Consider the following 72,089-nt stretch of genomic DNA (forward strand, 5'->3'; position numbering starts at 1 on the left):
AAAAAATCTAGAATTGCCCATCTAACAGTCCTGTTCTTAGGATATGAATTATCAAGTGAAGGCAAAAGCCTGGCTGACAATTTCCTAGAGAAATGTGCCGTACTCCAAGCACCTAGAACACTAAAAAACCTACAGTCAATTCTAGGCTTCCTAAATTTCGGAAGAACATACATTGCAAATTACGCAGAAAGGGTCAAACCCCTTTATGATCTAATAAAACAAGATTTTAAAAAAACCAATTGGACTCAAACACACACAGAAATTTTGAGATCCTTACAAACAGACATGTTAATTAAAACAAAATTAGAAACACGTGATAACACACGCAATCTTGTGATTCGAGTCATCCCAGGAAGATGCGGATTCACATACCTGACCTCTAATGAGGGAGAAAAGGTACCAATTGCATTCAAATCACACTTGTACACTAAAGCTGAAATGAAATTTAGCCCAACGGAAAAAATTCTAACTGCAACACAGACAGCTATAGCAAAAGAACGTGCCCTGGCACAAGGTAAACGAATAATAATCGTGACACCGATACCAGCCTTGGAGGCGGTAACAAAGGCAAGCATTCCGAATGCTAAAGCACTACATCCAAGGTGGATACAGTGGGCTAATTCTCTTGCTGCAACAGACGTGGTATACGAATTTGATCCCAATTTAAAAACACAAGAATTTCTCCAATACGAATTCGAATGTCCTCCGCCGACCGAAATTCTGCCTCTAGAACATTACGGCTGTATAATATACACAGACGGATCAGCACAACCCGCAGTGGGGGGTAAACAAGCTTACAGTGCTGCGTGCGCGATTGTTAAAGGTCGCTGGCACGAAGGGAAATTTAAACCAGCTATCACCAAAACACAATCTCTGGGAGACTGTACAGCTCAGCGAGCTGAACTGCTAGCATTCAAGATGGCGCTTGAAAATACCGATCGAGAATTCCCCACACTCATAGTGTGCGATTCGTATTATTGCATCCAGTCTTACAATGAATACTTACAGATCTGGCTTCAGAATGGTTTTAAGGATGCAAAAGGAGGCACAATCAAGCATAAAATGCTCTGGGAACAAGTAGTTCTTTTACAGAAAGAACTACCAAAGACTCACGTGATACATACACTGAGTCATCAACGTGATGGCGTTCACGTTGCAGGGAATTCATTGGCTGATGAGGCCGCGAAGGCTGCTGTGCAAACGGCTTCCGTAGCTGCCATCACACGGTCAAAAACAAAAATAGACAGCGAAATATTACAGGCTGTCAGCGCTACAGAAAAGGATTCGATAGAAACACTCCCGAAAGGCTTTCCAGTAAAATACTCATACATAACTGATGCAAACAATGTTCCTTTTGCTCGAATCCCTGGAGTGGGGGATAGGGCAATTCCAAACATGGAACATAGGTTAGGACTAATAATAGCGGCACACGAAGGACTTGCTTCTATACATGCCGGCGTCTCAGCCACAGTATCATTATTAAAACAGAGATACTGGTGGCCACAAATGAGAAGACAAACGCGGAACTATGTTCTAGAATGTGAAATATGTCAAAGAATGAAAGTATCAACGGTGAGACGACCAGCACAGACGCCCCTTCTAATCTCAGATAAACCATTAGCTTGTGTTTACCTGGACCACTGTGGTCCCTTACAACGGGATGGTAACTATAAATATATCTTGGTGGCAGTGGATTCATGCACGAGATTCATATGGATGTGGCCCCAGCGAACGGCTGACGCCAGAACTGTTATAAAAGATTTGCGAGTCTTTATCGGCACATACGCAATTGGCATGCTGCATTCGGACCATGGTCCTGCTTTTAGCTCTAGAGCTTATAAGGAGGCCATGGTCAGCATGGGCGTTACATTGCGGTACTCTTGTCCATTTCACCCTGAGGGGAACGGAATTGTAGAAAGAAAAAACCGTGACATAAAGCAATCTATAACAGCAAAGGTATTAGGTTCGGGAGCTGGGTGGGTCAAACATCTAATAAGTGTCCAACGTAGTCTAAATAACCTGCCAAGAAATTCTCTGAGGGGATTCAGTCCGTACGAATTATTATTTGGAACTAGGATGTTAGTCTTAGACCTCGACAGTCAGACTTCAGTGGTGAAGGAAAAAAGCTTTGATATCAAAGATCGTTTGGCTATTTTGCAGGACTTAAACGAAACAAGAAAAGACCTGAGCAACATAAAGTTGAAACAGCAGCCAACAACCACTGAAGAACCACCACCTGTCCCAGCAAGACCTGTCTGGATTCCAAAAGTAGGGGATCTAGTCAGAGAAAAGATCTCGGTAAAGAAGGAATTTGGGCCTTCTTACAGAAAAGCAGTTCCTGTCTTGTCCATCAACGGGACAAGATCAGTTGTACTACCGCCGCTTGCTGGTAAAAAGGAGAACCGAGTTGTATCCATCGACCTGGTAAAACCACAATCATGTGGCCGATAACAAACAGTAGGCCAAGTGGACTCCCGATAAGTAGTAGAACACCAAGATTTGCTACCAATACAGAGGTCCTAACTAAGAGGCTAATCACATTCGAAACGCCTACAGAAGAACAACAAGGACTGTGCAACAATGCAATGGAACTTAAACCTCTGAAAACCCAAATAAAAACATTTAGTAGAGACACACCAACCTACAATGAAGTAACAAACGAATATGCAAGAAACAGTAATCCTGAAGCAATTGGAACAATTGACAGAACTGCATCCGGCTACTTCATAAACTTCGATGATTCCTCTGAAGACCTAAGTGAATCAAAAACACAGCCATCAACAAAAACCTTTAAAGATAAAGCTAAAGAACTTTTGAAACAGCTGAAAGAAACATATCTGATTTCTCCATGGATTGATTTTTGGGTGGGTTTCGGTGCATTTATCCTCATACTTTGGCTCATCATGGTACTAACTTTGGGACGCTTCATTGAGGGAAAATATGCTAAAATGGACACAGCAAGTCAGAAAATCAACTTGATTCTCAAGCCACACACATCTTCACACGTCGAGAAAAGAGAACTTTCTTCAGTCAACTTCACAGCCAATCCTATACCGGGTGGGGTAGCATGGGACAATACTGACTACGAAATTTATGGTCCGGTTGAAATCCTGAAATATCCACACCAAATCAAGATCTCGTTGAGTGACTTTGTAAAAACAAGCTCATTTGCTGATGATTGGGACTTTGAAAGTATAAATAATATGATGTCTGACTTAGTGATGTCTGCTAAATTTACCAAACATGATTATTTGCAGGGTTCGACTAATTATGATAGTATGTACTGTTACAACCACTATGGTAACCATTTTCTACATAAATCTGCACAACCTAGAAATGTTTTAAATTATAATCAATGGGAACATTGTGCAACCCCTCCAAAAGGAAGTTCAAGAACATTTTACGACAAATATTCATACTTTTCAGGGTTCAACACAAGTAATGCTGAAACATTTTATTTCAAATTGTCAAATAAGACAGGGACAAAGACCATGCTAACAAACACGAAATTGATATATTCAGACTCGTTTTTTTAACAAATGAATACTTTTGGGTTTGATTATTGGGACAAAAATGTTGAAGTAAAAAGTGTTTGGGGTAGAAAGGAATGGCAAGTACAAGGTATAGAATCATTGTTTAGAGCCTGCATGATCCCAGAACAAATTATATTTTTGAATGACACTGTTCAACAAACCACCTGTCTTGGCTTAGCCAAAATCAAAGACTTAAATAAACCGTCTATTCCAAAGCCAACAATGGAAAGCAATAGCTCTACAGATGAAGAGATAGACGTAAACTATGTATTAAACCAAAACAGAACACATCCTGATTGGAAACAGTGGTTGATCTGGCCCACAGATACTAATAACTGTCAAGACAGATTCCTGAACAAAACACAGGGGTTCAAATTGACCAGGCCAGACCCTAGATATTCCCAAAGACAACACCCAGGGATAATAACCACCTACAGTGTGGGCAAATTATGCCTTCAATGGCTACAAACTTCCACACTGACAGAAATTAAGCAACACCTAACTTTACTTACTGATGGTGCTGACTTGCGTGATTTCATTATGGGACCACGCAAACAGCGTCAAAAACGCTTCATAGCAGCCTCTATATATGCAGCTTACAACGAGGCCTGGAAGGTAACTCAAATTGAAACAGCAGAAAGTATACGGGAAATTGACCGTATTAATTTGGAAAAATCACTTTCTGTAGTGGACAATGGGTTAATGACTCTGTCCTCCAGAATTTTTTCTTTGGACAGCATTGTGTCTTCAGCAATCGACATAATATCGCAAGACTTACTGTTGTTACAACACGGTCAGTCTCAATTGCGTTCTATTGTACAGCTTGGCTGGACGTTACAAAATCTGCGTTCAGGCTATGTGCCTTGGCGTTTAATCAACACAACGTCACTATTCAATATCTTTAACCTTACTGATAAACAAATCAGTATGGCACAAAAGGGTGCTGATTATACAATCCTGAGCATTGAGAAACTCGAGAGATTACCAGTGACAATGTCAGAACGACCTGTCAGTGAATGGATAATACATGGGATAATTAATATTCCAATATCAACCTTCAGGTTTCAATACTGCCAAAAATATATACAGGCTGGCATGTACGAAAAATTGGGAAAAGGGTACATTAAAACAACATGGAATTTGCCCTATTCACATGCATGTGTCAGTAATAAAGGACAGAAAGTGTTTCTTAGTGGCAATAATTGTGCGATGTCACTAAGCGGTACACTTCTGTGTAATGGAATTAGTTTGCATGGAGCCTGTGAAGGGAACTCAAATAACCTTTCATGTCACCAGCTAGGCACACCTGCTACAGAGATAGAACCATTCTTTCAAAGACTCTATAATGGGAGTTACATTCTAATTGTGGACCGCAGATGCTGTAGTCTTATGCCCGGGACTCCTTATCTCGTAACTACGACTGCGAAGGTCAAGTGCTGTGGACGCTTATTGTTCCCCAGCTCCTTTCCAGACAGGGAGGCAAGGGCATGGCCCAACTTGAAAATTACTTCCATTCGAATAGACACTTTAAGCAGAATGAAAACAGTGCTTCTTCAGACGCCGACCAGACTCACGTCATCAAAAGAAACATATGATCTCCTAGTCGCAAGGACGACTGCAGAGATTCACTCATTGTTATCAACTAATTCCCCCATACATTTCGCAGAAATCCTGAATGAAATCTTAAATATTTCTGATACCAGTGGAGTCTCAAAAGTATTTAAGACAGTATTTTCGATGGCATTAACACCATTCAAAGCCATACTGGGTATTTTTCCAGATTTCGTCCATTCGATTTTTGGCGGACTTCCCCTCATTTTAGGACTAATTGCAGGAATCCTATTCTTGGTCCTAATATTTCGTTATGGCAAACCATGTCACAGACAAAACACCTGCGACAAGGGAAGAAACAATCCGAGCCATTGGATACCGGGACCGGATATCAAAAATCCTGGGACTATCCCGGCTTAGAGACCTGAACATGACTTGGTTTCTTTCATTTCGACCAATGTGGCATCGATGTGTTTTACCTGTATTAAGGTGCCTGCTGTGCGGAGAAGAATGCGTGTTGGACACCTGTCTGACGCTACAATCGGATGCGCCTATGGATGCAGAAACATTGTTGAGTCCAATAAAGGCTCATGCTTTGTGCTGCCCTCAACGGCTGCCAATCCTGATGACGGCATTCGTGGAGACTTCACCACTACGATTAAGGGGTAGTGAAGTTCAAGATGAAAGCAGCATTGATCAGGTACGACCTTCTGTCAGCAATACTAATCAAAACGTCAATGGAGACAATCATGCACATGAATGCATGGTTACATCCTTTTCCGAGTTAGTAGAACTCTCCCAGGAAGCTGTTGACAGCTTTTCCGACAGTCTAAATGATATGATGTTCTCACCAGAGCAGAAATAGAGACTTTTGAGCAAGCTAGCACACGGCGTTCCCTGAATTTGGCCTTCAACTTTAATAACAGAATACCATGAACAATTTTCCCTCCAGTTCACGGACAGCAATTTTTCAGCAGCCCCAAAATATTTTTCGATTTTTCGGGACACTTATCTTCTGCTTAAAGTAAGAACTATTCTTAAAGAACTAAAATTTCTATTTTTAGAAACTTTATAGACATTAGCTGCCCGCTGGTATGTTCATAATTATTTTTATTATGTGATGAAATGGTCTCGAACCTTTTTTCTTCTGTATTAAGAGCCATTTCATGTGTAAATTCTCATATACCAATTAGCAATAATGTATACATATGCGTGATTACTTTAGCATTATTCTGCAGCTTGAGTGCATATAATACATGTGACTGTTATTTCCGTATATTAGATAAATTCAAAATGCATTTTATGTATTTTGGGGTGGTAAGGTATACACAATACTCTACAGTATGTTTTACTATGCCTAGATTAGTAAACATGGCCATAGTTAGCGTGGAGTGGGTGTGATGTATTCCTATAGGTTCTGTATCGATCCCCCTATTCCTGACCCTGTTCTGGTTAACAAGTTAACTAGCAGCCATCCCATGATGCAGAAACCGTTATCTGATTAAGCCACACTACGGCACAGGAACGTGTTATCTGATTAGGTCATAACGCTTGCCATCTAATTAGACAAGCGATATTCCTCCAGCCCCTGATAAGGCATACGGAGTTCTCAAAACAAATCAAACCTATGACAACCTGGGAAAAACCCTGCGGCCATTGTTTTGATTTCATCGAGAACTTCAGCAAAAGAATGTGCTAACGACCAAGTCGTATGTCATCCTTATTGACGTATCTATGTCCATCCTTACGTCAATCTCGGCACCTTACAGGTATAAATATTACCGGTATTGCCTTAAGCAAACACACGCGGTGGTGACGAGATCGGAGCAGCCAGACTTGCCGAAGCCCAGAGCAGAGCAGACCCCGCTGGCGCAGCCCCGCCTTCCTGACGCGCTGAGAACGAGACGCTGCTTTCTCCTGCCGAGAAATCCAGCTCCAGCGCTTCCGGGTAGCCCTCGCAGGCAGCCTGGAATATCGAGACCAGAGACGAGAGATACCATCCCTCATTCATCCTAGATTCCAGGTACAGAACTGAATAACCCCTTGCAGAGAATTCTTGAGTCAGTCACTTGGCAAAACAAACTTAACTTAAACTTCTACTTTCTATTCCCGCCCACGTATTAGGCTTAGGTCAGGTACACCGGGGTAGGCGTAGTTAGAAACACCAGTTGAGTACGATTAGTCAAATGTATATATGTATGTATCTATTTTATCCATTTTAAACCACCTTATGGCTTAGAAACCATATAAATGTTTTTACAGTATTATTTTATACTTCTGCTTTTATTGTATGCACTTTACTTAACCATAAGTATTGCAATAATATCGATCCATTTCTCTTGTACGAGAAAAGAGACTGATCAATAAATACCATCTTTTATTGAACACGCCCGTCTCTTCCTTTTCTCTACAATCTGGTGAGACTAAGAATGCACGTACTGACTGAGTAAAATAAGTTGTCTTTTGTTTTCACACGACTCTAGAGATACACTCTTGATTAGGGGAGAGCAAAGTTGTCATGTTCTATGGTTGTCAGAAACTAAATCCCTTCTTGTCTATCCAGGGAGGTTCAACTCCTCCTTGCCTATTCGAGAAAGTTTCTAGTGAACTCTGAGCTAGCTGGCAAACCCAAAATTTTAAGTCTAATATCGACAATAGAAGACCTAGTTAACGTCTGGTCTAGGCCTATACTATTGAAGGTATTATTCCAATGCGCAGAGCCTATTGGGATAATAGGAACTACACTACAAGATGGCATTGGTGAATGGTTTGGAATGGAAGTCAGTGATGAGGGATATGAGGGTAGCAGCTTGTCAATTTCTGTTTGGGGAGCCTGCTATGAGAAGGAGGACTTAATTTCCTACCACCGCTGCTCCCGGCCACACTCAAAAGTGCATTGCGTCTACGGCGGGAGTGTAGCCACTTGTCAATTTCCGTGTGGGGAGCCTGCAAGGAGAAGGAGGACTTCATCTACCGACCACCCCTGCTCCTGGCCATGCTCAGAAGCACATTGAGTCTCCCGCGGCAGTGTAGCCGCTTGTCAATTTCTGTTTGGGGAGCCTGCAAGGAGAAGGAGAACTTCCTATCCTGCACACCCCTGCTCCCGGCCGTGCTCCAAAGGACATCACATCTCCCATGGTGCGGGACGTGCGCAGGGACATGCCCGGGAAAGGCCAAGGGCAGGCAGGTGCATGCCCGGAGGAGGCTGGGCCCTCCCTATTGGATTTTGTTTTCCTGCTCCTTGACCTTCAGGCTTTACATACGCCAGAATTTTGGGATCCAGCAGTGGAGTGTGCTTCATAGAAAACCGCAGGGGATGATGGGACTCTTACCCGGTTTTGGACACACATTCAGGGCAATGCGCAGGTAAGATCTCTCTCTTTTTCATAGTCGTTGTATAGAACATGCCTTGTTATTGTTGGCTCGTTGGTAATCCATCCCATACCAGCCTAGTTTGTACTGGAGAGGTACCTGGGGGGCTTTGAAGGGCACTTGCTGGGATTGGCTTTTCATTTACCCATACAGACCTAACATCCCCAGCCATGGGAAAACGCAGGTCGGTGAAAGGGGCACCTCAAAGGACCCTTCGAGTATTGTGAGCACGATGGACGCCTTCTTACAGTGAGCAGTAGGGGCTGTGGACAAGGAGATTGAACTGACCACTCCTGGAGTGGGGATGGAAGTAGGAGGAGCAAAAAGGAAATGCCCCTCGATGGGGGGACCCGGCAAGCGCAGGAATAGTACCAGCCCACTGTCTAATCAAACTGCACCACAAGTAGGGCCTAACTTGGACACCATACTGTTCAACACACTTAAATCAGCCTTGCTTTCGGCTTTGCATATCAAATTAGACCCAATCCTGTTTCGCTTATCTGCACTTGAAGAACAACTTACTGACCTAACTGTTGCATTGCAAAAGAATAGTGCACTTCCTCATATAGGATCACCTCCTTTAAGTGTCATGGATAGCAGGCTAAGTGGCAAGAATATAGGACCACGAAGAGGGCGACTATGCATCAGATAAGCTACTCAGCGATCAAAGTACGTGATGCATGTGATGCCCTGACAGACTCATCCATGAACAGAAATGTTTGCGAGACCCAACCAGAGAGCTGAAAAAGGAGGGAGGGATTGGTCTCGAGCGTACAGTTCCAAGAGACTTCCAGATGTTGGGCCGGGAGGATTGACCACAGGGGAATTTAGCACTCCTAAGCAGAGCTTGTGTTCTGTTCACTTGCCACCAGAGTCAACCCCGCTTGTTGTGGTTTTAGCTAATGTGCCCCGTTGTGACCCAGAAATTAAGGAAAACTTCGACAACTTGAAAAATAAGGTGGTGTACTGGCTAAACTTGAATATTGCACCAGGTTTGGGGGTGGAAAACCAAATAAATATATTGCGAGGACATCTTGGGTGGGCAGCGCTAAGAAGGTTTAGGCTAGGGACTGTGTCATTATCAATTTTAACAACTCATTCATTGCTAATTGTATTCTAAATATAGCAGAGCAATCTAATTATAGGAGGTGTAATTCAGCTATTGTGGCACAGCCACTGGGATATTTTTATAGGCCAAGGAGTCATCACTTTCCCTTATCCAGCCATCCAAAGGGGCGGCCCCAAGACGTGGCCCACAGGAATCTTCTTCAGGCAACTACAGGAGTAACCCTGTCAAATAGGTTTACACCACTGAATTCACTATATGGATGATGTGTTGGCCCTCAGGCTATACATACTTTACCACACCAGGGGGAGGCATGGCCTTTGGATCAAGGATCCAATGAGCATAAAGGGTGAAGCTTTATTTCGTGGAACATTGCTGGGATTGCGAGTAAGATTGGGGATCCTGACTGTCTACTTTTTTTTAAACATTATGACGTGATCTGCCTTCAGGAAAGCTGGGCTGTAGGGAATAATTTTTACTTAGAAGGTTACAAAACTTTTTCTTCACCAGCTACTCCATCAAGGTCAGGACGAGCAAAGGGGGGTCTTGTTACCTTTGTCTCAATAGCAATCAAGGGTAGCTCTATCCATAACTCCTCCAATCTACAGGCGATGCTGCTCCGGAGCAATAAAAGCGAGCTTTTGCTCTTAAACTTCTACAATGCTGGAGGTGCCCATGCAGAAGAATTCATTATCACCCTGTTGGGGGCTGTATTACGGAACATAATTTTAAGAGGGCAGAGGTACCATTACATATTTTTAGCTTGGGATTTTAATATCCATATGTGCAGAGATATCAGGCAAGGGGGGTGCAAGCTATGGTATGAGCGGTGGATGTAGGTATGCATATGGAACATTCTACCCAGGGCATTTTACTTAACAGCTTTGAATGAATTTGACCTAATTTCGGCAATGAACAAACTGCCCCCACATAAAACTGATATTGGCCTTACTTTCATTGGGGGAGGGTGCAAGTCTTTTATTGATTTTCTTCTTATCTCTGTGCCGTCTTTCCCTGATTAAGGCATTTTCAGTTATGATGAGTGTTTTTAGTGATCATAACCCTGTTTGTGTCTTAACAGGATGGCCCAAAATTAATAAACCTATCAAGCAGGGTTTAGTGGTGCCTCTTAAAGCTGTCAATGGTGGGAGGAGATTAAAGTGGGATCAAATTGTCCTAGAACAGTTTCTCAAATCCCTCTTACCTCAGTGTCATAGGGAGTTTGCCATTTGTCTTGATAGCGAGATCTCTCCAACAGACATCTTGGATGCCTTTGGATGTATTTCTAGTGTTATAGAGAAGTCAATACAGGCCCCAGGTGGGTTTTCCACCATTTCCGGACCGAGATGGTTTGATTTGGAATGCTCTAGAGCCTCTAGGAAATTGAAGCAGGCCCTAGGAGTGATGCCTTGCAACCAGGTGGCTGTCAAGCACCTCCGGAGAGTATACATGACAGCCCTAGCAAAGAATGAATCCGTCCTGAAGGAGGAGGCCTGTTCGAAATTAGTGGACTCAAGTACCTTGAGCACTACCCAAAATTTTGGAGCATCATTGATAACCCATTTTAAACTGGATAAACTGATAATTTAATGGAAGCCCATATCCTAGAGAAAGATTGAGTAAAAAATTGTTTTTTCAGCCCAGGAGGTAAGAGCTGGATTTATGGAACTGTCTAAAAGTAAGGCCCCGGGACCCGATGGTATGCCCCCAGATCTTTATATTGCGAAAGTGTAAACCCAAAGGATTGTCTGTCCCTTGACAATGTTAATCGCATTCGCTGGCTAAAGTATTTAAGAGATGGCCTTCAAAGCCCGGATAGAGTGGATTTATTTGATAACACATTAGGGCATATGTAAGAAGGATATTACCTGGGCAAAATAATGTTTTTTAGTAGGAGTTGTTGTGATAGAGAAGCAACAGAGCTTAGAAAGCCAAGAGTGCATATGTACATTGAATTAAGAACTGTACAAACCATTGGTAGTTTTTACTCACCAGATTTAGGCTTGACCTTTTTCATTACCTGTTGGCCCAACCATGTGACGCCCATAGAGGTCAATGCCTTATGCCTTGTGGCTGCAACAATCGGTCTCCTCAGGACATGACGCACTTTTTAATGTTTTGCGGTTTTTGTGGGGCCCCCAGAAAGTCTTTTATTATTCCCATTCTTAAAAAGGCTGGTTTTAGAAGGGTGAGACACGCTTTTATTTTTTTACAACCCTCATCAAACGATACTGCATTGTATGATCTTAGGTTTTTAAGGGTTGCCATCAGGCCTAGGTCAATCTGTGATTATTTTTTTCAGTAGGGGCTTCTTTCTCCTTATATTATCTCACTGTAATCATTTTATTATGGTCACATTGTTGGGTTATTCTGTTTATACGTGGAGTTTTATTGATGTTTGTATGACTTTTATGGTTTTATCTGAAAAATATGTATAAAGTTTGTTGATGTTGATTTGGGCCATGAGGTCCACACCTCATATAAGCACAGGTATGTCACCTTTTAATTTGTTTGGGGATGAAAACGAAAAATGGATGGATGGATCAGAAAAGTATTGAGGTTGTGATAATTGGCAGTATTGTGGACGTAAGACGTGAAGAACTATAGCCCTATTGGCAAAGATTGCAACATATTGTTTGTTAAGGCGGGTAATTGGGTTAGGAGCAAGAAATCTGGTCATGATCAGACAGGATTTTCCCATTTTTCTGCACTTGTTCAAGTAAAGGAGGTGAAGGAACATATGATAGTTCCCAAGGATTAGACGGTGTAGAACAGGAGCTTTGTTTCATTGGTGCCCAACTCCAAGTCCACATATGTCTGTTGTCAGAAACCACGGAGCTCAAGTGGCCACCATTCAACATAAAAGGTCAAGTTGTAAAGGAATTGGCCCGGTCAAAATTACATGGTCCGAGTTAACGCGAATTCGGCATTCTAAGATGTCTGCCGGGTTCACGCTCGGGTTAGCAGTCTAGTTTTCAGATTAAGTCATCGCTAGAGTTGAGGTGGCGCGCGCTCTAGATTGGAGCTGCGCACTTCACCAAGGATTCTACCCTGAGAGGAAGCGTCACAGAAAACCGGAGAATTTCATAGAGTTTAATTCTTGTGAAAATTGAGGTTAACTATATTCAGAGTCACTACATTCGTTAGAGATTACCGTATCTTACAGTCTGAACACAGAACTCGACGGAGGTTGGGTTCTTCCGAAGACTCCGAGCTGCGTAGTCGTCGAGCTCCTGAGGAGAGAGAGAGAACAGCAACCCATGAGAGCTAACTCAACAGACATTTTCATATATTCACAGCAATGAATAAGGAAAATAAATTATAAGTACTTACCGCATTTTGAGACAACGAGTTCTAGAAGCATTATTGAAGAAGTGTACTTGTTCTTTGAAATGCCTAGAGAGAGAGTGAGAGAAATAAAAGTATAGAAGATTAAGTTCTACAAACAACACAGATAGCATTACACGAAGGAATACATTAACAAAAGGATATGAAGACACCGATTCATCAAATAACTAATAAAGTTACGGACTAGAAGAGAGAGAGCCGTTAGTAAGAAGACTACAAGCAAGAGAAAAAACGAAAACCTAAAGCGAGCAGTAGGAGAGAGGCTAGTTCTTGGAAGTAGTGGGTACCATAGAACAGTCTGGACGAATTGGACCACCCAAAACAATCTCTTCTCATCTCTTTTCTGTTTATTATTTTATCCAATATCCCCCTTCCCCAAGATAATAATTTAGAGACTCGTTTAATCCGAGTTCTGGATTGTTGTTAAGGTGGATTTGGGACAAGGCATCTCTGTTCCTGTGCTGCCAAAGCCAAGAAGAGTTTTCTCGGATCTGACATCTGTAGGAAAATAGGCATGGGAACAGAAGAGTGTGTTGAAGATGAGCGTAACCAGCCCCAACCCGGGTTACCTCAGAGAATTAGACCCATCCCTGTGAAGTTCAAGGATTTTGTTATGAAACAGTTATGTATTATTTTCTATCCACATGCGTGTGATAATGGTTGGTTATCTCTTCGCCTTCTGAGATTATGTTTGTGACATGTTTGTATTTATATGTGCATTTTGTTAATGCTTATGTTTCCATTGAGTTGTTGGTTAAGGTGATGAACCCTAAGATTATTTTAAATGCATGTCACTTCCATGTTCCCTATCCCACTATTGGAAGTTTTATTCCATTGGATTCTATTTTTTTTTATTTTGTTATTGTTATTAGTTGGTTTCAATTTTATTGTTTCAGATAATCAAATGTATATTTGTTTTGGTTGTGAAGGGATGGGGGTGTGTAGGGTTTCCTATTTGGAATGTTGGGTGGCGTTGGTTCGCTGCATGGAACTTTTGGGGTGCAGGGTTCTAGGGATGACAATTGTTGCCGACTGATGTGTCTGATGGGTGAACAAAACTTTGCTCTCCTTACAACAGTACTCCTCTTTCCATTCGACCTTTGCCATCTGGCTAATATCTACATGTCAAGTTTGGTGTCAATCCATCTAGATGGGGAAAGTTACAAGAGGATAGAACAAGGTGTGATTCCCATTAATCCTTCCATTGGAAGATTAGCACACCGATCAGATAAGAATCATCTTTATCTGGCAGTCACTAGCCATAAAAGTAGTACAAACAAGTGTGAAAAAAGAAGTAAGGTGCATAAGCATCATGAAAAACAGCCAAGAAATTACATTAAATTGTGCATAATACATCATACTGCATGTACAGCAGGTAAATTAGTCTAAAAACATCGACCTCCTGGATCGAACCGCCACTTGAAGAAATTGAGTCACATGACAACATGTTTCTATGTCTGGCAAGGCTAATAAAAAGTGATACGATTGTAAGCAGAAGCGTATATTCCTAGACCTTAGGAATGGTACAAGAATTATTTTTGTGTACATTACATAGTAAAAAGAGCAATTGATGGACAGAATGCAGAACAACGTCACACTTTCACCCCAGTACATAGATCTGGGTCTAAATCCATCGTTTTTTGGCTCACCATGCCATTCCAGTTTGGACCCAGCCATATGCAATTCAGTCTTGACCCTGCGCCCATTGGAAACAGTCTAGCACAAACTGCCAGGCCAGGTCTTCCCTGGATAAGAAACAAGCATCCTTGGACCGGTTTCGGGCTTTCAGCCCTCATCTGTGAGGATAGTTTGACTCCAGTGGCATGAAGAGCATGGGACCCACGTCTGGGCATACCCGTCCGACTAGGGGGGACAAATGCAAAAAGAACAATTGATGGACAGAAGGCAGAACAATGTCATACATTCACCCCAGTACAGAGATCTGTGCCTAAATCCATCGTTTTTTTGCTCACCATGCCATTCCAGTTTAGATCCAGTCATATGCAAATCAGTCTTGACCCTGTGCCCAATGGTACCAGTCCAGCCCGAACTGCCAGGCCAGGTCCTCCCTGGACTGGAAACAAGCATCCTAGGACTGGTTTCGGGCTCTCAGCCTTCATTAGCCAGGATAGCTTGACTCCAGTGGCATTTAGCTAGCCTGGCTGATGAAGGGTGTTACCCAGAAACCGATCCCAAGAAGCTTGTTTCTGGTTCAGGGAGGACCCGACTTGGCAATTTGGGCTGGACTGTTCCCATGAGGCACAGGGTCAAGACTGATTTGCATATAGCTGGGTCTGAACTGAGGTGGCGAGGTGAGCTAAAGAATGATGATGGATTCAACCCAGATCTGTGACTGGGGGTGAGTGTCTCAAAACTTTCAGTGCTCCGTCCATCATCTCCTTGTGTTTGCTTTGTTCACTATAAGCTGGCAGAGTGTGCCCAGACATGGGTCCCTTGCTCACTTTGCCACTGGATTCAAGCTAGCCAGGCTGATGAAGTGTGTTCCCCAGAAACCAGTCCCAGGATGCTTGTTTCCGGTTCAGGGAGGACCTGACTTGGCAGTTGAGGCTGGACTGTTTCCATGAGGCACAGGGTCAAGGCTGATTTGCATACAGCTGGGTCTGAAGTGAGGTGGTGAGGTGAGCTAAAGAGTGAGGATGGATTCAACCCAGATCTGTGACTGGGGTGAGTGTCTGAAAAGTTTCAGTGCTCAGTCCATCGTCTAATTGTGTTTGCTTTTTTGCATTACGTAGTATTCACAAAAGAAAAGAAAGTGTAACATTTTTTGTTTTTGCAATTTGCCACATGGACATTATCCTGAATCAAGTTTTGGATGATATCCAGTTGGAAAACAGAGCAAATATTTCCTGATGCCGGCCTGAAAACTAAACAATAAATACTTTTCCCAACTTTTGCTAATATTCGTAAATAATTAGTGGTAATAATCCCAGGATTAAGATGTAAATAAAACTTGACACTTGATTTTTGGTCTTCAGCCTTCAACCTCTCTTTTTTAGCTTGTTCTAGCAGTAGGGCTTGCATACGCTTTCTACCACCACCCTCCAGGGGCAATCTCCTCAAGAAAGATGTCTGCTGTACCAATCAAATCCAGGGCTTATTTAACATATGCTCTCCAAGGAATGCTAAGTCCCCTTTCGCAAGCCGAACAATCTAAAATGATGTCTCTTGTCAATTCGGCTTTATCAGAACTCAAAATCGACAGTCACAAAAGGTCCGGCTGAATACGAATAAGATCACTCGCATACTCTAGACCTAGTTTGTTATGACAGATAAAATTAGATGTTGAAACAGGGTCCAATATAATTTTTACAAAAAAAGCAGTTTTCTTCTCTTTGAAGAGAGATCGGGTCACCCACGTGCCCTATTCCTGCTCCATAAGTAGCTATTGGTATACACTGAGCAGAATAGATTTGTAAAAGGGGTGTGAGGACACACTCACCCTTAGGTTAAGGAAGACTGAGCAAAGAGCCAACTGCCCTTGAAAACATAATTCTATTTTGAGCGCAATGTGCTGACCATGACCCAGATGAGCTAAAAGTGAGCCGCAAATAGGAAAACGTGCTAGTGCTTAATAAAACGTTGTTACCTACAGCAATAGAAAAAGGGCACATATGCTTTGAACCACACAACATTATAAAAGATTTGTCAAAATGTGTTAATAAGTCAAGATTAGCCATAACTTTGATAAAAGAATGTACTAAAGAACCTAAGGCTTTAGGAGTATGGCCAATTAGCACTGCATCATATGAACTTAATACTATAGGGGGGGTCTTTCAAGCTTAGCACATCTGGTGTACATTTACTGAGCTCCATGCTAAGACCATTTATATATAAATTAAAAAGAAGCTGAGCTAAAACGCACCCCTCATGAGTCAGACCTCGTCAGTAACTTCTCCCTTATTCCAAAACGTTACATGGGCCCTGGTGCCCGTATGCAATAAGACCAACAGATGTACTAAGGAGGGGTCCATTTGCAAATTGATGAGTGACTGCTACAGCTTTATCCGACTGACGCAGTTAAAAGCCATTGACAGATAAATGAAAGATAAATATAATGTGAACTTTTTGGACACTGTGTATTTCCCAATAATCAGATTTAAGTTTAGGCTTTGGTCAACTGTCCCAATAACGCTTCAGAAGCCATATGGACACTTATTAAGTAAATGTATCCCATTTACTCATTCTATTATTCTGTTATACAGAACTCTGCCCAGGATCTTAGGTGGGATATCCATCAGGGAAATAGAGCGGTAACACTTAGATTCTGCCCTATTACCCTTTTTAAAAATTGGGACAATGACAGATGAGGCCCACGAACAAGGAATCTTAGAAGGACTGAGACTGTTGTAGACATTGGTTAATAACGGGGACCCAAGATAAGAATTACACTTAATAATGTCTTTTGGGATGCCATCGGGCCAGGTACTTTCCCTCCACTGCTCTCCTGAATCGTAGTCTTGATTACCTGTAAAGTGATAGAGGGAAAAGAGGGGACATCCCCAAACCATAGCTGTGAGCTAGTCACATTATCATAAGAATTAGTATTTTTGCAAAATGTGCCACCCAATCCTCCACATTTACATGGCAACTAACTGAGGGGACAACTTGATCAATGGAGCGTATACTTGAGACGGGCTTCCACAAAGTCTTGCTATCCTTAGTACCAGTGTTTTGGTTAATAGGAACCACTGGTGCGAAATGACCACATTCCTTCTCTTGTTTATAGCTAGTTATTAGAGCTTGGGCTGGGAAGCCACTAAGGAATGGTCACAGGCGTGGCTCTTAAAGCCCTACGTAAAGAGTAGTTAGCCCATGAGTATTCGTGATCAAACCAGCATTGGCATCCAGATTCGGGTTTGGTCGGTCTTGAGAGGGAACGTCTGATCCTCTCTAATAGGGAAACAAAAGAGATATCAATCATGCCATTAAAATCATTATCTTCTAAACAATCCATGACTGTCTGCAGATTTCCATCTACCATCTCAATAAGCTCGCTTCCAACATAGTCTTAATTTATCCATTGTTGCTAATAAATGTTCAAAACCAGAAGTCTGTGTTTCAACACTCCTATGTGGTACCTTCAAAATTATTTCAATCAGGTTATGGTCCACATAATAAGACACAACAATAGTGCCATGCAACAACATTTACTATGAATTATAAGAGATGAAAATGTAATTGAGGAGCTATTCCTTCCTCTATAGGTGAATAAATCCTGACTATCATTACCAATCTCCTCCAGAGCATTATAGAGATGAGCAGAAGCAACAAAAGTCATACATTCTTTACCTCGCACATTGGAGTTATTGACAGTAGCTAGCTCACCCCTCCCCCTAGTGTAGTATCCTAGCATCAAAATCATCCCCTTAACAAAGATGTAACTGCTGTCCCTGCAAAGATCTGTTATCCACGAGTTTGGAAATGTATGAAAACAGACCAGGATATTTTTGGTTAGGCACATTCACAAAATCATTGTTGTAAAAAACATATGAGGAATAAAATTAAAGGCCCTCTATATACAACAACTTGGAAATCAGACCCAGGGGAACTCACTGATTCTTCACAGCCATCAATCACAAGGTTAATCAAAATAGATAATCCCCCTGAAGCTCTCCCATAGCGAGATGGTTTAGCAGGGAGGCTGACGCACCTTTCCCATGGCTCCTGTAATAAAACAATATCATATAATATAATTTCACAAACTTTTGCCAGTGCAGCAGTAGTAATTTAGTACGAAGCCCCGCTACCGTTCCAGCTTAATATTTTCAGCCCACAATTCTTAACATTCAAAGATGGAACCGCAGGAGTTATAACAAAGCAATCAGACACTATGCTAAGGGACTAGGCGGAGCATTACCTAAGTGACATATATCATTGGAACTACCAGCACGTTCAGCAGCAGCTGTTATTGATACCCGCTCCTGTCACTGGTAGGGTCAAATTCCAAGAGATATTGTTTAAGAGGTCATCTCCCAATAAGGAGAGCAAACTTTCTCAGAAATCTTCAGGTGCCAGTCATTCTACCTCATTACAGGGTGCGTATCTGTTTGACATCTCACACCCCATCCCAACTGCTGGAAATAACTCTCAAAGGGCCGGTCAGGTACTGGTGCTTGTGCTGTAGGGATCGGCTTGTACAAATAGCCCGAAGGTAGTGGGACAATTTTAGGGGATTTTTGAAGTTTCCACGAAATAAGAATTCAGTAATCTCTTCACGCTGGCTGGGTGCCTGAAGTTAACTACAACACAATCCCCATCTATATCTTTCCTGGATGAGCCAATCCAGCTCACTCTTTGTACCATTAGTATATCACGGCTATCCGCTGGATTAATTGCCTATATATGTTCAGCCAGTTGGTGACCTTGTGGAGTGCCACCCATGATCCCATCTGATTAGCCTGCAGTGGGGGACCCCCCCCCCAATATCAGTGCATAAGGGCATGAGTCCGATAGTAGCTGATGGATGCTTTATACACAGGAAAGCCGCCCACCTTTTGCAAAGCTGGGGGGGGTCTGATGTTGAGCAGCCACCCTGAGACCTATCTCGCTGTTAGAGGTACCCCGGAGGTTACTTGTGTCACAGTTTCTAGGGCCTGATACCAAGGGAGGGAACCGGAGAAGTCTCCTTGGGGTCCCGAAGAATGTGAGGTGGTGCCCTCCTGAGGATTCATAACATCTGCATGTTTCTCTAGCCAATCCAGATTTGCAAACTGCTACAGCAAAAATGTCTGAATGCATCCAGCACACACACTTTACACAGGAGAGTTTAGTAGACAGAAGACAGACCACACATCTGGTGGCAACTCTCACCTCAATATACAGTAAACAACCTGAAGTATTCCTTGAATAAAACTCAGTAAAAGGGCAGTTACTAATACGGACCAAAACCTTAAACCCATTGATATTGGCTAGTTATCTTCAGCTATACAAACAATAACATATGCCCACTTCATGTACTACTCATTGCTTCCCACATATTACTTTATGTATGACACTACAAATTACATTTTATGGCAAGAACGGAGGCTCTTATTATGCCCTCTTTTCTTGCTTTATTCCAAATAGCAGCAAGATAAGTAGAAAACAACAATACCCAGAAGGCACAGTAGAAGAACTACTGGCCAATGAGATTGAACAGAACAAACAATGCACCAATCACAGTAAGGCTAGTAAATATGTACAGATCTGACCACGAGTAGCCCTCTTTTCTTGCTGCTACGCAGTCAGATAAGTCATATTTTTTCTTCCTCTCACTCGTTTTATGTGTTTATAACATTATTGTTCAATTATTGTTTATTTAAGGTTGTGCTTTGAGCGCCGCTTACGCTCGTTTATATTCTCTGCCTTTGCGCACTGCTCGCGCTCGTTTCCTTCGTGCATTGCTGGTCCCGTTTTCGGACCTGTCTTTCCCCCCCTCGCACACTCGGCGGTTGGTCTCTACCGCTGCGCACTTCCTTTGCAGTGCATCTTACCGCGTTTTCTGCCAGAGCTCTTCTGTCAGGCTCCTGTCCCTCGAACCTCTCGTTCCTTCTTCCTTGTGGTCCCCGCCCACAGGGGTGTGTTGTTTCCACACGCTCCCACCCCTTTTTCCCAGTCTTTCAGTTTAACCCTTGCCTCACTGCCTTTTAGCCTTGTTATGGAGGTTCCCAGCTCCCCTGAGCTAGACAATGCTGAAAGCGATGCTTTTAAACATGACCTTAGTCATTTTATTAATTCTTCTGTGGAGACAGCTGTGGAAGCTTCAATGAATCGTGTTTCCAAACACATGGAGAACTCTCTCATGAGCCTTATGACCAAAGCTTTGACCCATTCTGCGGGGGAAAGCAGAAAGCGTAAACTGGTTCCTTCCACTAATATTTCTAAAAATTTGTCACTGCTGAGTCGCGAGTTATCCTCGCATTCGACTGAGGGCTCGGTCCCTCCCAGGCCTCCGACCATGGAGGGGTTTAAGTCTGTGGGCAAAAGTAAATCCAAGAGTAAGAATGTGGAGGTTCCTAAGAAGCTGGTCATTGACTCCATCCCTGATACGGATGATGATGATGATATGGGTGACACTGATGATCTGTTAGACCTGTTTCAGATTAATGATCCTCCTTCTCCCAAGAAGGCTAGACTCGACGCGTTTGCGTCCCAACCTGTGCTTGACTCTGAGGGCAAATCTCTGTTTGACCCCACTACAATACGACACCCCAATTCTACAGAATGGTTTCCCATCCCACATGTGGGTGATTATATCTCTTCCAAGTTGCGTCTTCCTCTGGACAAGTCTGTCAGAGCCAAGCTCAGGTCTGAATGTCCCAAACCTTCCTTACCTTCTCATATAACTGTCACTCCTTCCATTGACCAACCTCTCCTGACTTTCTTTTCTAAATTTGGCAAAGACCCTCGCAAGGGCGTGGACAGAGCATGGTCCACTGCCAGGACAAATTGTTGGATGTTGTTGGTCCTTTGGCCCGGGTGCTGGACATGGCGGAGACTGCCCGCCTTGAGGGGTCTGACCTCAACCCTGTAGATATCTCCCTTTGGATTCAAAGATCCTTTTGCCTTTTGGGCAATGCCAACGCTGCGATTATACATGAACGCCGCAAGGGCTTGTTAATCAAACTAGATCCAAAATTGGCGAATCTGGCCTCCCAGCATCCTGGCGTCAAGGCAGATGGACTCCTTATTGGCGATTCCCTTGTCAAAGACCTCAGCCGCTATGTTTCCACCTTTGCTTCTTTGGACAAAGCCCAATTTTCCATCAAGAAAGTTTTCGCCCCTCTGGTTTTTGGCAGGGCCAGCAGAGGCAGGAACCGCTCTTCCGGCCGCGGTTATCAAACCAAGGTTCCAGAGGTGCAGCCAATCCCGGCTATCAGGAGTACAAGCCACAATTCTACCCCCAGCGAGGCCGTGGCTTCCGTGGCCGTGGACAAAAAGGCTTCCGCAACAGCAACAGCCACGCCAATACCCAAGGTAAGCCTCACTCCTCCAGTCGGAGGTCGTCTGTCTCTATTTCTTCACAGGTGGCACACTCTCACGGCAGACCCCTGGGTCCTCAATTCTGTCCAAGGTTATCTCATAGAATTCTACGCTCCTCCTTTCCAGGCTACTTTTCCTCCGCCTCTGGGTTTTTCCGAAGACGTAGCTCTGCTCGTCTCACAGGAGATTCAAAACCTCCTTCACAAACAAGCTATCCTCATTGCTCCCTTCGATCCCTCCGGTTTCCTAAGCTCTCTCTTTTTGGTTCGAAAAAAGAACAAAAAGGTCCGTCCTGTCATCAACCTCAAGTGGTTCAATCAATTCGTGGTTTATCGCCACTTCAAGATGGAGACCATCATCCATCTCAGAGACACTCTGCGTCCCTCCGATTGGCTGGTCAGACTGGATTTACAGGATGCGTATCTCTCGATTCCCATTCACGAATCTCACACGAAGTATCTTCAATTTCAGTGGCTCGGTGTCACCTACCGCTTTTGTTCGCTTCCTTTCGGTCTTTCTTCCGCTCCTTGGTGTTTCACCAAGGTGATGAAACCGGTCGTGTCCTATCTACGGTCTTTAGGCATCCGCCTAATCATTTATCTAGACGATATCTTACTCATGCATACAGACAAACAGTCTCTTCTTGCCAACCTCAGCGTTACTCAGTCTCTTCTCCTCGACCTTGGCTTTCTGATCAACTCAGAAAAATCCATGCTGGTCCCATCTCAAAGTATAGAGTTTCTAGGGTTTCGGGTAGATTCTTCCACCACCTCTCTTTACCTTCCACAATCCAAGGTTACAGCCATTCGCTCGGAGATTTGTCAGGTTCTCCAACTCTCCGAAGTGTCCCTTCGTTCTCTTGCAAGAGTCGTGGGACTTCTTTCGGCGTCTATTCAAGCCATCTTTCCCGGTCCCCTTCATTATCGCACCCTTCAACGTTTGAAGATCAGACATCTCCGCAAAGGACTCGCGTATTCCGATCTCATTCAGTTAGATCTAGAGTCACGCCTCGAGCTTCAATGGTGGATCGTCCATTTAGATGCGTGGAACGGCAGAACGATCTTCGCGATGGCCCCAGGTCTTGTCTTAGAATCAGATGCCAGTCTGTCGGGTTGAGGCGCCCGATGTGGTTCAATCTCGACTGGAGGTACATGGTCTCCAGAGGAGTCGTCGTTGCACATCAACTGTTTAGTGATGCTGGCAGGCTCCTTTGCAATTCGCAGCCTAGCCAAAAACAAAGCAAGTTGTTCCATTCTTCTTCGGATGGACAATGTTTCTGCGGTCCGCTACATAAACCATCTCGGTGGCACAAAATCCAAACCCCTCGCAGAACTTGTAAAGAGTCTCTGGGAATTTTGTCTCGAGCACAAACTGTCCCTGCGGGCGGAGTACCTGCCAGGCAATCTCAACGCCATTGCAGATTGGCACTCTCGTTATCTGCGAGATTCAAGCGACTGGAGGCTTCTTCCCTCCGTTTTTCTTTCTCTTTCCCGAAAATGGGGCCCTTTCTCTATCGACCTTTTTGCTTCCCGACTCAATTCTCAACTTCCCGCTTTCTTCAGTTGGCGACCGGATCCTCTCGCTCTGGCGACGGATGCCTTTCTCCAGGACTGGTCCCTTCACCTCAATTATGCTTTCCCTCCTTTTCTGATGATCAACAGGGTGCTGGCTCAAGTCTGACGTCAGTCGACCTCTTTGGTTCTGTTGGCTCCTTTCTGGCAAGCTCAAATCTGGTTTCCTTCACTCCTGGAACTGGCAGTGGACTTTCTGATTCTTCTTCCTTTCAGCGAAGATCTCCTCCTAGACCCTCAGGGTCTTCCCCACGCCATGATCCTAGACCGATCCCTGGTTCTCTCGGCATGGAAAATTTCCGGTCTTCCTCTGCTGACATCATCGTTTCACAAGAAGCTTCACTCTTTATCAGTCAAGCTTGGGCCCCGGGAACTTCCAGAGCCTACAAGTCAGCTTGGACTTTATGGTCAAGCTGGTGTCTGGAACGGTCTGTCGATCCCTTTTCAGCCCCTCTAAGTTTTGTGGTAAACTTTCTCGCTTCTGAAGCTAGCGCGGGTAAATCTTACCGCACTGTCAATCTTTACAGATCCGCTATTTCTCTGAACCACTGTCCCATTGACAACAAGCCGGTAGGTACTCACCCTTTGGTGTGTCGTCTTCTCCGAGGAGTCCGATTCTCAAAACCTCCGTTAGCTAAGTATTCTGTTTTATGGGATGTTAATTTGGTATTGAAATTGTTTATTTCATGGCCTGCTAATGATGTTCTCTCTCTCAAAATGCTTTCAGCCAAACTTACCATGTTATTGTGCTTAATATCAATCAAGCGTGTTTCTGATGTCAAGGCTTTGGATTTGTCTTCCAGACAATTTTCACCTTCTGGTGTTTTGTTTCAAGTTCACAGGCGAACCAAAATTAATTTGCAAACTGTGTTTTATCCCTATTTCCCTTCCCAACCTCAGCTCTGTGTTGGTCAATGCCTGAAAAGTTATGAACAAAAAACTGCTGATCTCAGGACCTCCTCTCATTCGCAATTGCTCATTTCTTTTCGCAAGCCCCATCATCCTGTTTCCGCTACCACGCTCGCCCGTTGGGTGCGTTGGATTGTGTCCCTCGCGGGCATTGACATTTCCGCTTTTGGCGCTCACTCCGCCAGGGGTGCTATGGCCTCTAAAGCCTTTTGGGCAGGCTCTCGTTTGGAGGATATCCTGAAATCAGCAGATTGGTCTAATGATTCTGTTTTCAAAACATTTTATTGCATACCTGTTGTTACTGCTTCTTCTTTGGTTGTTGATATGCTTTGAATAAGCATAATAGGAGCCTCCGTTCTTGCCATAAAATGTAGATTTTCCTAGTACCTATGACGGAAAGTCTTAATTTTATTAAAGACACGGAGGCGAGTATTATCCCACCTCTACATTGCTAACTATCTCTGTTTTTTCCCACCCTTAGGGACTCCGGCTTTACCACCAGCCTCCTCCTAAGACTGCGTCTGCGGCTGTGGACTGTCTTCCTTCATATGGATCAACGTTTCTCTTCCACCGGATTTTCTTCCATCATTATCCTGCTCTTCTGGGTTTCCTTCAGGATTTATTTGCTTGGATTTTGACTTTTTGCATTTTGTTTGCTATTGTTCCTCTGTTTATACATTCTCACTGACTTTCTCGCACAAGAAAAGAGGGCTACTCGTGGTCAGATCTGTACATATTTACTAGCCTTACTGGGATTGGTACATTGTTTGTTCTGTTCAATCCCATTGGCCAGTAGTTCTTCTACTGTGCCTTCTGGGTATTGTTGCTTTCTACTTATCTTGCTGGTATTTGGAATAAAGCAAGAAAAGAAGGCATATTACTCACCTCCGTGTCTTTAATAAAATTAAGACTTTCCGTCATAGGTACTAGGAAAATCTACATTATCAATGACATCACTTAAAAGATCTCATATTATCGCGAAGATGATATCACTGGTGAAATTCCATCTCCTCAACATATATAATGCACAAGGGTATCAAATAAATTTGCATGATGATTTTTTTTTATAGAAATGTCTTACTGCAGTGACAATATTTCGCTCCGCATAAATCATTTATATCCTTTTACAATGAAAACTCCCCCAAACCTCTGCAGACCTTTGCTGCACTGGTAATCTATAAAAGTATCCAATAAAATCTACTGCTTGCTTTCTAGTCCTATCCCAGTGGGGAAGGAACCCATATAAGTTAGGTATGCCCTTAAGTATAATTGAGAAACATCATTGACTGATTAACAAATCAAGATCAAGTCCGTTCATGATTCACACCTCAGCAAAGGATTTTGATCCTGAAGCGCTTTGGACTGGACAATTGTAATGATCACCAGTGAACATTCACCACTTTAAGAAGGACACTACTATTTTTTGAAAAGCAATTTGATTATTTTAGACAAATAAATTCATTTTATAATTGAGTGAGTGTGAGCACAGTTTAGATTTCAATTATGCTGATGAAATACATTATTAGTTATATTATTGGACGAATTCTTTTTGGAAAAAACTGTGGCAGGGAGAACATGATAATAAGAAGGTAGTGGAACCCAACGATGGTGTCCTTAGGCCCTTTTACACCAAACCCTCAAACTGTTTAGCAAGTATCCCTTTTTTAGCAATTTACTCTCAGAGTACTGAGGTAGTGCAGTACGCAGCTAAGTCAGGGGAGATAGACTCATAACACAGCAAAGCAAAAAGCATTGCACAGTAAATTGCTTTCGAGTCAGGGGTTTTTCCTACAAAAAGGAAAAGTACTTTATTACATCCCAAACACAATGACAAACACTATTTAAGAAATGGAAGGAGGAAATGCCTCTGGACATTGTCTAAAGGTCCTCACATCCTTTGGGAGATGAATAATAAAGAAAGGCCACACAGGTCAGGGAAGCTACTGAATGTACCCAGGAGTCCTAAGACTGGATGCTCCTCTGACTGTAGCTGGCCTTAATCAGTAAAAACATAATATTCTAACTATGCAACTAGACAGCATGAGCGGTGCATTAATTAAAAGCCGTTCATTGTGTCATCATAATAATCAAATGCAAGACATAAGACCGTTAACCATAGCAAATTAAATTAATTTAAAACATTGTAAGACTATATCAAAAACATGCACTAATTCTGACTTCCACTGATGCCTGAAATGTGCTGTAACTTTAACTTTCATTGGTACATGTTAGTCAAGTATTAAAATGTTGAACTTCTCAATATTAGAGTCTTCCTTTTACAGTAACACAGCTGCCTAATAACCTCAAAGAATCTAGAAAAAAAGATTCATGCACACCGGAATCTCTGCTCAGACGTTCTAGCTCCGGAAGTGCTCCCTCTAGAGCTTATGGCGCCCAAGTCAAAGGTGAAAAGGCTACATGTGGGGGCACATTATTCCTCCTGCAGGTCCCCAGAATATACCGTACTACGTAAGGGGATGTGTGCTGCAAATATCTCTGTGTAGCAATAGTGTCTGAGGCTATTTACCTTGAGTCAGCCGTGATGCTCTCTTTGATGCGATCATGGCAGCTCAACTTTGCCTTGTGTTTATTTGTATAATGGTCCAACCAGCTCACTGACTTACTTCCATGGACAGCTCTATTTTTTTGAGGTATTTTTGTGTTAGCATGGGGCTGGGATAACCCGTCTGACAATGGGCTATACATCTACTCCTGACGATCCAAACAACCTTTCTGTTCCCTGGGGCCACATTTGAGGTTTTACCATAACCTGTCCTCCCAGGGGGTGCTGGGGGGGAGGGAAGGAAGTGACAAGTCCACTACACAGTTTTTATGTGTAAATAAATGGGGGGAGGACAAGCCCATCTAGGCTTCGGTTATTACTCCCACCCATAAAGCCCTTAGTAGATTTTTCTGCCCCCTAGGGGCAGACTGGGATGGGAGTAACCCCAGTTTACCACGGCATGGGTGGGTCAGAAAGTCCACTATACTCCAGGTTTTTTTTTCAAATGAAAAAATAATGGGGTAGAGGCTAACCAATCTTGGCATCAGGCCATATCCTGGCCGTAAAAGAACCCAGCAGTCTTTCCGCCACCCTGGATTCAGATTGGGGGATTTACCCCTAATGTGCCATCTCCATTGGAGCAGAAAGCCTTTTAGACACCAGAGCATTTTAAACGTTTAACAAGAATTGGTTGGGGGCTGGCCAATCCTAGCATCAGGCAATACCCCCATCCATAAATCTCTCAATAGTGTTTCTTCCCTTTGGGGCCTAGAATCTGAATACTTTAACCATCCTCAGGGCAAGCAAGAAGAAATGTTATTTTTGTTTTACATATATGCTGTCAAAGTGAGGGTTAACTCCCCCTTTCTGCCTCCCCAGGACGGCAGAAAAACTGTTTCATGCATGTGGGTGGGTGATGCAGTGCCGTGCTAGGATGAGCAGGCCTTTAACACCTTTTTGTTCCTCACTTTTTTCATTGATGGGCTGATTGGCTTGCTGAACTCTCCTGAGACAAACACATAATTGGTAAACACTCCACTCTGCTGAGTCGGAAGAGCTGACAGCCCACCAGACTACCAGGGGAAAATTAGAATGGAATGGGATGGGGCACTGAGTCATCTTGGCTTTTGGGGAGGCAGAATAAGGGGGTTACCATAGCTCTGCCAGCCTATATGTCAAAACTATGCTCAATAAAATCCCCGTTTTCTCTCACTTGCTATAGTGAATGGCTGCACTAATTTTGGCTCTTGGTCAGCAGCTAACCATGGAACCCCATCAAATATGAGATTTTCTGAAACCTAGAGCCCTGGGCAGGTAAGGATGTTATGCGCTGTGTGGATCCATGCATGTTATCTTACCACAAAGCCATGCAAATGTCAATGTACAAGTCACAAAACACTATTTTGTTCATATTTATACAAACGGATGTACTTCCAACTAATGGATACAATCTTAACACCATCTATTCACACACTTATCACAATTGAAATGCTGTCTTCAGGGGAAGCGGGGCTTAGCCATGAGCACAATAGCCAACTTCCGATCAGGTCTCGAGTCACCTGTAAGCTCCCACACAAGGTGCTGGCAACATTAAGTGGAAAAACTAGTAAAAACATAAATGTTTCCCACCCGATATCGTGGACAACAGAGTGTCCAGGGGTCTGTGAGAAAATGAAACAGAGGAGTGGGGCTGTAATGCTGGGTGCCGACCTCCTTGCGCCGCTGCGTCTCCTGCCAGCAAAAGAGATATAACTACCTCCAGTGAAGGGCTGGTGCTACTGCTGCATTATAACAGGTATAACACCTCACAATCACAGGCCTTGGATGCACGAGAACTCCTAGAGTGTCCTAGGGTGCTCCAGTTTGAGAGGAAAGGGACCTCGGGCTGTCCACTGGACTCCTGCAGCTGTGAAGCTCAAGGGAGCATTACAATTATTATCAGTCTGCTCCTGCCAGCCAGAAATTTGTTCAGGAAGTCAACATTTTAAATGAGGAAGGGATGGGTCCCTAAAACACGGGGACTGCTAGTTTGCTTTTCATCACTGCCCCTGGAAATATTAACATTGCCAATACCAGAGAACTACCTGCTAGTTATTATGAACAGCAGGCGCACCCTTTATTTGTATTTGGTAGATTCTTCTCATTAGGTTCAAGGTAGTTTAGCAGGATAAATGAGCTATAAGCACTGTAGTTTTGATCCACTGCAACTGCTATTCCCACTTAAAAGGAACTCACCCTCACACATTCACAAAAGGGAGCTAACAGTCTTCTACATTCCCTGAAACAAGACTTCACCCCAACTTCTTTTTTCTGAGGAAGCCTTTGGGGATCCAAAAAATCATCAATCCATTCACAAATTGTATCCACAGAGTCAGTCAATCTGCAATCTATTGTAGCTGAGGTGAAAAGCATCATAGTTTCTATAGATAATTGTAACTACCAAGAGTCCAAAAGCAAGCACAGAATGATTTATCTAGCATAAAAACGCAACTCAAGGTATCAGCGCCTGGGCGACTTGACCACCAGACTCTTGGCAATTCTGGATCGAGGTCCTAGGAGAACAGAATGCAGCACACATGGAAAGAGGAAAAAACAAGGAGAAATACAGATATTTCTCCTTGTATCTTTTTGGTGCATTCCCAGGTTAACCAGGTTTGGTAAATCTGGGATTGCATAAAAACCATGGGATTTGTATGGTACCCTCCACCGCAACGCCCATGGAATGCCTCCATTGTGCAGAGTAAGGCAACGCAGAGATTTGCACTGCGTTGTCTTACTCCAGATTCATGAAGCCAATCAAAGACACGCAATGTGGCTTTGCGTGGTTTCATGAATCTGACTTAGAGGCTTGTGTCACACATATACCACTTTGCGCAGTGCAAACATGATGCAGGCCTCTCAAAAATATGCCCCTATATGTAAGACAGTATACAAGAAAGAAAGCACTTTGCAAAGTGCCCTCTGAATATCATGATATTATAAGTAAACTCAAATTCAGTGTTGTGCAAATTACTGTTATTCCTTAACTGATTATTTTAGGCATACTTTTAAAAAAAATGCAGCTTTTCTTCAAATCCATTTTGAATCTTTAGGTTTTACCATATAAATTGAGGCAAGGTCGGTACAAATTGAAAAAAAACATTGTAAGCCGTAGCTCAGTTGAGGCATACTTGCCAACTTGCAGAATGATCTCACAGTGTGAGGATGGGACGGGGCCTTGAAAAGGGCAGGACCTCGTGCAGAGAAGTACCTAGGAGGCTCTTTTGAACCCCACTCTGCCCCAAGCCCCCTCCCCCAAAAAAAAGCTTGGTGAGGCTGGTGCGGATGTCCTGGGGTATTTTCACAACCCTCAATGGTCATCAGGGGTTCAAAGCCTCGGAAAACGAGTTGGAAATCCACTATTTACAGTGGTTTCCAGCTCATTTTCCCTGCCACTGTGTGATATTGGCACCTCACCGGAGACCATATGATGGGAGCCGATATTGTCTGTCACACTGTGGCATGGGGTGAATTGGCAGGTATGTGATGGTTCTGGGTATCGTGTTTTCAGACAACCAATATACACATCAGTTTAGTTAACTAGCACAAATCAGTAATTTTGACCACTCAATAATTGAGGTCATTATTACGAGTCCGCCCACCACCACAACGGCAAACGGGACCGCCCACATGAGGTGCTGCAGTCCTGCAATGGCAATTAGGATGCCACCGCCATGGTGGCATCCCACATATATTGCATTGCGGCGGGCGGTGCTGGGGTGCGTTGGCGGGCAGATGGCCACCGACGGTTGGGCGGTGGCGATCCGCCCGTCATGCTAATGGTCGCCTGAGTTCTAGGTCAAGAAAAGTTTAAGTGTTTTATTACAAAAATCAAAATCAAGTTATACAGAATAAATACCATGAAGGCTAAAATGCAAGCTGTACACATTAGTTAAATTCAGAAACCATTCTAAGTTTCAAAATGAGCGGCAAAATCAAAACAAATTTGAGCAGCGTTCCTAGTAGAAAAAGCTCGCCCCCTAATAAGGGTTTCTTATATACAAATCTTGCATAATAAATTGGTAAAACAGCTAAATCATAATTCTCTGATCATGAGAAACAATCCTTTGGCAAATCAGAAAAAAAGAACGTCAGTACCTAATACATAAACACTATTCCAATTTTAAGAAAGCATCCAGGATTATCCCCCACTAATATTCATTGCACTAAAATACAAATTAGAAAAAATGCTTCCACTGTTTGTTTGGACAAATCTTGAGCGATCCACACAAATGACCTCTTGCTAAATTCAGTTTTTTGGCCAACTTTTTAGATAATTACTGTTTGTCCAGATTTACTCATGTGTTTCACACCTATTTTCATTACAGACTGCAAGTAGAAAGAAACCACAAAAATGGTTACAATTCCCAACCATTAAAATTTTCGCACAAACAGTATCATCAGTTTTTGTTATGCAGCTCTTCCTGTTCTGAAAGCTGGGAATAGTGGAAGGTATCCTATAACAGCAAACGTTTTTTTGATGCCATTCAACAAACATACTCTTTTCACAGCATAATTTCCCTTATTTTCCAATACAAGTGTTTAATTTGGCTGTTTTCTCGTTCCTTCCAGGGAATCCACAAACCCTGAATATCTTTTGAATCCTCAACATGTGGTAAAGAAAGGGTGAACGAATCCTCAACATGTGTGAAAGAAAGGGTGAATATTAGGTCTGGGTACCTTATTAGAAACAAAATTGCGAAGGCTTAAACAAGAACTGCCCAAAACATAAAAGAGGGCTCAGCGCGGTGGGGAAAACTTCAGCATTTAAGGGGTTAAGGTGGTAAGAACTTGACTGTAAGCTTAGACACTTGAAAATCACACACACTTGTTTTGTTTTACTTTCCACTTTCCATTCTTACAGCTCACAACACTCCCACAATTCTAGCCTCCCCTGTTACAAAGACTCCATTTTAGCCGTCCCTTAGGAGATATGTCTGTATCTGAAGATCAAAAAATCAAACACTGTCATATGCGCAGAATGACTACAGCAAAACAATATTTTACAATAGTTAGTCTGTGCGCATGTTATTTTTAAAAACCCAGCTGGTTGAAATAGCAGTGCATACCAGGCATTGTTTCGAAATTGCTTGCCATTGGTGCTATATGTTTTATTACAATGTCAGTATTTTAGTGACTCCTCCAAGGACCCCAAGTTTCACAAAAAAACTTATCCAACTACTTTCTGCACACCATTACCAAGAAATTGCAATTTCTATACACACACCGCTATAATTCTCAGCTACTCCAATGCCACCCCTTGCTACTCTTACAGGCACAAATGGAAAATGACCAGTCAGGCTATTAGCTCCATCAATTTTACTTACATTCCCTTGTGTCTTCTTTGATTTGCTTCATTATATCTATAAATTTATGTCAAATGTGGTTTACCCTTTATAGTTTTTATATCTTAACTGATCAGTTTAAGATCAGTTGCCACACACACTTGTTCTGAGGCAAGAGGGTCTGTTTGAGCAAACAAACCAGATTACTGTGGGAGCCAAACCCCAATAATTTTCTGAAACCCAATATTGCAAAACCCTTACATTTATTTTAGGCAGTTCAGCACTGCAACTCTCCTCATCATCTAGCAGTAAGATACCACCCTCCCCTTCTGTCAGACAAACTTAAAAGAGTAAACACTATTTTAAAATGGGGCCACTCAAGTACTGATTTCTAAATCAAAATTATGTTTTAATGGCTTAAGACAGATACATGAATAGAACATTACACAAATAATTGCAAAGTTTAGCCATGAAGACTTAATAATACAGAAAATACAGAATAATACACCACTGCAGCATCCTGGTTAATTAATGAAAAATCCCTCTACATTCAAAGGGCCTTATTATGAGTACCGCCACCACTGTGGTTCTGCCTGCAGTATTCTGGACCACAGCCTCCTCCGGGATCTAGGATCCCAGGGACAGTCACGCAGTGGAAAGGGCCAGGAATATGTTGGCTGTACCGCTGTGGCACCGCAGAGCATATTCTGACTTTCATTTCCACTGCCCTTTGCAGTGTGGTGATCCCACCATGAAAAGGGTTGCTGACATGGAAGTAAGGGCCCCCTGCCACTTCTGGGCCTGGGGGTGCATGTAGGGGGACACATGTTGTACCCCCCCAGGATTTGCACCTCTGTTCCTTCATGGTATGGTATGCACAACATGGGGCATGGCACACCGTGCAGGAACGTGTTGCAGGCACTGTCATGGCAGTGGTCTGCTGTTTAGGCTCTCCTATGAGCCTTCAACAGCTGCTGCCATGAGACCGCTGCAGCAACGCCTGCCTGCCATGGTTTAAAGTTGTAATCTGGTGGGGGGGCGCACAATGGGCTTAGCGGTCCTCCTGTCGGTGTGGCGGTGGCAGGCCAACAGGAAGACTACCAAACTCATAATAAGGCCCTAAGGGCCAGATATAGGTAGGCTATTACCGGTCAGTAACGGACGAATTCGGCCGTTACCCACCGGTATTAGACTTTTCCTATGTAGGAGGCTTTTTTACCGATTCGGTAAATAACTAATTGGTATTTACCGATTCGGTATTTACCGAATCATCATTTACCGATTCGGTATTTACCGAATCGGTACATGAGATGTAGGAAGCACTGTAAACAGTGCTTCTGGGCTTTAAGGATTCGTTATTTACCCCCAACTATTAGTTGGTGGTAAATAACGAATTCCTATGTAAATGCATGTGCATTTACACCTGTGCCATGTGACAGACATACATGCCCTTAGGGCATGTATGTGTGCCACATGTGCACACAAGCACTAATCAGGGGTGCAGCAGGGTGTCAAAGTGACACCCTGCCACCCTTGACTTTTTCCCAATTTTACCGAATCGGTATTTACCGATTCGGTAATTGACATTCATTCGTAGGGGCCTCCAGGCCCACAGGAATGAATGGCAAATACCGAATCTTAACGATTCGGTATTTTTTACCGATTGATTACCTACATTGCATTTACCGATTCAAAAATACCGAATCGGTAAAATTCGGTATTTTCGAATCGGTAAATTAAAATTACCTACATCTAGCCCTTAGTGTCACACTCATGAAGAGTACTGACAGATCTTAGGGGGTGATTACGATGGCGGGCGGACTTTAGTCAGGCCGCCATTGTAGCAGGATTGGGACCGTCCGCCTGTAAGGCAGCGGTCCTGCAACCCTAATTACGATGCGACCGCCACTGTGGCGGTCACATCCAGCAATTTAACATTGCAACAGGTGCTGCTGGCTGCAGCACCCACCGCAATGTTAAATGGCCATGTTGTGTATTTCCCTGCACAGCGTGGCAGGCACAACGCGGTGCCTGCCACCTTGTGCATGGAAATGTAGGGGGGTCCCATGGGTACCCTCTCAGTGCACAACTGACTCCCCCAATACAGAGGGGGCCCACCATGGAAAGGCTGGCTGAGGCCGGTATTGTAATCGGGTGGGCGGTGCCTGCTAGGCACCGCCACCACATTCCCGGTCTTATCTGCTCCACTAGGTAATTGTAACGATTGTCTGTGGCGGAAGCGTGGCGGGCGGTCTTTGTGCCCCCCACGCTTGCGGAATGATTACCCCCGCCATCCTAATGTGGTAGGGGAAAATAGGCGTTCAGATGGCGGAGGGACTGCCACCACCAGCCCAGTGTGTGGCGGTCCTTCCGCCATCATAATGACCCCCATAGTGAAAAAGATAAAGTCTCAGAAAACTCGGACAGAGGGGCAGATTTATGTTAACTGGCGCATCCCCAGGGATGCGCCAGTTAATGTGCGCCACAGTGCGCCACAGCTCCGCCACCCATGGTGCGCCGCATTTACAATGCGGTGCACCATGGGGCAAAAACGGCACAGATGCGTGACCCATCTGTGCCATAAAGGCGGCGCATTGCTGGAGTTGCGTCGCAAGCGCGACGCAGCTCCAGCAAGGCTCGGGGGTGCCCTATCTGACCAATGCTGCATCAAGACCTACGCCTGCTTCAAGCAGGCGCAGGCTTTTGACGCAGCATTGGCCTGAAAGTGACTGAGTGAAATCTTATAGATTTCACTCAGCCACTTTTGCGAGGCGCACCTGCCCCGGAACGCCCACCCTGCGCCGGAACGCCCACAAGCGGCGCAGGGCTTTACAACGTGACGCATCTGCCTAGATGCGTCACGTTGTAAATCGTTTGTAGGGATGCGCCACGTTTACGCCGCCTTGTGTGACGCAACAGCGGCGTAAACGTGGCGCAAGGGCCTCATAAATCTGCCCCAGAGTCTTGGGTGGAAAATGAGAAGTCACCCCAGATCTTTCAAAATCAGGGTTTTTTATACACATTTTATGCATATTAATTAACAATACTGCAAATTCAACATGGTATGAGATTGGTTAGTTCACATTGACAAATCGTAAATGTTAAACTTGGCACTTTTTGCAGGGTCATCCCTGAACTTTTTGCTCTGGGCACTTTACCACTGCTGATCAGTGCTAAAGTGCATATGCTCCCCCTATTGTAAATTGATGTGTGCATTAGTAATTCCATGGTTGGCTGGTTTGGTTTACATGTCAGTCTCTAGTACAGTGCACTGAGTGTGCCCAGGGCTTGTAAACCAATTGCTGCTAGTGGGCTTGCAGCACTGGTTGTGCCACCCACAGAAGCAGCCTGTAAAAGTGTCTCTAAGGTCTTCCATTGCAGAGCCTGTGTTCAGTCATGCTGACTGAGCAAGTGCACCCACTTGCCAGTACCTAAATCTTCCCTTTTCTTCATATCAGTCACCCCTATAGTAGGCCCAATGGCAGGGTGCATTGTAAGTATAAGGTAGGACATGCACTGGTGTGTGTGGCATGTCCTACTAGTGAATTACAGCCATTTTCGTTTTCCACTATTGCAAGGCTAACTGTTCTCCATAAGCCAGAATGGGCTGTTAGAATTATTACATCTTATAATCTAACTGACTCTGAGAACATGGTGGAAATTCGAATTTAGTATGCCTGGACTCAGAATGATTAAATGCATCTTTTAGTGAAGTTGATTTTAACATTCTGTGTTTGAAAATACCACTTTTGGAAAGTAGGTATTTTCTTGCCTAACCTTTCAAGTCTGCCTCTGCTAGGTTGTGTATTCCTTGTCTGGAGTTTCTGAGTGACAGGGCTGGGGGATTCCAAGAGACAGGATGAGTCAGCCCAGTGGTGAATAGTGAGATGTGCATCTAGATGGGAGGGAGGAGTTTGTTATATTTAAGAAGACTCAGAGCAACTATAATAATAGGAACAGGTTTCAAAAGGAATTTTAATAGAACAACAGGAAAAAATGGAGAGAAGCATTGTCTGAGATGTGGGAGCACATACCACTTGGCGGACTCAAAACAATGCTATACAGTAGGAAAAGACTGTCTAAAGTGTGGTAAAAGAGGACACTTGGCACGCATGTGCAGACAACAGTGGGAGAAAGTGGCATGTGTGAGTGATTCAACACCCAATTATAGAGTTGTGGTTGTTGATGGTGATGTGGATGTATTGGAGATTGGTGGTATAGAGAGAAGAAGAATACAGCCTGAGGCAAGTTTTGGGATAAATGGGAACATTGTTTCATTGATGGTAGATACAGGTTCACTGTACACTATCATACAACAAGAAATATATAATAGGACATGGGGGAGTGGTTCCTTATCTAAGTCAGATGCTAGACTTAAATCATATCAAGGGAATGTAATTGACGTGGTAGGGTGTATGGATGCAAGGATAAGGTTTGAAGGAAGAGAAACCCATAGGAAAGTTTATGTGGCCAAAGAAGGACCACCAATTTTAGGGTGGCCACATCAATTTGACTTAGGAATTAAGGTAGACCCCACAGCGGAATTTCCAGTCATGAGTGTGAATGCAGGTTATGCTGACAAACTGGATGAAGTGTTGGATAAGTTTAGTGGTGTATTTGAACCAAGACTAGGAAAGTTCAAGAATTATCAACATGTGATAAAATTAAAGGAAGGTTCAATCCCAGTAAAGCACATTGAAAGAAGGGTTCCCATTGCAGCAAGAGCTAAGGTGAAAGAAATAATACAAGAGCTGTTGGATGACAAAGTGATTGAGCCTGTGGAAGCGGTAGAATGGTTATGTCCGGTTGTGAGCACAAACAAACAAGATGGTTCACTCAAATTCTGTGTGGATTTGAGGAGCTTGAACGAGAATGTGATACCGGACAGATATCCGTTACCAAACATTAACGAGTTGATATTAATGCTGGATGGTGCTAAGGTTTTTAGCAAATTAGATATGCGGAGTGCATATCATCAGATCTAACTCAGTCAAAGCTCTAAAACACTTACTTCATTCATCACAGGGGAGGGCATATTCCAGTTTTGTAGACTGGCTTTTGGGTTCTGTTCAGCTGCGAGTGTGTTTTAGCGATTGAAGAATTCTGTGTTGTCTGGCATTAACAAGGCTGTCGTCTTTCAAGATGATATTTTAGTGTTTGGTAAGGATGACAGGGAACATAACCTTGTGCTTTCAGAAGTGCTGGACAGGATTTCAAAGGCTGGTTTGACGCTAAAACGTGAAAATGTAGGTTCAAGGAACACGAGGTGGAGTATTTGGGACATTTAGTCACTAAAGAAGGTATAAAACCAAAAGAAAACCTGGTCAGTGCCATTGCTAATGCAAGGGTGCCTCATGATAGGGATTCATTGTGGTCCTTCATGGGCTTAGTAGAATATTACTCAAAATTTGTGCTGAATTTTTCTCAAAAAACGGACTGTTTGAGGGAGCTTTTAAGGAAAGGGAAAAAGTTTTCGTGGGATAAGATGCAACAATCTGCTTTTGATTTAATCAAGAAGGAGATTGTTCATGCGGGTGTATTGACTCCCTTTCAGAGTGGTATGGAAAATATACTTACTGTGGATGCTAGTGGGGTAGGTATTGGGGCAGTTTTGGCACAAGTGCGTGGTGGAGTGGAAAGGACTGTTGCGTTTTACTCACGCTCGTTGTCAGAGTCTGAGCGTAACTATTCAGTTATAGAGAGGGAGGCTTTGGCTGCAGCGTGGGCAACAAGTCATTTTAGAGTATTCTTGTGGGGAAGTCGCTTTAGGTTGCGCACTGATCACAAACCTTTATTGAAGGTGTTAGGGCCAGGAGGTATAAGTAATTGTTCTGGTAGGTTGGCTAGACTGGCAGTTAAATTACAAGATTGCGATTGTAGGGTAGAGTATGTTCCAGGTTGGCGCAATAAGGTTGCTGACTGTTTGTCAAGACTGCCAGACAAAGAAGCGATTGTTACAGATTTTTCAACAGAGGAGGTGGTGGCGAGTGTTGACGATGCGTTAGAGAGCTTGGGTGGTGCCATTCAAAGGAAAGAATGGATTAAAGAAATGGAAGGGGATGTGTCACTCATTGGTGTTTGTAGAATGGTGAGGGGTGACATTAGAAGAGAAAGTTCAGTTCCACTTGGTGTGTGTCCATTTTTAAAGATTGTGGATCAGTTGTCTGTCACTAAGGATGGTGTGGTCATGCGTGAGGATAAGTTTGTGCCGCCACAAGGTTTGCGGGCTAAACTGATGGGACTTGCGCATGAGGGTCATATGAGGCAAACGATGACTATAAGGAGGTTGAGGGAGTTTTATTGGCGGCCGTCTATGGATCAGCAGGTGAAGGATTGGATGGAAAGGTGTATACCTTGCAAGGAATCAGAAAAAAGATTGAGGGTTGGAATTGGGTCCTCTGATGAGCAACAGCATGTTTCTGTGGCTGGTAGAGTTTGGGAAAAGGTTTGCTTGCATTTTATTGTCCAATTTTCATTTTTGAAGGAGAATTAGAGATATGCAGTTGTATTGGTTGATGCTTAATCGAAATGGGTGGAGGTTGCTTTTATGAACAGTATCACGACAAAAGCTACTATTGCGGTGTTGAGTGAGATCTTCAAGAGGGAAGGTTTTCCAGATATCTTGCTGACTGACAACGGTACGCAACTAACATCAATGGAAATGAAGGAATTTTTAGATTCAGTTGGTATTAAACATATTTGTTGTGCGTTATACAACCCGCAAGGAAATGGACTTGTGGAACGCATCAACCGCATGGTTAAGGGTACAATGCAGTTAGCTCATGGATCCGGTTTGTCTGTTTTTGAGTCTGTGAGTGACATGCTTTGGGCGTATCGCACAACTGTAACAATGATCTAGGAAAAAGTCCTTTTGTTATGATGCGTGGGAGAGAGGCAGGCACAAAATTGCTTCCTTCATGGATGCGTGGGCAAATGGTAAAGGGTGAGTCATAATGTGAGAAACAGTTGTTGAAGGAGAAGTGCTTTTATCAAATTGGAGATTGGGTGAAAGTAAAACCTGGAGGATTTTCAAATTTGGTAAATAAGTTTAGAGGACCGTTTAAAGTAAAGGCTGTTGGAGGAAATTGGGTTAGATTGACCAATGGGCAAGTGTGGAATTTAAGGAGGGTGGCATTGTACCAAAGGGGAGGAAAGAAACATGAAGAGGAATTGGAGGGTGGACACGATAATGAACAATGTTCGCCATGGATGCTGATGAATGATGGGGAATTTAAGAATCTTCAAGCTGGTGAGTCTTCAATCTTCGGTGAGGCATCTGTGGCTGATAGAGATCCTATGCCCGCAAGGGAGGGAGATGGGTCTGGGCTTCACGCATTTTGAGGGATGCCAGTGAGAGAAGGTTACCTGCTTATTTGAATGATTATGTTTCTTGATGTTTTGTTCTTGATGTTTATTTTTTTTATCATTTCTAGTTTTATTCAATATGTTTTCCTCATTTGTGTTGTGCTGATAAAGGGGGAGATGTGTTATATTTATATGCTATGTGGTTTACCACTTTATTCTTATTTACATGTCTCTCTGATTAGAATGTTGCATCCTTATGATGCTTTGGAAGGTTCTATGATGATGCGAGACCTGTCATATAATCAAAGAGAGAAGGATCACTTGTCCTGCATAACTAGGGTATGCAGGGTTCGTTCTTACTAGTCCCAATAAAAAACCCTCATTCACGTGTTTTAGATGGTAACTTGAGCGGTATATCTTGGTTCTCCGTTTTCCCTCACACGTGTGTGCATAATCATTGGGTTTGGTTGTTTTGCACCCTCCACCAGGAGGTTTTACCCTTAGTTAAGAGCAGTAGTGACCAGTGATGTGCTTGTGGATTGGTGAAGTGAATGGGTTTGAAATTCTCTTCTTTCCAGGTTAGTATGTTTATTCGTTCTGGATTCAGAGACAATAAAATAAGATGAAGTGACTGAGAGTGATTATGACTCTCTCACATTGTGGTAAGTGATATAGGTCGACATGTTTCAGCCCTCACTTGCCAATAGGTCAATCAGGCTTTCATCATGACCACGGTGTAGGATGTGAAGAGACCTAGGGCGTCTCTTTGTGTGATTAGCAATGTAGGTCTTTCCTAAAATGCCATTGTTTTCATAAGGAGGTGTCTGTCATTTAGGCTCCTTGAAGGTCGCTAGGTACCTGTATTCATGGGTATTTGTCACCTCATCGGGATCCCAGTGGGTCAGGGAGGCCTTCTGCGGTCTCACTCGGCACGACTTGTGCTGACTCTGCCACCTGGCCCCGTGACCTGTGGCATCAGTGAGCAGTTGGTCCAGCTGTGTCTGGCATGAAGAGTTCAGGTCTTTCCTTAAGGAATACATTTACATAGAAAATATCAATTGATTATTCCTTCTTTTATTACAACAGAGTTGCACCTGAACCTTGAATAGGGCTGTGCCTGCCTTCCACAATGCTGGCCCCACCTCCTGGGTGCGACTAATGTCTCTGCCCTGCACACTGAAAGAAGAGAAGGAATCTTGTCAACAAAGTGCTCCTGGGCTGTACTTGCCTTCCACAATGCTGGCTCCACCTCCTGTGGGGAGTCTGATGTTTCTGCCCTGCACTGTGAAAGAAAAGGAGAAGTCTGGTAAACAGAGTGCTTCAGAACTGGTTTGGACTGGGCAAAGGCCCCTCGACCCTCAAAGAACAAAGGATTTTGGAGTATAAATATTGGGACCCTGATCCCAAGAAATTAGATCACTTTTGGACAAACAAGAAGAAACTTCTGCTGAGGAGAGGAACCTGAAGTAACTGAGCAGAGACTATTCCTAAGCTGAAGTGCTGCTTAAGGGATTGGCCTGCAGTGGTTGCCTTACTGCCATCGAGAGGAGAAAGGAACTTTATGTACTTTGCTTTCAACTTGTGAAGAATCTCTAAGGGCTTGGAAAAGAGCTTGCCTCCTGCTGAGTCTCAGGGACAACAGACTTCAACCCCCAGCTCCCCAGAGTTCTTTTGGAAGTGCCTGCTGCTGTTTTGGGCCTCCTGAGGAACTGTGTGTCACAAGGAGCTGGAAGCGCGACGCAACAGAGAGGAAGCGTGTCGCAAGGAGCTGCTGCTGCCGTCGCATTTCTGAACATGGGTGTCGCCGCTGGAGTTGTTGCACTGCACCGTATCGTGAGAAGAGTCTTGCAACGAGGAAGAAGCGCGTCGCTGTCACTGTTGCTGCTGTCGCACTTCTGAACAAGGGTGTCGCCGCTGGAACCGTTGCATTGCACCGCATCGAGGAAAGCACCCTGCATCCCGAGACGCGCGCCGCCGTCGGAGCTGCTGCCATCGCATTTCTGAACAAGGATGTCACCGCTGTAGTTGTCGCATTGTGCGGAAGCTTCACACAAATGTGGGAGAAGAGTGTCACAACTGAAGCTGTTGCCATCGCACTTCTGGACAAGGGTGTTGCCGCTGCAGTCCACACATCGAACCGAGAACTTCTTGCATCTCCGGAGAAGCGTGCCGCATCTGGAAGATCTTCACATCTTTATTTCTTTGCACCGAAACTTTGCTGAATTTATATCGCTGCAACATTACTTGTTGTGGAAGCGCAACGCATCGTAGGGTACATTGACGTAGTGTTGCATCTTAAGAACTGAACTGATATAGGCTAAAACTACCATCTTAAGTATAGTATTGTGTATTGTTGTCGTTTATGGTCTTGTGTTAAATCTATATAAAGAATACTTATTTTTTATATAAACCTTGTGTGGTGTCCATTTGTAGTGTTGTCACTGGGTTACTGTATGTGGTCACAAATGCTTTACACCCCGACTCTGATATAAGCCTGTCTGCTCGTGCCAAGCTACCAAGGGGATGAGCCTGGGTTATTTAGGAGTGTAATCCCCTTATCCTGACTAGAGGCAAGGGTCCCTATTTGTCACAAGTACCTACATGTACCAACTAGAGACCCCCAAATCTAACTTTGGTGGTCAGAGGTGAGGATTCTGGACTTGCATTTGTGACTCATGTACAGTGATTGGTGAACACTACTAGTGAGTGCAGACCAAAATGAGACCACATACTTTTGGTAGATTTCTTTTTGGGATTTTCTATTTTTGCTAAGAACTGCCAAGTTTAACCACCATGAGTAAAGCAGCATCCATAGCATCTGTTGATTTTCATTGAGAGGACAGAGAAAGATGTAGGATGCATGAAATGGAGCTGGCCAAGCTCAAATTGAATGGGGAACTGGAGTTGGAGAATAGGAACTTGGCCCTAGAGGAAAAGAGACTGCAAATGGAGTTGATAATGAGGGAGCTTGATTTAGAGTTCGAGAGGCTTGAGGCCATGTGTGTCTCATCCCAGAAAAAAGAAATGTGTGTAGCTCAGAGATTGAGATTTTCTGAGTTGGAGGTGGAGTCCAGCTCAGATGGTGGCAGCAAAATTGAATTGTCTAGTGCTGAGGGAGTAGTACGCACAGCCAGAGATGTGGCGCCTGACTTGAAGGAGGGGGTTAACATACACCAGGAGGTTCAAGGACATGAGATAGCTCCAGTGGTGCACAGTGTCCCTGAGGAGAATAGGGTAACTGGCGCAGGGGTTCATGGTCCTAGTGGTGGGAGGGACACTCTACTGACTCTAGATGAGAGGTGCAGGGAGAGGGGTTCCCCCAAGGTTGAAGTCCTGGTATGTGAGTGTGAAGACCGCCCAGAAGAGTGTGGGTTGAATGACAGAGACAGTCAGATACTGTCGAGCCAATCTCAGGAGAGTGGTGTGGAGTATGTGTGCGAGGCACTGGATGGTGAGGTGAAGGAGAGTTTGGTTAACCCCTGTAGCGGGCTGTGTGATCCAATTGTGGGAGAGCATATTGTAAGTCCCTGTTTTCCAGAGCTATGCCAACACCTGTTGGAGAGTGAGTTCTCTGACCCCAGGGAGCTCACATTTTGAGGCAGAACTTTTGGTGGATTCCAGAGGGTCTGGAGAGGCATTGGGGAGTGACCCTTTGGGGATTGACTCAGGTATCTTCCAACCCGGAGTGGTGGAAGTGGTGCAGAGTAGCCCAGCTAGGTCCCATTGTAGTGGGAGGGGTGTAGGGGCTCACGTCCTGTCTCAGTGGAGAAGGAGTGAGTGTGGGGCTGCGTGTCCCAAGGTGCCCGAAACCCAGTCTCAGAGCCTCGATGGTTCTTCAAGGGAACACCAGTTGGGGAGCCTGGGCTGACCTGATGGGCCGCCCATTGAGGGGGATCCCCGCGTGTCTGGTGAACTGGGAGTGTCTGTAAGCAGCCATCCATTAGTTCTGGTGTCTGGCAATGCCGCTCCTAAGTGTAGGGGACAGAAGTCCAGATTGAGGGGTGGGAGGGGGAAAGTGTCCCCAGTGGGTCAGGGGCCAGCCGGAAGGGCTGCGTCACCAGTGAATGACAATGGTGACACCACTTCTGTCGTGGGGGATCATTGCGCACTGTCAGATGGACAGGGGTTGGGATATCTGCGCCAGGCAGACTGTCACATGACAGATGTGTTATGTGTCACCCTTTGGGGAGCATGCGTGCTCCCAAGGAAGTCCTGGTTTGCCCGGCAAGTGTTCAACCACAGGGTTTGGTCCCTGCGTTGGGAGGCCAGGTTCAGGTGTTTTCTGACCCGGAGGAAGGAGCAACTGTAATCAGTGTCCTGACCAATGTAGCTTCTAGGGGTTCCCGCTCCAGGTGGGAGGGTACAGCACTCTGGAAGGGGGTGCAGAGGGAGTCCTCGCCACTGACCCAGGTTCAACTAGAGGGTTTAGACCCTAGGTTGGAGGGCAAGGTTCAGGGTGTCCCCCCTGATCTGGTAGGCCAGTTTCAGGATAGAACCCCTGAACTGGTGGGCGAATTGTGCGGGACACCTGCTACAGGCACCCTGACAATTCTGAAAGGGGGTACCGCTCCAGGTGGGAGGGTACAGAGTCCCAATAAGGAGGACCGGGTATGGGGGAGGCCACCCCAGTCTCTGGTCCAGTCACCGGTTACAGGCCTGGGGTTGGTGGGTCAGTGTCAGGATGTCGTACCTGACCTGACAGTAGGGAGAGTGGACAAAGAGTGCCAAGTACCTGGCGTTACTGCCCCCGCTCTCGGACACCACAAGCATACGTCCTGAGTCTCATTACTGACTCCTGTCAGTGGCCACTGTGGCTTGATGTCTGTCTGTTGGGACACGCCTGTGAGCAAGCTAAGGTTAGCAAGCTAAGGTTAGGTGCTGCACAGATGGTTTCCACAGGTGAAGAGAAGGGTTCCCCATGGGTTAGCATGGTGGGCCCTCAGAGTATGGACAGAGGAATTGAAATGGGTTCAGATTGGCGTAGAACTGGAATATGCCTCTGCTGTTGCGGGCCAGGTCCAGGGTATATCACCCAAAGCAGGGAAGCCCATCAAGGCAGTGATTAGTCTACCCTGCGTTTTGGCTTAAAGGGTGTTGTGTTGGACTTGGCCCTTTTTGCAGGGTCATCCCTGAACTTTTTGCCATCCTCTTGTATTTTGTTTGACCTGTTTTTTTGGGTTTGATGACCCTGGTCAATTTACCACTGCTGATCAGTGCTAAAGTTGCCTATGCTATCCCTATTGTAAATTGATGTATGGATTAGAGGTTCCATGATTGGCTGGTTTGGTTTACTTGTCAGACCCTAGTTCAGTGCACTGAGTGTGCCCAGGGCTGTAAACCAAATGCTGCTAGTGGGCGTGCAGCACTGGTTGTGCCACCCACAGAAGCAGCCTGTAAAAGTGTGTCTAAGTTCTGCCATTGCAGAGCCTGTGTGCAGTCGGTTACTGTCATGCTGAATGGGAAAGTGCACCTACTTGCCAGCCCCTAAACCTTCCCCTTTCTTCGTATCAGTCACCGCTATAGTAGGCCCAAGAGCAGGGTGCATTGTAAGTATACGGGAGGACATGCCCGGGTGTGTGTGGCATGTCCTAATAGTGAATTTCAGCCATTTTCGTTTTTCACTATTGCAAGGCTACCTGTTCTCCATAGGCCAGAATGGGCTGTTAGAATTATTACATCTTATAATCCTAACTGACTCAGAGAACATGGTGGGAATTCGAGTTTAGTATGCCTGGACTCAGAATGATAAAATGCATCTTTTAGTGACGTTGGTTTTAACATTCTGTGTTTGAAAATACCACTTTTGGAAAGTAGGTATTTTATTGCCTAACCTTTCAAGCCTGCCTCTGCTAGGTTGTGTATTCCTTGTCTGGAGTTTGTTAGTGACAGGGCTGGGGGATTCCAAGAGACAGCATGAGTCAGCCCAATGGTGAATAGAGACATCTGTATCTAGAAGGGAGAGAGGAGTTGCACCAGAACCTTGAATAGGGCTGCGCCTGCCTTCCACAATGCTTGCTCCACCTCCTGGGGTGCGGCTGATGTCCCTGCCCTGAACAGTGAAAGAAGAGAAGGAATCCTGTCAACAAAGTGCTCCAGGGCTAAACTTGCCTTCCACAATGCTGTCTCCACCTCCAGTGGGGCGTCTGATGTTTCTGCTCTGCGAAAGGAAAGTAGAAGTCCGGTAAACAGAGTGCTTCAGAACTGGTTTAGACTGGGCAAAGGCCCCTCTCCCCTCAGAGAACAAAGGATTTTGGGGTATAAATATTGGGACCCTGATCCCAAGAAATTAGATCACTTTTGGACAAACAAGAAGAAACTTCTGCTGAGGAGAGGAAACTTAAGAAACTGAGGAGAGATTATTCCTAAGTTGAAGTGCTGCTTAAGGGATTGGCCAGCAGTGGTTGCCTTACTGCCAAAGAGAGGTGAAAGGAACTTTGTGTACTTTGCTTTCAATTTGTGAAGGATCTCCAAGGGCATGGAAAAGAGCTTGCCACCTGCTGAAGTCTCAGAGACAACAGACTTCAACCCCCAGCTCCCCAGAGTTCTTTTGGAAGTGGCTGCTGCTGTTTTGGGCCTTCTGAGGAACTGCGTGTCGCAAGGAGCTGGAAGTGCGACGAAACAAAGAGGAAGCGTGTCGCCGTCGCTGCCGTCTTACTTCTGAACAAGGGTGTCGCCTCTGGAGTTGTCGCACTGCACTGAATCGAGAGAAGCATCTCGCACTGAAGAGGAAGCGTGTCGCCGTCACTGCTGCCTGCCGTCGAACTTCTGAACAAGGGTGTTGCCGCTGGAGTTGTCGCACTGCACCGCATAGTGAGAGGAGTCTCGCAACGAGGAAGAAGCGTATTGCCGTCGCTGTTGCTGCCGTCGCACTTCTAAACAAGGGTGTCACTGCTTGAACTGTCGCATTGCACCGCATCGAGGAAAACGGCTCGCATCCCCGAGAAGCGTGCCGCCGTCGAGGCTGCTGCCATTGCATTTCTGAACAAGGATGTGCCGCTGTAGTTGTCGCATTGTGCGGAAGCTTCACGCAAACGTGGGAGAAAAGTGTCGCAGCTGGAGCTGTTGCCGTCGCACTTCTGAACAAGGGTGTCGCCGCTGCAGTCCATTCATCGAAACGAGAACTTCTTGCATCCCCGGAGAAGCATGCCGCATCTGGAAGATCTTCACATCTTTATTTCTTTGCACCGGAACTTTGCCGTATTTCCATCGCTGCAACATTACTTGTTGTGGAAGCGCAACGCATCGTAAGATACATTGAGGCAAAGTGTTGAATCTTAAGAACTGAACTGAACTAAGCTACAACTACCATCTTAAGTATAATATTGTGTATTGCTGTAGTTTATGGTCTTGTGTTAAATCTATATAAAGAATACTTATTTTTGATATAAACCTTGTGTGGTGTCCATTTGTAGTGTTGTCACTGGGTTACTGTATGTGGTCACATATTCTTTACACACTGCCTCTGAGATAAGCCTGTCTGCTCGTGCCAAGCTACCAAGGGGGTGAGCAGGGGTTATTTAGGAGTGTAATCCCCTTATCCTGACTAGAGGCAAGGGTCCCTATTTGTCACAAGTACCTACTTCTGCTAAATAGAGACACCCAAATCTAACAGTAAACAATTACATACATTTAAAAGGGTCTTACCACAAACCATTTCATAAGATATGATAAATCTTCCACTTGCTCCCTCAGCAACTATACTGCGGAGATGTTCAATCTAGTATGAAACATTTTTGTTTATTAGCCCATAGAGTTATGTCCTTTTGTACACTCTCATCGGAACTTCCAGTGGAAATCCTTCAAAATTATTCATAGGTACAGGATGGAAAAATGAATTCAAATTCACACTTTCTATTCTCTCTATTATGTCAATCAGTTGACATCATTGCTATGTTCTATGGAAACTGTGAGGAGAGAATACTTGTGAGAGACTGATGGTTGCGGGGTGAAAAGGAGCAGGTGTAAGATGAGCAGAACTCCAGAAACTGCATTTAGTTGGATTACAAACATTGTAAATGTGGCACAATTATACTACGTTATTTTTCACACTTCTAATTAATATAATAATTTCTTTTTAATTGCATGTTCATTGGTTACTGTCATCTGCATCATAAAAATTATTAATTTGCACAAATTATTTATCACCGAAAATATTCACATCTGAAAAATCTTCAACAACCTCCCCACTTTGATTAATTTGACACTAAAAACAAAATACAATCACTTTATAAATCAGCCATTAGTTCATGAATTCACAAAAACCATCATCTTTTTAAATAATTGTGCTGTTTTCTTCCAGTTGTTTTAATTGTGGATACACTCAATCCCTATAGTTGATTAATTCTGTATCCATCAACCTTTTTCTTTTTCTTGATTTATTATAGCCTCTAGTTCTATTATTGTGTGTATTGATCATACACATAACAATTTTTGTAGCAACAATAGAGTTATTGCACAAATCTTCACAATTATTATAGATGTTAAAATTGATCAGAGAACACCTCCACCAATATTAGCTAACCATTCACTTACCTTTTCCAAAGCTATTCCCTAACTCCCTTAACCAAGATTCTATACCTTCCCATATTACTGGCTCTGTTAATGTTTTAATTTCATAAGTCTAATTACTTATGTTAGTAATACAAGAATCCACTGCTCCCCTATAATCAGGTATATGTATATAGCACCTTCTTGTCTTTATTACCTTACAAACTCAGCCTTTTTCACAAAGATAATATCCAAGGCAAGACGGTTCTGCATAACCATTGCTCTATAGCTATCATTTCCACACTTACTAACTTAAAGGACCCTCCTGTACCTATAACAAGTCTATTCACTATTATAGACAATCATCTAATTTTCACATCATTAATGGCCACTCCCATTGAAGGAATAATTGCTCCTAAAATATCTAAAACCAGTTGTCCCAAACTTTTTATTACTCTTTTCATGTCATGTTCTTCATCGATTTCATCTATATGATGAATTCTAGGAAGAACTAAAGGCAGATAATACAACCCACCCAATGTGTTGGGTGTTTAAAATCAGCAGTTCTTCCACAAATGTAATAAATTCATCTTATGATAGGTTCTCCTCCAGAAAACAGATCTCCACTTACTGCATAAGATTTGTCACACAGACTTTCTCCTACAAAATTCATATTTACCTTTTTCTTCAGAAATGTGCCATACAATACACATTTTATCTTTCCTTCCCAGGTCTACTTTTAACCTGGGATGTAAACCTGGCAGACTAAATACTTTTTCCTCTTTCATTTCTTCAAAGCAACCCTTTGATCTTCTAAATTTCTCACTACTTTCACTCCTCTCTCATTATCTTGCCTAATTAAATCAAGGGACGGGACGTTCGAAGCTGCTCTCTGTTGTTTTAGGGGGGAATCTGTTAACGCATTTCAATACCCTGGTGGGAAATCGCCCCAGGGCGCTGCCAGCACCACCAATGCGGCCACTGCCTCCCGGTTCCTCTGCAATTGACCTGCGCTGACCCTGGTGGGACTCATGGTCCCAGGGTGCCCAGCGCTTCTCTGCAGTACACACAGGTGCGGGGGAGGAGACATCACGTGCTCTTAAGCGCTTCCACCTTTCCCGCGGCGCGGGACGTTTGAAGCTGCTCTCTGTTGTTTTTGGGGGGACTCTGCTAACGCATTTCAATACCCTGGTGGGAAATCGTCCCATGGCGCTGCCAGTGCCACCAAAGCTGCCACTGCCTCCCGGTTCCTCTGCAATTGACCTGCGCTGACCCTGTTGGGACTCAAAGTCCCAGGGTGCCCATCGCTTCTCGGCAGTACGCACAGGTGCGGGGGAGGAATCATCACGCTCTCTTAAGCACTTCCACCTTTCCCGTGGTGCGGGACGCGCACGGGCCACATCCGGGCGAAGATCGGGCCAAGGGTGGGCCCGTCCTTGCCCGTCACTGGCAGGAAGTGGCAGGGCCACCCCCCTTGAATTTAGTTCTGCTTGATGACCAGTGCTGCTGTGGATCCTATGGAACCCTAATCTTATCTCTCTCCGACGGCAAGTAGACTAAGTACCCTTGGTGTATCTTGGACTGTAATCATATGTAAATGCTGGCTATTAGGTCTGTGTGTCATTGCTCTACTGGGACACTCCCTTTTACGAAAAGAGTAAAGTACTTTTTCCCTCATTTTTGAGCTTCGTCCTGTAAATCTCGTGCGCCTGCTATCACTGTAGTTTTTCTTGGTGGTTTTTATCTAACAAGTTTTTTTTTTTTATAGTTGGAAATGGGTAAGCGCACCTGTATTGCCAAAAAACCTGGGCACAAATTAATTCTTCCACCCTGCCCCCTCCGACATCAATTGACAAAATGCTGCAAAGGGCAATAGGTGCTGTTACGTCAGAAATTGAGCGCACCGAAAGGCGGTTGTCAATCACCCGGACCTTTTTCTGCCCTTAGTGGACCTGCCCAGTTCCAATACTCCCTCGCCAACTGTGTTAATAACTGGAGAAGTTCTCCCACCCCCCAAAACCCAAGAGAATGTAACAATGACCACAACAAAATTGGTTAATAAGGTTGCAGGCCCACGCAAAAACGGGAAACGTAAGCAGTTAGTTGGGAGGGCAACTACGAGCAAAAAGGCAAGAAGAGGGAATGACCCAAGGGCAGAAGATTGTGTGAATCGGGACCTACCTACGGAACCTGCCCAAGCCTCTAGTGTAGAACCCAGGTATACAGACTGGGCCCAGTCGCTATTAGCTGAGTTATTGTCCCGACTTAGTGTTCTAATTAAGCAAGAGGTTGCCCCTTTAGTTGATCAATTAAAATCCCTGTCTAATTAATTGGAGTCTCAGGGGGAGAGAAGGGTACAGGCCGCCCCCCCACTCAAATCATAATACACAACCACAGGCCTGTCACCCAGGACACTCTTAATTTAGTTTAAATGTAGCACTAGTAAGGTGATATGAAAAATTCTTATTTACCACCGGCCAAGTAATCTTTGGCTATTCACAACCATCCGAGTGTCAAAGATTAATATGGTACTCACACAGCAAACAATCAAACTATCGCTCTACCATCACCCATCAACCAGTGTTTGTGGGAAAAAGTGTGGAAAAGAGAGTGAGCCCCTCACGGAAGAACCGCCAATCGGGTTTACCTGACTAGTAATTGGCAGTAATCCCAATTATCATCATTGGTGACTCACTCTCATAACAGTGGGAAAAGGAAACAAACACCAGAAAAAGACCAACAACATATAACAGTGCTTCTTCTCAACATCAGCCCCACAATCTGCTGACTGTTATTATCATCGTGGGTTGACGTTTTTACCCTTATTATGTTTGTGTGCACAAATAACACAAAAACACAAAAACCCCCGGTGAGAAAAAAACGTGAATCTCACACAGTTAAAATGGAAGGATTCACTGGCCACTCATGACCCACCTGAGACTGCATATGGTGTGAGTCATTTTTAATCTGGGAGTATTCACAGCCCAGAATAAATCCAGAGTGGCCAGTGAATCCTTCCATTTTAACTGTGTGAGATTCACGTTTTTTTCTCACCGGGGGTTTTTGTGTTTTTGTGTTATTTGTCTTTTTCTGGTGTTTGTTTCCTTTTCCCACTGTTATGAGAGTGAGTCACCAATTATGATAATTGGGATTACTGACAATTACTAGTCAGGTAAACCCGATTGGCGGTTCTTCCATGAGGGGCTCACTCTCTTTTCCACACTTTTTCCCACAAACACTGGTTGATGGGTGATGGTAGAGCGATAGTTTGATTGTTTGCTGTGTGAGTACCATATTAATCTTTGACACTCGGATGGTTGTGAATAGCCAAAGATTACTTGGCCGGTGGTAAATAAGAATTTTTCATATCACCTTACCAGTGCTACATTTAAACTAAATTAAGAGTGTTCTGGGTGACAGGCCTGTGGTTGTGTATTACAATTAAAATCCCTGTCATCTATGATCACCACGAGGCAAATACAACCTAGCTCTAATGTAACGATACTGCCAGTGAGGGAGGGACCTATGAATCCTGACCCTGATCCTAATTCGAGGGCACATGAAGGCTCAGATGGGATCATTAGTGCTCAACATTCCAACACCCGGCAACCCACTAGACAAGCTTATAATCTCACCCTACAAAATCCTCCCGCCCAGCACGAGCAAGAGCACAACACTAACATAACGCTAAGAACAGCGCCTACTGTGGATCAGAATGCTCGCGAAATGAATAGTATGCCGATTACTTACCGACCAACTAGCGCTCCAGTAGGGCGAAGTGAAACCATAGAGGACCTGAGAAGTAAGAAAGATGTGGCTCTCCCAATCATTAACCTCCCCCCTGAATCATTGCCTTCTGTAGTTATCCTAACGGGAGTTCCGCCTCTTGAAAGATACTCAGAGGGAGACACAGCTAGAACTCTAGAACAAGAAGCTATTTTGGTTAGCTACACATAGACACTTCCCCTATGAGAGGGCTGGGGAAATTCTAATGGTGCGGAGGGTAGATTGGGTGGGATCTAGTAATAAATCCATGTGATAGTGTGGTTATTAATTTCAAAAACCCCCAGATGGTACGTTTGATAATAAACCATAAACCGACTTCTGGTGAGCCCCGTACAGATGTGGGAGCTTTCCCGCTGGATTATTTTTATTCCCATTGTCATATTCCTGGTAGGGTAAAATTTCCCTTGGGGCATCTTAGACAAATAGAGGAAGAATGGACTCATGGCTACAGACATGCTTATAGTAGATCTCTGATGTTCAACCCGCCTGTAAACAACCGATATGGGCCCTTGGAAGAATTAGACTGACCATTAAGCCTGAATGGTGTGTATTCTACAGAGAATATTCTGGAACCCCTGGAAGGGTGTGTACAGTTAGTCCTGGTGAGCCCCAAGCAGTCACTCTTAGCGGGGCGAGGTATGACATTGGGGGCAACTGCTGAGTCCCTCTTGCCGGCTGGGGAACAGCAGGGACCACTTTATTCCCCTGGACCCACTTTCACTAATTACTCCAGCTCCAGTCGTTTGTCTGATATTGTCAAGGGAATGTCCACCTAAGCATATCTCATGTCCCTACTGTCTCTGCGGAAGGAGATCCATGTTCCGGTAGTGTGCTTAAGATTAGGGGTGGGCGGAATTTGCGAAATTGACTTTCGCAAATTATCGCGAAAATGTCGAAAATCTCCGCAAAGACGCGGAAATATCACGAAGACGCAGAGGGTTTTTTCCCGCCCGTTTACGGTATTTTCTGCGTGATCGCGTTGGAAATGATGTTTTCGCGTCCTCACGCTCTCGCTCGCGGAAGAGAATGTCATGTTTGGGTTCTCTTCTCTCGCTCCTTGTCACATTTGATATGACGTGTTCGCGTCCTCACGCTCTTGCTCGCGGTGGAGAATAACGTGTTCGGGTTCTCTCGCTCCTTGTCATGTTCGATATGATGTGTTCACGTCCTCACGCTCTCGCTTGCGGTGCAGAATGATGTGTTCGAGATCTCATACTCTCGCAGTGCATGATCGCGAGACGAATGACGTGATCGCGGGCGCGAACTCTCGCGAGACGAGATAGCGCAAAATGGCTACCAACAATCCAACATCTCGTGGAGCACGCGACCGGATCGGGAAAACTTGTCGGCGAACGCGGGGATCCAGGTAAGGCGATTGTGTGTGCGAGAACGTATTTTTACAGCGCGAGCATGATTAAAAAATCCGGTTTGTTGCGGATCGTGAACATTTTGGCATTTTCGCGCTCTCCGCAGAACGCAAAAATGTCAAATTATCACAATTTCCGCGAGCGGAACCGAATTTGACACCCCAGGCCTAGTTAAGATTTTATCCTGGAGCATAGCTGGCATCAAGATAAACTTTCTTGCGCAGAGTGGGGATCTTTTGTATAGTTTGCTATTTGCCTGATTCAGTAGACTTGGGCAAAAGATGATTGTGGCAGGGTGGGTTTTGTAATATTTAATATTCCAGCTATCGCTAGCCAGAGGGGCAGACCTTCTGGTGGATTATCCATTTGGGTTGCCTCTCATGTGGGCTGTACACCTACCTCCCTGAATAACCATTCTAGAGATGTCCAATGTGTAATGCTGGGCTTTCCTTCTAAATTGCGGCTTGCCTTCATTTATGTCTACTCTCGGCCCGCAAGCCTGTTCCAGGAATCAAAAACGCTGGTCGACTTAAACTCCTTTATTCCCCTGGTACCGTTAAATACGGGGCTTATAGTGGGAGGTGATTTAAATTGTCACTTTGAACCCCTTTCTGGTGCTCATGTGATGATAATCAATGAGGAGGATTGCCAGTGGGCTATTCCAGATCCACAAGTCTAGCTGGCATAGACCTGGTCTTCCCTGGTACTCCAAATAAATGCCGTTTTTTTTCACCATTCCCTGAGAGCCTGTAATGGGCGTACAGCCTCTGATAGACCGGGCAAACCAACGTTTAATAGAATTGGCCAAGCATCTTTAATTGATTACATTCTTGTTGAGTATAGATCTTGGTACAGAGTTCTGGATTTTGCTGTCCTCCCTCAACATGATAGCGACCATAATGCCTTGACATTAACTTTCAAGGTTCCAGATTCTGGTTTCCTCCCCCCAAAAAATCCCCTTCTGGAGAATAGCTTATCTCTCACTACTAATAGAAGAAGAGTTAGGTGGGGAGTAATAAAACAAACACCAGAGAAGATGGGAGCTCTATATGAAATAGTAATTCCAGCTTTCCAGGAACTCAGTTGTTTACCCGCTGACTGGGATAACGCAGTATATTTTGATCAGGTTGCGGTACTCCATAAGAAACTGGCAACAAACTTAGCCGATTTCTTTCATCCGATAGTACGCCCTAGCAAAACAAAAATGGGAACCCACAAGTGGTTTATTGATAACTGTCGTAAGGCTAAACGGGTGCTGTTAGTGGCTATTAAAGATAAAAACAAGCCACTAACTAAAACTAGGAGAGTTCATTAAAAAGAAACTGTCGACCATGCGAAGCAGTCCTGGTAAGAGAATAAATGGGTGGATATCAAGACCGCCCTACTGAACTGGGACATGAGAGAATTCTGGGCCATAGTTAGAACAGGAACTAGGGAGGGCAACCCAGTGGTTGAACCTAATATTCCAGCAGAAATATGGGCAGAACACTTTCGGGCATTGTATGCAGTAGAAGTTGATTTAGACCCCAGCCTTGTAACCATAGCACTCCCCCAGGTGACGTGGGTTCCTCTAGCGGGCAGACACAGGATACGTTTGCTACTGCCTTTACCCGCGCCAACGAGGGGGCTGCCGGGATAACCCTTCGAGAGGTTGTCTCGGCAATTGAGAAATTAGCAGCAGGTAAAGCACCTGGATTGGACAGGTTGCCAGGGGATTTGTTCAGGGACGAACCACATATCTGGGGTCCCTATCTTTGGGTGTTATTTAGCACCATTATGAATGGCATGCCAATCCCTGAAACCTGGGCGGGGGCAGAAATTGTCCCAGTTTTTAAAAAGGGCTCTCCTCCAAACCCTGACAACTATAGACCAATCAGTCTGATCGATGTCACACAAAAGCTATTTGCAAGGGTTCTATTAGACCAAATACAGACCTGGCTGCACGAGAATGACCAATCAACTTGAAGCACCCCCTAATTAGGGGATGTCCCTTAGGGCACAGCGTTGGTGCCTGATGAGGCTTCTTGTTTGTCTCCTTTAATTAAATAAACGAAAAGTTCATAGCCAAAGATTTGGATGCATGTTTTAATAATGGCTGTATCTTCCAGACCTTCAAATCATTATTAAATCCATAAATCATTCATATTTCAATTTAAAAACATTCTCAATGCATTTCGGGGATCTGTGTGCCTTTCTTCAGCGGTATGTCTGTAGATAAAACCAAAAAGAAATGCGCTATTTCCATTTCAAAGTACAACCGATTCAAGCTTCATACATAAGGTCTCAGTGTGGTCCGTAAAATGCAGAAAATGGAGTGAAAAGTGCACGAGAATGACATCATAAGCCCCTACCAAGCAGGATTCAGGAAAAACACCTCTACCATGGACCAAATCTATAGACTCCAACTTATAGTTTGGAAGACGGTATCAATTGAGGATGGCAGTCTCATTTTGATTTTTGTGGACCTGAAAACGGCTTTTGATCTGGTCCCCAGAATTAAACTTTGGGGGTTTCTCAGAGAAGTGGGGATTCCCCCCCCATATGCTCAGCATGCTTATTAAGCTGCATGAGGCCACCTACGCCCAAGTAAGATGTGGCAGGGGTGGACAATTAACTAACAGACTCCCAGTTGACAGGGGAGTGAGACAGGGTTGTGTGATTGCACCAACCCTCTTCTGCCTCTTTGTCAACGCATTAATTACACAACTCTCAGAGGTTGAGGATAATGCCGCCCCCAAGTTAGCAAACTCAAAGATACCGGCATTGATGGTTGCTGACGACACTCTTTTATTATCTAAGACACCCAGGGGGGTTCAGAGGATATTGGATAGGTTTGTCGTTTTTTGTAATAATAGGGGCTTGGTTATAAACACCTCAAAAACTAAATTTATGGTGCTTAATCCGCCTAAGAAAATACATTCAAATCTCAAATTAAATGGCATTCCACTTGAAAGGGTTTCCGTATTTGATTATCTGGGTGTCACCCTCACTGAAATTATGGAATGGGCTCCCCAAATAGCTAAAGCCAATCAAAAACTCACCCAGACCGCCAGGGGAATAGCTAAACTGGTAAGGGAACCAACGATGAAGCCCATTGCCCCAGCCATTGAGATCTATAGGGCGCAAGCGAGGGGAGCTACGTTGTTTGGGGCTGAACTCTGGGGACACGGCTCTTCTGTCCTTTTAACTAAGGTTGAGAACAGTTTCCTCAGGCAAATCTTGGGCCTCTCGCCTAGTACGCCGCTAACCCCCTTGCGGCTAGACATAGGTATTGCCCCAATCGAAGATGAGGCTGCCCTACGACCCCTAACTTTTTGGCAAAGGCTTTGGGTGACCCCAGAATTGGTTGAATACCAAGCAGAAACAAAGGATCTTTTAGCCCATCTAGGGGTCCTAAAAAAAGTCCCTTGGTTTGTGCATGTGAGGCACCTATGTGCAATGATAGGTAAACCAACACTTTGGACTAATCCTCAAGAAACCTGTTTGATGGTTCCACGAGCTGAACTTGTGACATGTATCGAATTAAAAAGCTTGAGGCCATCCAGGTAAACCCGAAATTAGGTCCACTAACTACACTGTTTCTCACAGTCAAGGAGGACTACAAATTTGAACCTTTTTTGGATGACATCTTACCTCCCAAGGAAATTATACGTGCAGTTCCGATATTGTATTTTACCCCTCCGGGCTTTTACTTCTAAATGGGCTCATTTGCCCCCTCGTGGGTGCCCTGCCTGCAACAACCACGGGGAGACTGAACTGCATGTTTTATTCTTTTACCCTGGGTTCAAAGTATCAAGAAAGAGCTGGCTTTTACAATTGTGCAGGAATCTGGGGTTCGTGCAATGTATGGCGGCATTTAGAGTCTTGAAATACGATACTTCCATGCCTATAGTTTTTGCTGTTTCTCGGTTTCTAAATGCAATGTGGCAAAGGAGAAGGGCTTTCCTTCACAAGGTAAAATAACCAAAAGAAACTAGCCTGATTGTAATACTAATACAAGCGCCCGATGCTTAGACCACTGTATTGGGAATTTGCTTTTACATTTTTATGATCAATGTAGATTTTCTCGTTCTTTTTTTTTCTTTTTAATTGGAATTTGTCTTTTATCTATTTATTGCAACATTACTGTGTTGTCCTTTGCTCAGGGCCTGTTTCGATTTACTAATGAACCAACCAACTATTGAGAAGCCCAGCACTGTGTGGTTTTTTCCATGTACCTGCAAATGTATGGGTGTATTCTATTATTGGATATGTTATGTCTTGTCGTGTATCCACAATTCCTCTGATGGAAGTGGCTCTACTTTTATGTTGGAATGTTTTAAATCCAGAATGCAGTTCTACTTATCTTTGTATACTTTTATGGTCCTAGTGACTGAAATACAGGTTTTTGAACTGAACTGAAATCACGCTCTTCATTACTCATGGAACATAAATAATCTTTATCCATTTTAGTTTTGTGTCTATTTTGTGCAAATGCACACCATATTTAATTTGTTTACCGTTCTCATTAACCCCTTGCACGCTTGTGACGGAACCATTCCGTCACGAGCCACGGTGGGGCTGTGTTGGTGACGGAATGGTTCCGTCACGGCCTGGCCGCCGCGCCTGCGCAGCGTGTTCTATTGAGCGGGCGGGGCCGTGACGGAACCATTCCGTCACAAGCACAGCGCCACCGCGGCTCGTGACGGAGTGGTTCCGTCACAAGCATGGCGGTGCCACGCGGCCCCTCCTGCCCCCTAGCGCCGTGGCGGTATTACCGCCGCGGCCAAGGGGTTAATAACCTAATTCTCTAAAGGCAGATTACAATCTGTCAAATAAAGAGAGAAGAACTCCGCATGATTGAAAAAAGCCACACAAAAAAAGTGTTACAGGGCAAAGCATATGATACTTCTAAATACACATAAATGTATCCTTCCCCAGCAGTAGCAGAAAGGTAAGTGCACACATAACAACAATTAATTTTCACAATGTCCCCATAATTCCAAATAATGTTACTATATGTATTATCCTTAAAACCAATAGCTAAATGTTCTTCGTGCATTGATGTCATTTGTCTAACCTTTTCCTAATTAGTTTAAATTTTTAGGATTATGTTTCATATAACTTGAAACATTTCAGGGATCTGTAAGCACACAAAAAAAAGAACTAATACTACTAAAATTATAATTAGTAATGTCATCCCTATAGTTTTACACTGTCTGCTATGTTGCATCCTCTCAATTGAGATCAAAATGAAAAGTCATTTGTTGGCAAAATTCAAAGTCAAATTTTTTTTTTAAAGCAATAATATTTTCTTCTTTTTTTTCTATTTAAAACAAAAATTAATCAAAGAAAGGGGAAAAAAGAAAATTTGATGTCTCACCTCTTATTGTTTGGAAAAGAATGTTTGTATGAAATTTGATTAATAGTTGTGCAGGATGTGAGGCTTGTGCAAGTAACACATCTACAATTTCCGGCTACTGGGAACCGAGCTCCCCATTGTAGCACTTGACACTCTCAGAGTAGCGAAGTAGAGAAGTCACGGGCCTACTTAGGGGAGGTAGCGTGGCTAGTAATCATAATTTGCTGCCACACAATAATATCACTCAATAAATGATTGTCCAGTCAGTGCTATTTTAAAGAAAAAAAGGAAAGGACATTTATATCTTACACACTGTTAGGCCTGGCACCATTGGCGTGGGTCTCCCTTCCATTTTTCGCTTTTGCCTCCTCTGTGTTTGCTGGTGTTAGATGCTCTGGGCACTGTGCCACTGTCATTCAGTGCCACAGCACGAATGATCCCTTTTGTAAATTGACTGTAAGAATTGGAATAATCCTAATTGACCCAAGGAACATGATAGGAAAGTCGAATTCAGTATGTCTGAGCTCCCAATATTAGCGTGCATCTTTTGGTGTGGATTATTTCTGTGTTCTGTGTTAGAGGATGCCGTTTTTAGAAAGTGGGTATTTTCCTGCCTAAGCCTTCCAGTGTGCTCTGCTGTTATGTGTATTGGCTGTCCGGGTTTGGAGGGTCAGGGTGGGCTGAGCACGACTTGGATTGAATAGAGAGATCTGCAGTTGGAGTATGGGGAGGGGTGACACTTTGATCTGATCAGGGCTGTGCCTGGCAAGGTGAATGGTGGCTCAATCTCCCACTGTGCCTCTGATGGCAGACCCCCTCTTCCTGAAAGGCAAGATGCAGCCTTGTAAACAAAGTGCTCCAGGATGACACCAAACTGGTTCTGGTTGGGTTCAGAAATTTGTGACTTTTTGCGAACAAAGGCTTTTGGGGTATAAAGATCTGTGCTAAAACCCCTACACGGGGTGTTACTTCTGGATGTCAAGACAAACCTCTGTCCGTGTAACTACAGGGAAAGGACTTTGACATTTTCATCCCTCTTGCTGAAGCAACTACCCAAGGGCCTGATTTGAGCTTGCCTCCTGCTGAAGTCTCAGGGACATTAGACTTCACCCATCAGCCGTCCAGATTCCTATTTGAGGGGGATTCTACTCGCAGGTGAGGCCTCTGTTGAGAATTCCATAGCCTCTGGTTCTACTGCGGTGAACGCAGGCTGAAAATCATCGTTATCGCTATTGTGGTCCGCCGCAGCTGAGGAGCTGTCGCTGAGAGCCTTCATTTGCCTGTGTTACCAAAGTCATAGTTATCGCTATTGTGGGCCGGCGCAGCTGAGGAGCTGTTGCCGCTGACAGCTCGAATTTGCCTGTGTTACCAAAGTCATTGTTATTGCGGGCCACCACACCCGAGGAGCTGTTGCCGCTGAGAGCCCGCATTTGCCTGTGTTACCAAAGTCATCGTTATCGCCATTGTGGGCCGCCGCAGCTGAGGAGCTGTTGCCGCTGAGAGACGACATTTGCTTGTGTTACCAAAGTCATCGTTATCGCTATTGTGGGCCACCGCAGCTGAGGAGCTATTGCCGCTGAGAGCCCGCATTTGCCTGTGTTGCCAAAATCATCGCTATCGCTATTGTGGGCCACTGCAGCTGAGGAGCAGTGCCACTGAGTGCCCGCATTTGCCATCCTACGAGAATCATCGCAAGTGCTATTGTGGGCCGCTGCAGCTGAGGAGCTGTGCCGCTGAGTGCCCGCACTAGTCACCAGTTCGAGGATCTTGTTATCACCTGCATGTGCCACTGAGTGCCTGCCTTTAAGCCCCGTCCCAGGATTATCGTGAGTGCACGCCACGGACCGCTACAGCTGGGAGCTGTGGCCGCTGCGAGTCCGCCTGTCATCACCGCGGCTTCCTTGTGAGGCTGCGTGCTGTGCCCCATTAAATCTCAGGTACATTGTGCATCACTGGGTCGTGTGGACACCGGCCTCGAACTAAGTACGTTCTGAGTGCTTTTTGAGTGCCTTTATTGCTTTTGGAGGGAATCTGTAAGAATGTGCATTGTGGCTCCTTGTCTATATAAAGATAACTATTTTTCTATAACTGCTTGTGGTGTCTGTTTGTAGCGTCTTCCCTGCGTTATTGTGTATGGTCATCAGTGCTTCACACACTGCCTCTGAGATAGGCCTTTCTGCTCGTGATACGTTACCACAGGGTTGAGCAGGGATTATCAAAGGGTGTAGCCCCCTTACTCTGACTTAGGAAGATGGGTCCCTATTTGGACCTCGGCGCCAGCTGCTGCTAACTAGAGATCCCCCTTTCTAACACACACACACACACAACTAAATAATATGCATTCATTTACAAATATACCTTAGATCACATTGTGTAATCACATTTGACTCCCAAAATCACAGTTACCACCCACACCTATACCAGATAGAGGAAGCATCACATTATGTAAGGCAAGCCTGTTGGCTTTATCGAGGGTTCACTATATTAGAAGAGCAACAAACCACAAGTTAATTTTGGGTGCAAATGCAATCATCATTCATGACAATGTGTAAATGCAAGTATTAATGTTCTACTTCAGTTTAGGAGACTATTAAAAACTCATTTATTCTCCTCTGCTTAACTTTAGTGCAACCTGGTTTTCTCTGTTGTGTTGTGTGCTTCATCTCCAAAAAGCGCCGGGACGCCTCTTGGCTGCGGCATCTGTGCGCTATATAAAATAAAATAACATAACATAACATAACATAACATAACATAACATAAAGCATATCAACCATGATCAGTAATCATTGTTAACATTATAATATCAATAAAGCATTTTAAAAGTAAACATAACATGTGTCTGTGTGCTTTTTACATATTTTCAGGCTGTATAAAGTACAACCATTATAACAGCTACTAAAGTCCACCTTTTTCTGACAGCATCAAATGCAGCCTTAGACCCAGCTGCATTCTCAGATGCACAGCATTGCAAAGTTATGTGAGAATTTTAGAGTGTCCTGGATTCTGTGACCCTGCAAATGTAGGGTCCATTTACAAACATTACTTCAGGCGTGCTGCTGTAACTTCCACAGCCCTCCAGAACACTTTCTGAAATTATTGGTGGTGCCCCTATCCTCATTGGGCCATCAAGAGGCAAGAAAAATATGTAACTGCGTAGGCCCTGCAGGGCATTATGGGATGCTCCAGCCAGGAGCAATGAATATTTTAAATGTGGGTATCCCACTCTGCTGTGAACCCGTGTGTCTGTGTTTTCTTTTGCTTTTTCTTCATTTTTGGGACTGCACAGTCCAACCAGGCCATCCAACATGCCTATATTTGTTTTGGGAGTAGCTTGGGGAGGCCACTCAAGGCTGCCCTTGCCAGTTCCTGCCAGAACAGTATGCTCCTTGCTGCCAAAGGAGCTGACAGCTTATTTCCCTTGCCTGCTCCTGCAGACAGGGAGTTCCCATCTGTGGTGGCCAGCCTGCTACCCCAAGACATGGACACGCGTAGTGAGAGTCAGACTCACGACTTTTAGTGCAGTGGCCTCTAGTTGGGTTCCTGGGCCTATCCCTCTCCTCTTGGGGGAGTGAGACAATGACCCCCCACCCTCTGCAGCAGCCGCTGGGGTGATGGGGACCATGGGGACAGAAATGAGCCTGGGGAGGTGGTCCCACGCAAGACCCTCCCCGGGTGGTAAATAAAAGAATACACCTTACACCAACCCCTATGTCACAGGCACCACGGGGGTAATTCCTAATCGGGAAGCAGAGCTCCAGCCCTTCATTTCCGAAGAGGGGCCAAAGGTCACCAACGTTTTAATGGCCTTAACGTGGGCCCTATTACGCTGATTTGGACAGTGCTAGGTGCACTTATCTCCTTGTGGCAAGCTTGAGCCATCAGGAGCCGTTTTAGCAGACCTCCTCACTTTCAAGGTGGTGTATTTCACAGCAAGTTAGTTCCACTGAGTCAGTGTGCCATCTCTCCTTTTGGTCTTTGTCTCTGTGTGCTGAAGTCAAGCCCTCTCACCCAACTGGTCCCCAGGGAGTCCAGGGGGTCCAGCCTCACTGGACCTTGGTGAGACCAGTGGGTCCTGACTCACCTCCTGGTCAGAGATACTGCTCTTCCCTTGCGCAGCTCTGTCGTTGAGCCGCTGACGCAGCACCTCTCTGCTTGCAGATTGGTGTTTGAGGCCCTTCTCCACCCGCAGGCTCCTGCCTGGGCCTCATCCCTGGTGGCCCAGTGGGAGAGCCTTGCTCTTCTGCTGGTCCGCTCTGCCAGCCTTTGGTAAGTTTTCTGCCTTTGTCTGTCTGACTCGTTTGTGAAGTTTTGTGCCTTTTTGTGCCTGTTTGTCTCCTTGTGTCTTTTTGTGCCTATTTGTCTCCTCATGCCTTTTTGTCTCCTTGTGCCTTTTCTGCACCTACGCCTATTCTGTGCCTTTTCTGTGCCCATCTGTCTCTTTGAGCCTTTTTCCTCTATTTTTCTCCTGTTTCCGCTTTTGCTCTCCTTCCAGCCACTGCTGCCCCCACGGCCCCTCCCCCCTGCCAGTTCCCTCTACCACCTCATAGCTGCGCCACCAGCCACTGACCCCCCACTTAATGGCACCTGCTGAGCGACTGGTTGAGCAAGATCTCTGACCTCCTGGTCACAGACAGCTCTCCCATCGGGCAGCTCTGCTGTTGCGCCACTGACCCCAGCACCTTTCTTCTTGCAGATAGGTGTTCGAGGCCCTCCTCCACCCTCAGCCACCTGCCTGCACCAGAACCCTGGTGGTCCAGTGGGAGAGCCTTGCTCTTCTGCTGGTCTGGTCTGCAAGCCTTCAGTAAGTTTTCTGCCTTAGTCTGTCTACCTCGTTTGTGCAGTTTTGTGCCTTTTTGTGCCCGTTTGTCTCCTTGTGTCTTTTATGTGCCTGATTGTCTCCTCCTGCCTTTTCTGTGCCTTTTTGTCTCCTTGTGCCTTTTCTGTGCCTATTCTGTGCTTTTTCGGTGCCCATCTTTCTCTTTGAGCCTTTTTCCTCTGTTTTTGTCTTGTTGCCACTTTCGCTCCCCTTCCCGCCACTGCTGCCCCCGTGGCCACTCCACCCCTGCCAGTTCCTGCTCAAGCCTCCCAACTGAGCCCCCACCTGACCCCTACTTAATGGCGGAAGCTGGGCAACAGGTTAAACAAAACCTCTGACCTCCTGGTCAGAGATATTGCTCTCCCCTTGCGCAGCTCCGTTGTTGTGCCGCTGACCACAGCCCCTCACTTCTTGCAGATAGGTGTTCAAGGCCCTCCTCCACCGCAGACTCCTGCCTGAGCCTCATCCCTGGTGGTCTAGTGGGGGAGCCTTGATCTTTTGCTGGTCTGCTCTCCCAGCCTTCAGTAAGTTGTCTGCCTCGGTCTGTCTTGTTTGTGCAGTTTTGTACCTTTTTGTGCCTGTTTGTCTCCTTGTATCTTTTTTTGTGCCTGTTTGTCTTCCTGTGCCTCTTCGGTGCCTTTTTGTCTCCTTGTGCCTTTTCTGTGCCTATTCTGTGCCTTTTTCTGTGCCCATCTGTGTCTTTGTGCCTTTTTCCTCTCTTTCTTGTGTTACCACTTTTGCTCCCCTTCCTGCTGCTGCTGCCCCAGCGGACCCTCCCCCCCTGCCGGTTCCCACTCTCGCCTCCCAGCTGCACCCCCATCCCAACCCCTACTTAATGGCAGCCGCTTTGGCGCACCAAAGTCAAGCCCATTCTGCGCCCGTCCATGACCCGACTGCAACCAGCACCAAGGACCCAGGCCCTCCAAACGCCCAACGCTATGACTCAGCTGCCCTCCACACATTCAACCCCGGAAGAAACAACAACTGCGAGCTGTCGACATCGAACACCACTCGTGGCCAGTTCTCCTGTCGACATTGCAGCCACACATTCACCACGTCCGGACCACCATGACTACTGCCCAGCCACCGGCAACCATCACACAGAAACCCCTGAGCTGCATCCTCAGCGTACACTCCCTGCACAGACGCACAGTAGAAATTTGGGATCTCCTCAACACCCTGTCGTCCGACGTCGCTTTCCTCAAAGAAACCTGGACCAAGGCTACCTCTGCCTCTGACACCGCAACCCCCATCCCTTAAGGATACAAGAGGAAGGTCCGCCTCAACCACCCTGGATGAGGACTTGCCATCGTACACAAAAAGCTCCCTCCGACTTACTACTGCCAGCACGAGCGGCTCCTCGTACCCCATGGAACACCCCTACTTCCAGATCCAGACCAACCCCAGAATGACTCCTCACCTGCGGTCCTCCAGGAAGACGCACCATAACCATCACACCCCTCATCACCCCCTAAGCCAACGCATCCATGGTCTACGTACTGCTCGGAAACCTGAATTTCCACCTCGACAAACCCAGTGACCCCCAACTTCACCACCCTCCTGGACAACCTGACCAACATTGGACTAAAACAGGTCATCACCACCCTCACCCTCAAGGCAGGATAACCCTCAACCCCATCTTCGCAGGAGGAAACAACATCCACTGCAGCTTTACCACTTAACCCCTCTTGACAGACCACCACTGCGTACATTTCTCCTTCTCAAACCCCACTGCACACAACTTACACCATGCCCCCCCATGCAGGAACTGGAGCAGGGACACTGAAGAGCACCTCAACTCCGCTCCCCCACCACGACCGTGCCAACTCTGCAGCCAACTAACTTCACAGATGGACCACCGACTGTGCAAACAAGCTCGCCCCTCTCCAGAACTCCAACAGACAATGCCTGACACAAGCCACCCGGTTCAGCACCGACCTCCGAGAATCCGGAAGCACATGCAGACGTCTCAAGAAAACATGGAGAAACAGCAAAATCCCAGAAGCACATACATCCTACAAAACCACAATAGCAGAATACCACCAGTGCATCAGATCCACAAAGAGGAACTTCATCTAGGACAGAATCCTCACCAACTCCCGCAACTTGAAGGAACTCTTCAGCAACATACAAGAATTCACCAAACCCCCCAGCGAAGCCTCTGACGACCCCCCTCCTCCCAGGACCTCTGCAACAAACTCAGCTCCTACTTCCATTACAAGATCAAGTCCCTCTATGACGACTTCAATGAACAGAAACAAGGCACTGACACCACACCTATCTCCAGCAACACCAGCCAGCCTATCATCATCAACTGGACCCCTGTCAATCAGAAGACACTACCAAGACCATGAAGAGCATACACTCAGGAGCCCCCACTGACCCCTGCCCGCCGCACATATTCCACAGAGCTGCTGCCACCATAGCACCCGAACTAGCCAAAGTCAATGAGAAGATCAACAACATCCAGCTCACGACCTTCATAGAAGCTAACTTGATCCTTGACTCCTCCCAATCCGGATTCTGCAGCAACCACAGCACTGAGACTGCCCTCCTAGCCACCACAGATGACATCCGCATTCTCCTCAACCAGGGCCACACGGCGGCCCTCATCCTACTAGACCTCTCTGCAACCTTTGACACCATCTCCCACTGCACACTCACCGCCAGACTCCATGACGCCGGCATTCAGGGGACTACCCTAGACCGGATCTGCTCATTCCTCACAGGCTGAACCCAAAGAATCAGACTCCTGCCCTACATCTCCTAACCCCCATAGATCAGCTGCGGAGTACCCCAAGGATCATCGCTCAGCCCCACGCTCTTCAACATCTACATGGCCCCCTCCTCTGCCATTGTCAGAAAGCATGGACTCAGCATAGTATCCTGTGCTGATGACACACAGCTCATCCTCTCCTTTACCAAGAAACCCAACACCACCTGACACAGCTTCCAGGGAGGAATGAACGGCGTCACTTCCTGAATGAGCAGCAGCTGCCTGAAACTTAACTAGGAGAAAACAGAAGTCCTCGTCCTCGCATCCACCCCCTCTGCATGGGACAACACCTGGTGGCTCACCATACTCAGCAACCCCCCTACACCCATGGACCACAATCTCAGCATCATACTCGACTCCTCCCTCACCGTGACCTAACAGATCAACACTGTCTCTTCCACGACCTTTAATACCCTCTCCATCCTCAGTAAGACCATTAAATGGATCCCCTCAGAATCCAGAAAGGCCGTCAGCCACACACTCATAACCATCAGACTGGACTACGGAAACACCCTTTGTGCCGGGATTAACAAATCCCTAATCCACAAACTCCAGAACATCCAGGACACCACTGTGAGGCTTGTCCTCGGTATCCCACATTACCCAGCACCTCCGAGACCTCCATTGGCTCCCCGTTGAAAAGAGAGTGACCTTCAAGCTGCTTACCCATGCCTACAAATCCCTCCACAAAACCAGACCCCAATACCTCAACGAAAGAGACTACTTCTATGCACCGAAGGGAAGCCTCCGCTCCGCCAACATAGTGCTGACCGACACCCCAAGCATCCGTAGAGCCATATTGGGAGGAACAACCTACTCCTAAACCGCGGCCAAGACCTGGAACGAACTCCCCATCAGCATCATGCAATCCCCCACTCTGCAAGCATTCAGGAAGAGCCTCAAGACCTAACTCTTTGGATGATATGGAGCTGCACCCCACACACTTATCCCCAGTGCCTTCAGACCCTCACAGGTGAGTAGCGCACTTCACAAATACCTGATTGATTGATTGCCCTTTTGGGCTTTAGGAAGTTTCTCCTTACAGTTGTCTATGTCTGACATGGTCCAGCAGCAAAAAGCAAAAAAAGCACCATCAACCCTTTCTCTCCCTTGTTCAAGAGATTTTACAATAGTTTTTAAAATGGGGTGGAAGGTTGTCGAAGCACCCCTGGCCGGTCCTAAAGTGCCATATCTTTCTAGCCCAGTCCAAAACCCTCCTGCACAGCATTTTGGGACAGATCAAGATAATGTCATCCAGGAGTCACTGGTCATATTTGCTCTTGGGGTCCCAGGTCCCCCAGGACAGTAAACCACACTGACTTTCTCTGTGAGTGTACACTAACAGTATAAGGCCTATATGTGTCAATATTTAACCCTGCAGATTACCCCTTTTCCAGTTTACCCTTGCAGAGATATTGGGCTGTGCACTACAGTAGTCTCCCATGCACAGTTGCACAAGTGTGCACATGCATGTACAAATGTGTTCATGTGTAACAAGCCAAGTGCCCCTTATCCCAGCTGTGTCACAGCAGCCTTATCCTAAAAGGCAAACACTGGTGGTAAACACATGCAGCTCATTAACCATGTTAATACAGTGAGTGAAAAACATGTAGTGATACTCACCCATCGTAAAAAGGCCAAAACTGGGTGACATATAAAGCAAAAAAAAACAGGGTGTATCAGTTTCTTAAGCAACAATTACTTTTCACTCTTTTAGAATGTTCTTCACTGATACTGAATAATTCTTAATTTCAAGGAATGAAACACATTTCAGAGTGATTCTTCTTCTGTTTCAGTCTCTGTGTCTGAATTATTTTCAAAACAATATTGGCTCTTTCTTATCCGGAAGTAGTCTTCCCTTAGTTTCACCTATTTTTCATATGCTGGAGCTAGATTCATCCACTCAGGCAAAGCATATTTTCAGTTTATAACTCTTCTTCTTATTGGTCTTTCAGCAACTGGCAATTTACTTTCACTGATTTCTGTATTCAATTGTCTCTCAAGTCTCTTTCTGGTTCACAGTGCTTCTGTTTATAGGTTCTCTTTCTTGGCACCTCTTCAGCTCGCTCTGTTTCTAGTGCAGGTTTCCAGCTTTCATCTTCTTTATGTCTTTGGCTTGAGCCCAATCCTGAGCTGAGACCAGTCCTTAAGGTGATTCTTTAATCAAAGTTGTCTTTCTCTGCTTTCGCAAAAAGTGATTTTCAACTGCACCTTATTGAGGCTTTAATCAGAGATGACTTCTTATTGCTGGCATACATTCTTTGCATTTCTGCATGATAGTAGCTTTTCCCTCTGATAACTCAGTAGCTGAACTTCAGGAACTTCAGGTTCGTCATCGGAACTTATGTTCACCTGAACTTTTTTTTCATTTTTACTTTTGCTTTTCACTTTGATTTCACCAGTTGCAGAGGGTACTTCACCCCCCTCTGGATTCTCCCTACAAATGGAATCTTGGCTCTGCATTGGTTGAGCAGAGCGTGTACTTGATCATTCACCTTATCTACCTGCCAGCTACTCTCACTCTCTCCGCGTGAGCAGCAAAGATCCACTGATGCACCCCTTTGACACCTGACAGGTCTTTTTGTGGTTAGGATTATTTGCAAATTACCTTTCCATCTTTTGTCCCAACATCCCTTGCAAACATGTTTTGGGATGGCCACCCAAGTGCCTGCATTCACACTGTGGCAAGGTGTATCCTTGTAGGCTTCAATTGACAAGTTCACCTGATGAGAGGCAGATTTCATCACATCAGCCAGATCTTTGCAATAATCCAGAACAATGGTTTCAGTTACCAAAACAAATGCTCCTGAAGGTACAACTGGAAGTCTCATCCTTCCCATCAGGATTTTGTGAGGAGTCAAATCTGTCTTTCTGTCTGGAGTACTTCTTATATTCATCAAAACAAGTGGGAGAACAGCAGGTCATTTGAATGCAAAAAGAGCTATTGATGGACAGAATGAAGAACAATGTCATACATTCACCCCAGTACAGAGATCTGGGCTAAATCCATTGTTTTTCTGCTCATCATGCCATTCCAGTTTGGACCCAGCCATATGCAAATCAGCCTTGACCCTGCGCCCAATGGGAACAATCCAGCCTGAACTGCCAGGCCAGGTCCTCCCTGGACTGGAAACAAGCATCCTAGGACCGGTTTCGGGCATTTAAAGCAACGGAGGCACAGAATTTCGCCAGCTTAGTCTTCATAGTGCCATTGACATGTTCCACCACACCTGAAGATTGTGGTAGATAATTACAATGAAATAACAACTCAATCTCAAATCCTGGTCAGATATTTGCAACACTTCATTCTTGAAGTGTGCACCATGATCAATCTCAACAGAGGGTGGGAGATCAAATCTTGGTATCAATTCTCTAAACAACAATTTGGAAATTTGGCATTTCCCATGAGAAGAGCAGATATCTGCTCTTCTCATGGGAAATTCTTCTACTCATCTGGAGAACAGGCAGACTATTACCAAGACATATTTTAAGTCATTACGCTGTTGTCTGCCTGCAATCTCGTAAACGGGCCTTCTGATTAGCCAATGTGCTTCATAACTGTAAATTTTTCTTGCCCTGATTATATAAATAACATATTAGACAGCAACTACACACATTCTCAACCACATGTTGAAAACCTTTATTTTTCCAATATTTTCAAAATATTCTAACCGGACTGTATCTTCCTGCATTAATCTGACTATGCAAATATTGACATTTAATTTTGGCAAAAAATGTTTATTTTCTTAATTTACATACACATGCTGATAATTCTTTTTATAGCCCATCTTATCACATTTTATTCTCATTATCCGGAGAATCCCCTTGGAAATTTTAAAATTTGTTCAGCGACGTCTACATCAAATCCATGGAGAAAGAACTCACATTATTTGAACTTTGTAAATTATCCTTTCAGAAATCCTTGGTTTGATTCTGTTGAACAATTCTATCTTCTTGAAGTGCACAGTATCTGACCAACTGGTCTACTTATTTATTTAAATCAATCAATCAATCAAATCAATCAATCAATCAATCAATCAATTGATCAATCAGGGTTCTTATAGAGTGCAGATAATCACCCGTTAGGGTCTCAAGGCACTGGGAGGGTGTTCTCAGTTCAGTCAAAGAGCTACGCCTTGAGGTCCTTCCTGAATTGAGGCAGTGAAGGTGAGTGCCTGAGATGTAAAGGTAGAGAGTTCCAGGTCTTTGCATTGAGGTAGGAAAATGATCTTCGCCCGGCCGAGGTCTTGCAGGTTTGTGGGATAGTGGCTAGGGCCAGTTGGGTGGAGCGGAGATGTCTGGTGGGTATATAGAAGGAGAGGCGTTGGTTGAGGTATGCAGGTCCGGTGTTGTGGAAGGCTTTGTAGGCATGCAGAAGGAGCTTGAAAGTGATACTTTTGCTGATCGGTACCCAGTGAAGGTCTTTCAGGTGACCGGATATGTGCCTGCGGGTGGGGGATGTCCAGGATAAGCCTGGGGTAGGTGTTCTGGATGATTGCAATTTCTTTTGGAGTTTTTGGTTGGTGCCGGCATAGAATGTGTTGCCATTGTCGAACTTGCAGCTGACGAGATCCTGGGTCACTGTTCTCCTGGGCTTGGAAGAGATCCACTTGAAAATCTTCAGAAGCAGGCGGAGCATGTGGAAGCAGGAGGATGAGATGGTATTGATTTGGCGATCAATGAGAGCGAGGAGTCATGAATGATGCCGAGGTTGTGTGCATGGTCGATGGAAGGGGGGTTCCTAGCCCTGCGGGACACCAGTATTTGTACTAGGTAGAGATAGTGGTGCCCAGGATGAGGACTTCAGTTTTGTTAGAGTTGAGTTTGAAGCAGCTGTCCTTCATCTATGTGTTAACTGTCTTCATCCCATTGTGAAAGTTGCTCTTAGCGGCTGTAGGTTTGTTGGTGAGGGAGAGAATCAGCTGGGTATTGTCAGCGTAGGAGACAATATTGAGTCTGTGGTTCCAAGTGGGGCCATGTAGATGTTGGAGAGGGTGGGGCTGAGAGAGGAACCCTGAGGAACTCTGCAGCAGATCTCTATAGGTTCTGAGGAGAATATGGGAGGTTGACTCTCTGGGTCCGGCCAGTGAGGAAGGAGAGGATACACTCTCAGCCTTTGCCATGGATGCTGGCGCTGTGGAGTCTTGTGCAGACGGTGTGGTTGGAGACAGAGTCGAAGGTGGCAGAGAAGTCCAGTAGGACGAGGACTGCGTTTGTCTCGGTCATGGAGAGTGCGGATGTCATCTGTTGCGGCAAGGAGTGCAGTCTTGTGCTGTGGTTGTTTATGAAGCCTTATTGGGACGGGCCCAAGGTGTGGTTTGTTTTGATGAATTTGGTGAGTTGGGCATTGATGGCCTTCTCGATGACTTTGGCTGGGAAGGGGAGCAGAGAGAGGGCTCTGTAATTCATGAGTTCCGTCGGGTCTGCCGAGCGTTTTTAAACAGGGGGTTAATCACTGCATGTTTCTAGTCTTCAGGGAAGGTGGCAGACTTGATGGAGCAATTGATTGTGTGGCAGAGTTCGGGGAGATGGTGACACCAGCTTGGTTAAAAATATAGTAGGAGCAGCGATACAAGGGGGCTCCAGAGTGGATGGTTTTCATAATCCCTAGAGTGTCGATAGTAGTGAGGGTGGTCCAGTTGAGCAAAGTCAGCAGGGATCTGGAGCATTTGGGTGCAGTGGTTGTGGGTGGGGTGAGTGTGTCCTGGGTTCGCAAACTGTCACAGAAAGCTATGATCGTGTGGTGGAAGAAAGTGGTGAGGTTGTTGTAGAGGTCTTGGGAGGGGGGAATGTTGTGGCATCCGTGCTGGGTTTGGGGAATTCTTTCAGCAGGATGAAGAGTTCTTTGCTGTTGGAGTTGATACCTTCCTGTATAGCAGTTTTCTTTATGGTTATGATGAGGTGATAGTCTATGGTTTTGAAAGCTGCATGGTCTGCCGAGGTATTGCTGCTCCTCCATCTTCTCTCAAGCCATCTGCAGGTGTACCTGGACTTATGGAGGGCAGGGGAGAACCAGCTGCTTGCCGGAGGGTTTGCTGAGGGGAGCCAGTGT

Source organism: Lissotriton helveticus, chromosome 6, assembly GCF_964261635.1.
Source record: "Lissotriton helveticus chromosome 6, aLisHel1.1, whole genome shotgun sequence".
NCBI lineage: Eukaryota > Metazoa > Chordata > Amphibia > Caudata > Salamandridae > Lissotriton > Lissotriton helveticus.